Below are 72,089 nucleotides of genomic sequence, written 5' to 3' on the forward strand. Positions count from 1 at the left end.
AACTTTTCTTTACCTCTTTTATAGTATTGTTGAAATAGTTTGATGATTGTATAATAATATATGATTTTGAGATGAAAGTTTCAATCATGTAGACATCCTATGAAATCATGGTCTTTAGTATTTTAGTGATTAAAATTTCGAATTAAATTAGTTGCAAGAGTAATTTGTGAAGTTTTGAGTAAATGATTTTGAAAATGGAAATGATGAGTGATGACTCACTTACTCCAAGAGTAAGTTCTTTAAACTTACTCCACATCCTATTCATCAATTCTTGGGATATCTAATGGTTTAGATCTACTCACTAACTCAAACCATTAAATTTTCCTAAAATTGATGGCTAAGATGTGAAGTAAGTTTACAAAACTTATTCTTAGAGTGAGTAAATCCTTTCTAGGAAATGATAATAACAAAAATGTTTTAAAGAAATGAAAACATGAAATGAAATTTGTTTTTTTATAAATAAAAATAGGAAATAGAAATAGAAAACATGTCTTGATACCAAAGATACCCGTTTTTTTTCTTTCCTTATTCTAATACCAAAAAGTATCTATTTTTAGTGTTATAGAGTACGTACAACATTATTGAGAAAATTATGGTTAATCAAGTGCAAATGCATGTAGTTAATCTCAAATTTACATAATATATCGATCAAGCATATAAATAAAAAATAGGATATAAAGTAGTGTAAGAATGCAAGTAGGAAAAAAATAACAACTCATCTTTAAATTGAGATCATTTTTCCACTCAAGTATTTTGTGAGCAATTTTTTAAATATAAAATAATATAAATTACGAGACATTTAATTTCGGCATGTTTACATCCAAACTAATCCAAAAAGAAACTGAAAATTAGTCAAAAAACTGAAACCATAAAAAATTGAAATTATTTAGATTCTGTTGTGCTCATTTTTAGAAAACTGATTCATCTCGATCAGTTTTTGGTCCAATTTCATAAGTCAAACTGAATCAATACTAATTACACATATTCATAAATGAAAATTATTTCATTGTTGAATCTAATTGACCTTGCAATTGGTAATCTAAAATGTAAAAAAGTCATATTTTCTAATTGTTAAAAGTATCATAAATTATTAGTTAACACTTTCTTATTGTTAAAATTGTGCTCATATGTTACTAATGTTACTTTCTTGGTGTTTTATTTTTCATTTTGTTTTTATTTTTATTGTCGTTTTTATTTTGAAATAGATATATTTTTTCACGTGAACTTGAAATTTTGAAAGTGTTACACTTGTTATTTTTTATTAAAATCCGAATCAAACCAGACCAAACCACATGCAAATTTAGGATTAGATTGAATCAAATTTCTTAATATGAATCAACCAAACTGAAACATACTGAATGTTATTTATTTTTCGGACCGTATAATTTTTTGCCTAAAAAGTAATCCAAAATGACCACGAACACTCCTAATCCTACCATATTAAATATCTATCTTTAAGGAGTTTACTAATCCACATTTTAATTACTATTTGCATCCATTTGAGTGCCTTGCTTATTAAGTTCATATCGAACATGTATATTGTCTCATATCTTATCCTAAACGTTATCCTCTGATAATGAGAATATGTCATATCAATTAAAAAAATTAAATTTTCAACATTATTATTGTTTTTGTTTTATTATTATTGGTTTTGGATAATGTATGATACATAATCTCGGATAACATACCTCTTTTCTTTCCAAGAAAAATTTAAAAAAATAAATGATCTTAATATTTGGCTCTTATATAATAGTACCTATAGTGAGCTTAGTTGTAAGTAAACCACTCTCAATTCTCTTGAACAATCTTTATAACCATCTTGATATACTAACATCATTTCCATGGAGAATACAATAGTTCGAGTTTCAAAAGTTGGCTTAATAATCACCTTGATGTTTTCCACCTTGTTGAGCCAGGTGACAAAACTGCATTGTTAGGATCAAACCCTTGTCATATTTCTGCCCTACCTATTACATGTGACATCACAACACCTACAGGACCAAATCCTAAGCATAATGATGCCCCACCTATTGCTCGTGACAGAACTGCACCATCAGGATCAAATCTCAAGTATAATGTTGCTCTACCTATTAGAGGTGATAAAACTACACCTACAGGACCAAATCCTAGGCATAATGCTGCCCCACCTATTGCTCGTGACAGAACTGCACCATCAGGATCAAATCTTAAGCATAATGCTGCTCTACCTATTACAGGTGATATAACTACACCTATAGGACCAAATCCTAAGCATAATGTTGCCCCACCTATTGCTCGTGACAGAACTGCACCATCAGGATCAAATCCCAAGCATAATGTTGCTCTAACTATTACAGGTGATATAACTACACCTACAGGACCAAATCCTAAGCATAATACTTCCCCACCTATTCCAGGTGTCCCACATATTCCAGTTGATAGTAGAACTACATCATTAGGACCAAATCCTAAGCATAATGTTGCCCTACCTATTATAGTTGACAGAAGTGCACCTACAGGACCAAATCCTAAGCATAATGATGCCCCACCTATTCTAGGTGACAGAACTGCACCACTAGGATCAAATCCCAAGTATAATGCTGCTCTACCTATTACAGGTGACATAACTACACCTACTGGACCAAATCCTAAGCATAATACTTCCCCACCTATTCCAGGTGTCCCACCCATTCCAGGTGACAAAACTGCATTGTTAGGATCAAACCCTTGTCATATTTCTGCCCTACCTATTACATGTGACATCACAACACCTACAGGACCAAATCCTAAGCATAATGATACCCCACCTATTCCAGGTGTCCCGCTTATTCCAGGTGACAAAACTACACCATCCGGACCAAATCCTAAGCATAATGATACCCTACCTATTACACGTGACATAACAACGCCTACATGACCAAATCCTAAGCATAATGCTGCCCCACCACCATAGTTGTTTTATAAAGCAACCTCATCAATTTTATATTTTTTGTACGAATAATAATGATATTCTCACGTGAGTTTTTACCACCTTTCTTTTTACATATTTTTATAATTATTGAATATCAAGAAAGGTTTTTTTTATCAATAATTACAAAGTAGTTGTAAAAGATATATGTGAGTGAGAAGTTGTGTGAGGAAATCATTTTCCTTTCTAATAAAACCATGCCTACTCTTCTCAAGTCTCAACCCCGTGTTATTGAGAATATGTAGCTTTTGCCTGGAGCATTATCATTATTTTGTTGTATGCTGACTATTTGTGAAATGATAATAAATTTGAAGAATGATCGAGTTTTACTTTTTTTATATGTATTTTGTTTGAGTTTTACTTTTTTATATGTATTTTGTTTGAGTTTTACTTTTTTTTATACTTATTTTGTTTCAGTTGTACTTAATATGGGTCTGATTTTTTCGAATGAATTAGGAGAAAAAACAAAGATAAAAACAATGTGGCTTTGCAACTGAGAAATTGCGAAATTGGGGTAACGAGAATTAGAAGTTGGTTCATTAACCTTTTGGAAGAATCCTTATTTATATCTGTTTTGATTTGTAATATATACTGCATAGATAATTAATCTAATAGAAGGAGCAAAATGTAATAGCTAGGTTAGTAGCATGATCAAAGCATGAAGGAGATGGGACCTGATACTAAATATTATTTATTCTTGGAATCAATGGTTTGAACCAGATCTAAACCATTGATTTTAAATAAAATCATACAATATTAATGCGGATTTGGCTAACATTATTGGTATAGAGCATACAAATTCATACAATAATTTCTTTAGGTGGTTTCTCCGACTATATTTTTTCCTGCAAATAAGATTATCCAACAAATTCATAATTTACTTTTCTTATATAAAAAAAACCCTTTTTCAAAGGTATGTATGCGAGTTTGTAGTGCAAAATGTTGTTGTAAGGTATGGATAAGGTGTTGCATGACACATGTTAAAACTGGTGTTATAATAAGAAATTTAAATTTTCTAATGTAATATTTCTCTGTTTTTAATCTTTAACCAATACTTTGACAACATTCAATCAGTACATGACCGGTAGACAAATAACATTTTTGTAAGAGCCACCAAAAATAAGTAAGTATCACTTTCATTTATAGATAGATAAATATTAAAAAAAGTAAAAGAAAAAATAACATGATAAAATATTTTTATCATTGTTCAAGTGTGGATCCTTGTTCCAAAAATACCACGGCTATGGCTTGTAGTCGGGGGCAGAACTCATGGAGACAGGTGGAGGCAACTGCTAGATTATTTTTATTTCAAAATATTTTAATTTTTTATACCTTTTGCAAATTTTGTAGTCCTTCTAAAAAAAATATAAAGTTTTTTTATATATATAAATGTTAATATTGCTTATAAGGCCAAAAATACCTAGAATAGCAATTTGAAACCCAAACTACTATAACCCACTCCTATATTATAAGTAAAGCAGCATGGGGACATGAAGACTCTCTTCTTTGAGTTTTAAAACCTTTGGGAACAGTGGCGGATAACATAATAATTATCAATAACATTAATTAACAACTAATAATGTTAAAGAAAAATGTACATTAATTTAAAGTGCCGCTCTTCGTTCTTTTAAAGACTTAAACTCATCAATGATTGAATCAGAGGTAAATGTTTCAGCTATTTCCTTTTCAATGTAAATCACCATGTTGTCTGCAAGAAATTCATCTTCCATCTTACTACGTAATCTTGTTTTGATTATCTTCATTGCTGAAAATGATCTTTCTGTAGTAGCTGTAGAAACCGGAAGAGTTAAGATAAGACGGATAACTCGATCAAGTAAGTAATATGCATTCACCTTCCCTGTTTTTGTCAAAGCTGCACTTAATTCAGAGATGGTTGAGATGTTCTTCAAATCTGAATGACTAACAGCATCAAGAATAAAATGTTGAAGTTGATATCTCAAGTTAATCTTTTCCTGTTCATTGAAATCCATAAGATAAATTTTTTTGCACAAAAACACATATATTATCAATATTAAATATTTTATAAACATCCTTAAAATCCAAACTAGTGCTCAGAGTTAAAAGCTCAATTGTTTGCTCACTTAACCTGCAATTCAACTCTTGTAATTGTTTGTCAATTGTAGTTAGAAATATGTTCACCCTATAATGATGCTCAAATGTGATGTGATCCTTTTGATGACGAGCACGCCCTTCACGTGCTATATAAGCGTTATTAAAATCATGAATATAAATGTCATGTTGCTCACAAAATAATGTAATAGTTTTCAATAAACTTTGCCAACCACCATCTGTCAACTTTTGAATAAGTTCTTTTGTAGTACGAACTAGTTGCATGGCATTAACTATATCTTGGGACTTTAGCTGCAAAGCTTGACAAAGGCAATCTGTGATCCCCATAATCTCTTTCATCATGTGTAAAATCAATATGAACTCAAATGATGTCATAGTATTATAAGCAACATCTGCATCTACACGTTTAAGAGAACTTGATCCATTATCTATAATTTTGAGAAGGACCACACAAGTTGCATTATACATATTTATCAAGCTACAAATTGAAGAAAAATGTGAGCTCCAACGAGTATCTCCAACCCGTTTCAAAGTGCCAATCTGATTTTCTCCTTTACCAGTTATAAGTTCGTCAATCTCTAGCAAATGTTCTAACTCAGCTGATTTGACAGCTTGTAACTCATCATGACGCTTACTAGAGGAACACATAATATTGACAATAAAAGTCAATTTTGAGAAAAACTCATGGACAACTATAACTTCTCTTGATGCAGCAACCAAAGCAAGTTGTAATCTATGTGCAAAGCAATGCACATAATAAGCATGAGAACAATCTTTGAGAAACAACGCTTGTAATCCATTCCATTCCCCTCTCATATTACTTGCACCATCATACCCTTGGCCACGAATGTTTGAAACATCAAGATTATGTTGAGAAAGAACACCACATATTGCTTTTTTAAGAATGATAGATGTAGTGTCCTTGACATGCACAATATCAAAAAATCGTTCTTGTATGTAACCATTTTTATCTACAAACCTCAAAACAATAGCCATTTGCTCCCTTTGTGATTCATCACATGATTCATCTATAACTATGCAAAATTTAGAATCCCCAATCTCGTCTCTGATATATCTTCTCACCTTACTAGACATGATATGCATGATTTCCTTCTGAATTATATGAGAGGTATACTTTGAATTATATGGAGCATTCTCCAACACTACTTTTGCAAGTTCATCATTATATGATGCTAGGAGTTTGATGAGTTCAAGAAAATTACCTCTATTTTTTGATTGTGGCGTTTCATCGTGACCTCTAAAAGCACAAGCTTGAAAAGTGAGCTAGCGGATTGAATCGATAGAGCTCCTAAGACGTAGCCGATTTTGTTTGATTTGATCAGAACTTTGCACATTGAAGATATTGCGAATATGCACAGATTGGTTCAACAAATCAAAACAAGCTTTTATTGCATTATTGTGAGGCGAGCCACCAAGGTGAATAAGAAATGCACAATTCTTCCCAGCATTGACTTTTTTCCATGCTCTAAATCCTTTTCTAGTAAAGACATCAGATCCAGCCTGTGCGCTTGGTTTATTACTGAATAAATAGCAAGGTAAACAATAAGCAGCATCATTCACTATAGAGTACTCTAACCATGAAGGAAACATTTTGAGCCATGTGGATTGAAATCGTCTTGGATTTTTATCTTTATTTAATGGATAATCTTCAACATCACATTGATATGGTCCCCAATTTAGATAAGCTCTCCGAATTTCATCTCTTTGATTTACTGGATATTCCCAAATTTGAGGTCGTTTTCTAGGATCACGTTCTAAAGAATTAATATCATGTTCACCTATTGATACCTTTTGAACCTTTGAAGGTTGCTGATCTGGTTGAACTACTTGACCAAATGAAGAATTTTGTTGGGGTAAAGATATCGAAGCTATATCATCTTCATTATCTTTATCAGAAGGTTTCCTTTTAAAATAGGAATCAATTTTTTTATGCTTAGACATTGTACGTTTTTAGGTAATTTCATTAACCTGAAATTAATCATATAATTAATCATTAGAAAATCAAATTATTAGAGAATCTGAGTGTGGCTATAAAAAACATTGTGTTTGTCATAACAAAAATGCTAAATGTATCAACAATGTCAATAATTATGCCCCAATATGGAGTAATGAGATTGCAATATTAATCATCAATTGAGGAAATATGAATATAACATAAAGAAAATATTGGTGAAAAAACGCACCTGCAAATTATTGTTGTTATGGACTGTTTCTGTACAGCTTTTGCTATAGCATGAATAGTGATGAATATTAAGTAGGATAGTGAGATGTTGGTTCTATATTGTGTTGTTGTGTGAATACTGAATAGAATAATGATAAAAGTGATAATGTGTGGCTTTTGTGTGCCTCTTGTGTGCCGTCCAAAATAAGAAATTAGGATTTAATTTAAACACCCAAGTTTAGGTCAAACATATTTTAATAATATTACTTATTTTCTAATTTTTTTAAAAATTTCAGGGGGGGCAGTTGCCCCCACCTGTCCCTAGGAACCTCCGCCTCTGTTTGGGAATGATTTTGGATACCTTTGATACAAGCCAAAAGGGCAAATGGGTAAGGTCAAAAAAGCAGTATCAATGTAAGGTATATCTCGATGGTTGAACCACATGATGTACCTAAAAATGTAAAGTGGAGGTTAAGAATGGGCAGAGGATGGTTTGGCACTAAGCCTTCCTTTGGTTGGGGTAATTTTGAGTGGAAAGAAGATGAGAGGAGAGAATAAGAAGAGAGTTTTCATTTCTCTCTAGTTTGGTTGAAGAGAAGAAGAGGGAAGAAATTATGGTGGGTCCCACCATAATTTTCTTCTCCTCACATTAGAAGAGAGAGTGAGAAAGGAGAGTTTGAATTTAGTAAATGACAATTTTGTCCTCATTTTCAAAAAATTATAATAACACATAAAATTGAAAAAACACTTCAATATGTATATGTTTCTAAAAAATAGTATTTAATGTGTGGATATTGTTTTAATTAAATTTCAAAATAATTTTAAAAATGTGTATTTATTAATTTTAGTAATAAATTTATTTTTAAATTATAATTTAGTGTTGAAGTTAATATGGCAAGAGTATTATAGTCTATACAACAAATATTACTTTTCTTTCTCTTTTCTTTCTCTTATACCAAACAACTATCAAAATCTACTCTCTTTCTCATCACTTTATCTCTTCTCTTCCTCTTTCATTTTATCTTCTCTCCTTCTATTTTCTTTCCTCAACCAAATAGAGCATAAATCTCTATAAAGAATGTGAAACTACTTTATATAAGACATTGCACAAAAAGTTTGAGGCTACAGTTGCTCAATAGTATCTCTAATACTTCATTTCATTTAGACATCAAATTATTTCCCAGCTATGCTGCATGCATGTGGCTTCATTAGATGCAACATTAGCCTCCACCAATAGCTATATTTCCTAAGATTTTTAATGTGTCCTAGTTGTTATATATATTAACTTTTGAATATCATATTTTTACCAACCACACATATATATTTTTGTCTCTATCTTTCATTTATAAGCTTCATCTAAAATAAAATTGTTTTCAAAGTAAGCAAATGATGATGAATCTACTATTAGTTTTTTGAGGTAATTAAATCAAGATATACATTTTTATTTTTAATTAATTTAAATTAAAGCTAACTCACTTTATATCACGATAGCATCTTGAAGCTGAAACATAAATTATCTATGTTAAAATAATTTTATTCATTTATTTCCGACCGATCAAATATTGTGCAATAATGTTAATTTAATACATTTTTGTCAAAATTCTATTGGTATTAATGAATTAAACATAAAGAAATGAGATAAAAAAATCTCAATTCATTTCATGATCTCCGCCATTCTTTAAAATAAACACAAAACTATGACACTCTTATACAGTTATAATATATGATTTGTTGAAACAACTTTATTTTAAAGCATTTTCCCTTTAAATTTCATAAAATAATATGATGGTGAACATATAAAGATAAACTTTACTTTTGTTGCATTAATTAAAGTGCAAAAAAGAATTACAGTCAAACAACTATAAATTTTAGTACCCTTCTACTCTGGTTTAATAAATTTATTTGCTCCTTGAAAAAGTCAAACAAACATAGTAATATAATTTCATCAATTCCATATTTTTTTCATATTTTTTAAATATTGTTTTATAATTTCAGTGTGTATTTATACTATATTTTTCAATTATATTATTTATTACTTATCATTTTCATTCATCATCTCCATTTTTATTTAATTTAGTTTTCAATGTGAATTTAAATAGAGTTATATAGTATAGTCAAATTATATTAAATTTTTATATCATTTAATTATTTTTAAAAATACATAACTTCAAGCGTCTAATTAAGAAATATGAAGACAGTAATTAAAATGAGATTAAGAGTAGTCAAAATATGATTAGTTTTTAAAACAAAACTAATCATATGAATATATAATTGTTGAATCCATTTACACTATCATAAATATTGACCAGGTTATTTTTTAAAACAAAAAGTGATTCTTTACTCGAAAATTTACTCGATCTCAAATGTCTATTGAGATATTTTTGAAGATAAACTCAGCTCCGATTCTAAATTTGATTAACTATAACGCATAGCTCATTTGTTAGACAAAGTGTTTTCAATGTTATTTATTCATATGAATGCATAATTTGAAATATAAAATATTTGTATGTGGATATTTATGAATCATTTGAATATATGTGTACATGGTTAAAATATTAGAGAATAAATGAATACGAAATGATATAAGCAATGTAAGAGGGAATCATTTGCGATAAGAGTGTCCTACAACAATTGAAAAAACACGATTAAAAATATGAAATAATATTTGTAGATGGGTTGTGAGTCTTGTGACACTCAAATACACTATTTTCTTTGGTCAAAGAAATTTTATTACTTTATACATATTTGAACAAACACACATAAATATAAGTCAAAGGTAAGCATAAAATTTAGAGGTGAGTATATGTGAGGTTGGGATAGGTTAAAGTTTGTCTCTTACCCAATCCTAAATGTTGGTCGGATCATTTTTTTAAATCTGGACCTAGACCCGAAGTTAACCCGACCCTAAATATTGATTGGATCAGTTTTTAAACTCGACCCGACCCTAGACCCATTAAATATATTTCATACTCATTTTAGATAAAGTTTTTCAATATTACTTATTATTGTGAACATATAATGAACATATAAAACGATATATGTATATATATATTGTTAATCATATATATATATAATGAAAAAAAAAATTAGAAAATCAATAATATTTTTGACCAAAAATATGTTATTACAATATACATAATTGAATAGATATACATACAAATATGTTAAGTGAGTTACCATGGAATCAGTCGGGCCGAGTCATGCTTGGTCTCTACCCAATTCTAAATATTATCTAAGTCTAATTTTTAAACCCAAGTTTAATCATAAACCTGATAAGACCCGACCTTATTAAGATATAATCATGATTGGATTATACCAAGTAAACATGTAAAACCGGGTTCTGCTCACTCCTTATATAAATATTGTTTGAGACTATTTTTTGAATTAGTAAATACATAATCTCAATAAAACCTGACCATAAGCAGCTCTAATTATTTCTGTGAAAACTGAATAAGGAAATAGGATAAATTTTCCATAGCAGGTCCAATTAAATCAACACCGACCAACGGAAGCAGGATACTGCGCCCTGTATATTCTTGATCTCATTTCAGACGATAAAATTATACTATACCTATATCCCAAACTAGAATATACTTCAAATTCTAACTCGTATATATGTCTCATCGGTAAGTGTTTGCTTTAACGTGATGATACTGAAAAAGCTGAGCAAATCAATGAAACAAAAGAAATAAAAAATAAATAAAGATAAAGCAAGGGATGATGGTGCCAAGAGCACAACGCCAACGAGAAGGACAACACCAACAACAATTATTAGTAGAGGACAGGCAGCAACATATGGAGGGAATAATTAAGGTCTTGAATCTCGACACCATTGTTCAGGAAAAAACAGAAAAAAATTCAATACCAACAATATTTTTTTGGTAAAGATTTAAAATTTATGATATTTGTGTTCATTTTTTCTTTTAATTAAATACCTTCTTTTTATTTATTTAAAAGAAAATTGGTTTTTTTATTGATATAATTGTTGTATTGTACTAATATGTGATCAGTTCACGAACCAATTAGTATATTTTGATTTTGGCTCCAACATTCAAATCGTCTCCAGCCAATTTTCACAACAATTTATGTTCACCAAGTCTTGCATCCAGGTTTCTCCACTGTTGGTTTTTTATTTGCTCCAACTCCTGCAACAAGATTTTTCCATTGTTGGTGGAAAAACCGCGTCCATATAGGGAAAATTGATAAAGAACTTGCCACGTTTTATTATTTAATGTGGTTGTGCGTGGAAATAAGAACGATAACTTTTGTTGTATTTTTCTACTACGAGGAAAACGTGACTTTAAAATAATAATGCTTTTTGGTCTCCATGGGTTACTTTACAAACATGTTACTTTCAACTTTAATATCCAATTGTCCTTGCTGTTGTTAGCTTTATCTCTTAAAAAGAATTGGCATATTATTGTACCAACACGAAAAAATTGCTAATACGATAACATTATTATACGAGAGTTAAGCCACTTATCTTGTGTAAATTATAAGCATGATTTTTAAGAGAATTAATATCATAATTTAATAAATGTTTTTTGTTTAATTGAATGTTTTGTTCTACCTGAAATAAGTTTCCTAGTATGCTATTCTTTTAGTGTGAGATTAACTTTATCTTCTGAATAGAATTTGAACTTTTTGACAATTAGACTAGAATTTAAGTTGGCACTTGAGATTGGGGTTAGAAAAAAGGAATTTAAGATATAAAAAATAAGTTTCAAAGCTCTTTTTTGGGATATTCTTAGATATATAAAAAACAAGTTTAAAAAATTAATTTGATTAATATTTAAGATTTAAAAACTCAGTGTTTTAATTGGCACCATTTCTCAACTCATATTCAGCCTACTTGAGATTGCCTCCATATAAATTTGGATAAAAAATTATAATTTATATACATCTTTAAATATGTATATGAATGTGCTATATAATAGATCAAATAATAATACCTTGCTTAATTATTTTTATTATAGATCAAATTAATTTTATCTTTTCATTTTTCATATTTTATTTCTATAATATCTCAAAAAATTATATAAAAACTAAATAACAATTTAAAATTATTATACCTTACTTAATTATCAATAATAAATTAGGATGTATTTTATTTTGGAATATAGTCTAAAAATATGGTGTATATTTTACCAAATAATATAAAATATTTACATTTTAATTTTATTAAATAATATTTTTTAATTAAACTAGACATGAAATAAATCAGAATTAGATATATTGATCTCTCTCCTTATTTTGACCTATAATAATTAACCAACATAAATACCAACACTCCCTTCACTCCCAACTCATTCATTCTTTTCCACTTCACTCTCATCTCTCCGATATGGCACACGACACCGTTTTCCGCTTTCTCTTCCTCATATCTCTCTTTACACTCTCTCTCTCTTCCATTCCCAAAACTCATAACATTTTCCTTCCAATTCAACTCCATAACGATGACTCACTGAGTTCGTCCGCATCGAGTTGTCCAGCACCTAACCCCAACCTTAACTACAGGCCGGTGATCGGAATTCTGACACACCCCGGCGATGGTGCCTCCGGCCGCCTCAGCAACGACACTGATGCGTCTAATATCCCGGCCTCTTATGTCAAATTTGCGGAGTCCGGCGGCGCCAGAGTTATTCCCCTTGTTTATAATGAGCCAACAGAGAAGCTTCTCAAGGTATTTTCAGTCACCACATTTTTTATTAGTAGTTTAAAATTTATACGCCGAAAGAGACACTGTATAACTGTCGGCATTCATTTGTATTATTTGTTTGAGAATAAATAATGATTAATACTTTAATATTGAATAATTTATTGAAATTGTAAAAAACTGTTACAATGTATTTTAAATAATAACTGCTTCTAATTAAAAATGTGTGTATATTATCAAAACTTCAGAGTATATTCCTTTTGATTGAGATCGCAGTTGTTGTTATAATGTGATTACTTCAATTGGAGAAAATTGTGCAAATTGTTATAACTTTTAAATATTAATATTATTATTTATAACTTATAACTCAATTATCAATTATTATAATAGTAAAGTAATTATGTTATAAACAATTACAATTGTGTATTTTTGAAGAAAAAAATAATGCAAAAATCTGTTTTGACCAGATACAATACAATTTGTTGGTTCTGACTAATTTAATTGGACATATTATAAATGTCATACCATATCAATATACAATCCAGTTTACTGGCTTTTGGATTGAAGTATATGAAAATCTAGAACATAACTTATTTTCATCATTTTTCACACACATTTTTTTATTGATTTATTGTTTTGTTATAATCGATAAATGAAACCTATAAGCATTTTCACCAAATAAGTTGTGAAGGAAAGCAAGAAGAGTTAATAATTTTGCAAGTGCAATCACCTACGTGGCCAGCATATTATTTATTTATTATCAAGATAGAAAAAATATATTTAGGGCAAAATAATGTATATGAAAAAAGGTGTTAGGATATGGCAGTCCAATGGGTATGTTTGATTGATATAGCTAAAAAATTATATTATGATTATCTATGCTTTTATAGTCTTAATTATTATTGGTAAAGACTTGTATCTTAATCCGGAAAAAACAATTCACTCTATTTGAATGTGTAAAAATACTTTTTTTTCTATTAATTAAACTAGTTACCCTAAGAAATATAAAATATTTCATAAAAGAAAGATTAATTGATCATAAGTTCCGTTCTTGATTGATTTATCATTACAAAAATAGGATCCTATAAAAAAAATTTACTTGTTTTTTATTGCAGAAGCTGGATTTGGTTAATGGGGTGATCTTCGTGGGTGGATGGGCTAAAGATGGTTTATATCTAGAAACCGTTGCAAGAATTTTGAAGGTATGTGCATACACATATATTGTCTCACAGTTTCTGTCATTTCATGTGTCATGGATTTGTGATTGATCAAAAAAATATATATTTAAATTAAAGTTTAATTATTAAATATTTTTCTCACCAATATAAGATATGTATTTCCCTTCTTACGCTCATTTAATAACTACTAGTTACCAATGAAGCACCATGTATTTTGGGTGTCATCTAAATACATTTTAAGAGAATATGGGAAAGTATATAGAAATATACGGAAAATATGTGATTTATAATTCATTTCTTTCAAAAATAATAATTTCAAACTGTATGGATAAATATTAATGAAATATAGAAAATAAGATATATGAATATGTGAATGATATTGAAGTATATGTGCTTACTACCAATCTGAATTTAAAAGTTGACTTTAATCTGATTTACCTTCAAATTTGAAGTTACTTTTCTATTCAATTTTGTCTACCCAATTTTTGTATCAATATGAAGAGTTTGACTTGAGTGATACTGTAAATGGATCAAAATTATTACTTAATTTAGAAATTTACTTATGAACCCTAATTTAGCTGTGCAGATAGCTTTACAGAGAAACGATGCCGGAGACCATTTCCCAATATATGGTATTTGCCTAGGTTTTGAACTTATAACAATGATCATAAGCGAGGTAAGTTATTTTCTCATGCTTTTATATATCACTTGTGGCTTAGTAAAATAAAATCACTTCCAAAAAGAGAAAATTTTGGATTAGTCACATTATATTCCTACTTAACAGCTAATATTCTATAAGACTATAACTAATCTTTAAAATGAGTTATATAGATATGAGGCGACTCTTAAATGATATGTTGAGAACAGTTTTAAAGTTTGACAAAAAGATTTCAATTATAGTTACAGTTTTTTTTGGCTTTACCTAAATATGTAGTTACTGGTCAGAGAAAGTTAAGCCATATTTAGTTTGGAATATGATATATCATTTTACTAAAATTTTCCTATCCACAAAAAAGTGACATATGTCAAAATGTGATACTTTATTTGTTAATGAGTGATTTACAAGTGACATGTATTATATTTTTGTAGATAAGAAGATTAGTATAAGAATTTAGTAGGAGATTATATGACATTACTCATTTAGATTTAGATTTAATTCCTATAATTGTTTTCTTTTGTTTTGGTCTTATATATTCCAATAATTTTGGTTTTAGTTTTGCACGTGACATGTGTCACATGTGAATACTAATCACTTTATCTCTAGGGAATAAAAACCAAAGTTTTGGAACATTTAACTACTAAAATCAAAGAAGAAAAATATGAATTAAAAGAAATTTTGGATAAAGTTTCGATACCTGCTAAACTTGGAGTTAATTATTAAACTAAGTTGAGTTAACTTGCATGTAACTCTCTTTTTTATGATAAACTAGTACAATTTAAGCCAAAATCTAAAAAAACTTTACGAGGCTACGTATACATTAATTTTGTTCCAAAAATGAATCATTTTATTTTGGATATTTAGGTTGAATTACTTATGCATTGCAATATATGTTGGATTTGTAAAGCTACTTCTACATCTATAGCATAAATTTTATATTATTTTCCAAACTACAAAGTAGAGTAAGCGGTCGACTAATAATCATAAAACATACGGTTGAAATATTGTGTTATACTTCTACTTTATTATTTTTATTTATCTTTTGTGTGGAGTTATAATGTGGAATAATAACTTGAATATGACCTTAAACTATATTTTAGTATTAAAATATGTTTTTAAGTAAATATTTGGAGACATATAAACTCTTCCGAGTTTACAATTCAAGTTTAGCATAACTACACGAGTTTTCTTAAACTCCCAAGTTTGTCAACCTCTCTTACAATTCCAACACGTTTTTTCTTGGTGATAGGACAATGATATTCTTGATAAATATAATGCACGCAATCAGGCGAGTACACTTCAATTTGTGGAGAATGCAAATACTGAAGGAAGCATATTCCAAAGGTACACAATATACACATTAGTATTAGAGATTCATTTAACTGAATACAAGTTTACCATGATTTTCAATCATTATCCTTGGGTTTATATTTTTTTGGGTACTTCTAAAATTTTGTCACAGAATGAGATATGGTTGTTAATACTCCCTTCTCTGTTTCCTGCAGTTTCCCTCCAGATTTGATAAAGAAGTTGAGTACAGAATGTATTGTCATGCAAAATCATCGTGTGAGTTTTATATTCAGTATTTTATTCCCCTGCATTTACTGAGTTTCACAGTTTCAGGGGATTGAATGTCATCCCTTTAAAATACATATATGTTTCTTATAAAGCAAATATGATGTAATGTGCAATGTCGTGTCTCTATCTAAAAGGAAAAAGGCATGTGTGCCTTCGTAATGGACAGAGATCACCTGTCCATTCCTGTCCCAATTTCCTGTCCCGGTCCAATGAAATTGGGACACAAATGGGAACAAATGATCTCTGTCCTCTCAATGGTGCCTGCCCCAAATTGCCTGCCTACTATTTTCGAAGCGGGGTGGAAAGTTATAACTTACAAGCAGCATTTAAAGTTTACATGGATATATTAGATTGAGGCTTGAATATATTAAACTGGATGTTGTTTATGTTCTGATAATTTACTTTAGTTGGGAAAAGAAAAAATATACAGTTTAAAGAAGTTCATCATGTATGCATTTTTTGAATTCAGGCTTCAGCAATATCATTTTATCCTGATTCTGTGTGTGGCAGTTTGGAATATCCCCAGAAAAGCTCCAGGGTAATGAGAAGTTGTCTAGCTTTTGGGAGATTTTGACAATATCTACAGATGAAAACAATCAGGTATTAAATGATGTAACACAAAAGTTTAATACTCATTTGTTAATGCTCTAGTTAGTTTTTAGCATATTCATAAATCATAAATTGTCATCGTGCTTTCCTTAATATATAATCAATAATTGTTTTAGGTGTATGTTTCCACTGTGCGTTCTAGAAAATATCCTGTGACTGGCTTCCAATGGCATCCAGAGGTGATCTCTAAAATCTCTATGTATTATCTCTTTTTGTCTTGTGGGACTTTTTGCCCTTTTGATGGATCTTTCCTTCGTGGAAATTTGTATCCATTTACTTTGAAAATGATGACTTTGACAAATTCAAGCTATTCGATGAAAATCGGACGACTTAGATTCCGAGACATGTTTTAACTCTGATTTGTTGATATTGAAATCTATATTGTCCGCTCTCCATCCAATAGGAGTCGCTTCCCAGGGATTTTGAATTACTTTGAAAAGGATGACTTTGACAAATCTAAATTATTGGATGAAAATCAAATGACTTAAATTTCGATAGTGTTTTAGCTCTGTTTTGCTAAGATTGAAATCTAAACCATTCAATCTCCATCCAATAGCTTAGCCAGTGTCATCATTTTTCAAAATCACTAAATCCAAATCCCTTCCTGGAGTGTAGTTCATGCATCACTTTATACTCATATGCTCATTTTCATGGCTACTATATAACATAAGATCCTTTACAAATGATGTACCAGAAAAATGCCTTTGAATGGGGTTCAGCAAATATCCCACACACTGAGAATGCCATTCGGGTAACTCAATCTGCTGCAGGCTTTTTGGTCAGGTTAGAACTTTGAATTTGACAATGACTTTATCCACTACATTCTTCTCATGAAGTTTCATTCATTAAGTGATCCTTTATACGGATATAAAATGTTATTAGGCTATATAAGTAGTACAGATATACAGAGTATGATAATCAGTGCAATCAAAATAGGTTTATACAACTTTTCTGGCGACCCTTAAATTTTTTAACATGTTTTCTCTTTGGTGGATATGAATCCAGTGAAGCTAGGAAATCCACAAACAGGCCTAATGATCAAGAAGTGCGAGACAATCTCATTTACAATTACACACCTACTTATGGTGGCAAGGCTGGGTAAGTCAATGATGTATTTAGAACAAAGATATTTGATGTTTGTTGCTCATTCAATTATTATTGATGTTGTTTCATGATGCTTGCAGGAAAGGATATGATGAAGTTTATATCTTCAAATGAGATTGTTGGGACATTACTAATGATCTCAATCAAATCTTTGTCAGTAGTTATCAATGTTTTGGAACATCTTGAATCATGTTATAATTTATCAATTGTTGGAGCTGTCATCAAGTATTAAAAGAGCCTAAGATTGTATGTTGTTAATGTTGAGGGAAATAATGTTGTGATAAAAGATGATAACTGTACTAATATTGGGGACATATATGTTTGTTCATTAATGTTGTACATATGTTTGTACTAATGTGTTATGCATATCTATGTGCTAATGTGTTATATTATACAAACAAGTAGATTCATCTAGAGCATGTAGCTTGCAACTAGTATTTACAATTTATCTTTGCTTCTTGTTCGATACCAAATATGTTTCATTATTTTTCACATGGTGAAACTAGGACTGAATCTTCAATCTCTGTGCTTTTTGTGGATTTTCTTCAGTTCTTGTATTGTTTTTGGGTTCTTAAATTTGTGTTGCTTAATAAGCCTTAGCGAAATAATCAACTATTTGCTAATTCATTCGCTCAACCAAATCCCTTGGAAGTTGGAACACATACACTAGTTAGTCACTCTTCACTACTTGTTCAACCCATGCAGTTGAGACTGGCAAATGAAAATTTTCCACTATAAACACAAAATTCTAAGCTTTGGTTCAGCATGCAACAAGCCTGTTTTACAAGTGTCCCCAATGTTGTGTAACACTGTATTTTTTTTTGTTACTACTAAAGGTATCACCATCCTTTTTGTGTAAGAAACTCATCCCTTTTGGGGTGTGTGACAACCCTTCTCAATAAGTGCCACTCCAAGTCCCTTTGATCTTTTAATCATCCTGGGATCTAGTGGGGTCTTATACCATTTATTGGTGTCTAACACTTGTTTATCAAATCCTAGAAGACACATTTTTGCATATGCTTCTATCCTTATTTGGTATACCAAGAGTATCCCCTACTTTATAGTTTGTTAAGGAACTAATCCTTTCGGGTGCATGATTGCCCATCCAACAATTATTGCTCACAAGAATTAAGCTTTTACTCTTTTGATCTATCTAGAGATCCAGTAAAACCTTATACTACTAGACATCAACACTTTTTACTCTTCGCATCATGAAAACACAAACTAGAAGCCTTCACATCAATGAAAATAATAATCAGCTGTCAAAGTTAGAATTAAATTAGATATATAAAATAAAAGGTAAAAGTGGAAATTAGTATTTTGAAAAACTAAAATTACAAAATAACCAATATAAATCACTCATATCCTTGATTTATTCACAATTTCACATACAGTAGAGACTGAGTGATAAAATAAATAAATATTGGCGGGAAAACTATGCTGTCATAACACACACCAAAACCGCGAAACGTTTCTTCTGTCGCCATTCTCTTCCTTCTCCATGGCGCAAACCGAAACCCTAACCTTGATTCACGAAATCGAATCTCTCATCTCCGATAAACTTCAAGTGGTAACACACACGCACACTTTCTCCCTCTTCGTTCCTTTCGTTTTCCCCTTTTACTCACTTTTTTCCTCTTGCTTCTGCCACTCTACACTTCCGATACGTTTCACTCTGAATTTTTTGTTCCTATCTTTGCATTTCTAAGTTTTTTTTAAATTTCCCTTTTTATGCCAAATCATTTTCACTTCGTTGCAAATATTTTACTTCATGGTGCATCCTATTTCAGGTTTCCTATAAGTGGCTCAGTCGCAATTATATGATCTCATCCGATGAAGCAAAGAGGTAATTGCATAATTGCTGTTTATTTTATCTCTACTTATATCAATTTATCAAATAATACTTACATTTTTTTGGGAAATGAAATTGAACTTTGGGAGCTTAATGCAATTTCCCCTATATCCTTTTTATGTTAAGATATGGTTCCAGTGAATTTGTAAAATGGTAATTTTGTTAAAATTCAGCTGTGGGATTAAGATAATATGATTTATATTTCAATCTTTGCAAATCAGAGTTAAAATGCATTTCAGAATCTAAGTGGTTTGGATTTACCAAAGTCACTATTTTGAAAGTCACTGAATCCAAATCCAATTTATAGTAGAATTAAAAGTTGTTGTATGTAGGTTGCTTCAAGAGTTTGTTGAAAAACATGATGGTGGATTGGAGGTGGTGTATGCTTTGTCTGGCTGGTTAAAGAACAGCCACCCAAGTTACCATGTAAAGCTTGCGACTGCCCCTGAGCTCGAAGGTACTTACTACCATCTTTTTCTTTAAAATTAAAAAAATAAAATAAAAAAGAGGGGGTGTACTGTATTCTAGTGGATTTTACTTACTATGATTCTTATCGATTTGCGAGAATATTTGAAGATGAAAAATCAAAGTAACTTTACCATGTGTAAATGTTTTTACTGCTGAGCATTTGTCACGAGATATTTTCATTTGATAGAATAATTTTCCGTTGTGCTATATTTTAAACTAATTATATGAACCTAGTACATTCTGTGGTCTTGTTACTGTTTAATTTATGATTGTTCGTTTAATTTTGTTGTATCAAAATTTATCAAATGTGAATTAGGCTTTTGGCTTTCCTAATGCTTGACATAGCTGATGTTATTCTTATTCCTAATGTTTACTAAAGTTTAATTAACATGGTATGTGTATTGCTGTTCGTAACTCATGGTTTTCATTTTGTAGTATCTTATTTTACTAAACTTGAATCAGTTTGTGTTTTTGTAATTCTCCTGTTGGAACTGGTGGTTGTCATTTAGTATCTTGTTAGACTGGACATGGATCAATTTGGTGTTTCCATGACTTACCAGTCTTGTATGATCTGGTCAGTCTATATCGAAAGAAATGCTCATCAAGAATTCTCACTGGTTGTATGTTGTGTGCAAGTCAATTGAACTGTTCACTTTATATTTTGAGAAGCATTGTTATTGAATGGGTTGAGTAAATTTTTGCTTGTCATTGATATGAAATGGCTTATGAAGGCATTGGGAAGTAAGGAGTTGCTTGAAACCGTTCCCTCCTTTTTATGCAGAAGCACGGCAAGAATTTGATGGGTATTGCTCAGTCCATGTATATAGTGTGCAATCTAGCTTGCCAAAGGATCCAACTATGCTTTGGAATGCAGAATTTATTCAAGCAGAGGAGCTCTCCCAGCAACCCTTCTCAGTTGACAATTGTTTGAGAGATAATAGGTATGTTCCATGCCTGAAGATTATCTATATAGTATATATGTGTTTTGCTTGGTCTCAATAATTGCAGTTTGGCAGTGTGAAAGTTATGAATTATTTGGAGTTTATTATTGATTTCAGTCCATTTGCTATTTTGCATTTATTGTTTACATATGTAGGAAGGAACGCTCATACAAGAAAAGATATGATTAGGAACAAATTCTTTAGAGATAAACTTAGAGTGGCATTTATTGAGAATAAATGGTAGAATCATGCCTAACATGATTTGGGCATGTGATGAGATGATCAATAGAGACCCTAGTTTAAAGACATGCATACAAATATCGAGACATTTTTATTTTATTTCTAGATCAAATTAAGGAACTGTGCATACTGTACACTAATAGATATAGAACTCCATAGATCTGTTTACTGAATCCAATAATCATGTTCTAGTTTAAATATATGTTGCCTGGCCACTGTCTTTGAAATTTGCGAATATGTAGGGGGCATATGTTCTGTTGATGATTAAGATGCTAGATTATTAAAATAAAACTATAAGGACGTAATTTCAGTTTGCAAATCAAGGGCCATTTATTGCTATAGCAAGTCACATCAATTCCTTTTCTTTAGCAAGTCACATCAATTCTCCTCATAAAAAATGGTTAGCTTGTAAGCTCCAATTTTACATGGAATGTTTCAGTTATTTGAATTCTGCTGAAATTATGCTAAGAGACTTAGTGCCAATCATATTACACTGATGACTATTTCTTTTCTTTTTTGATGTATTTGCTACATAAGTATCCTCTTTTTGTGCAATTTTCCACATCTCTCCTAATATATATGTTTTTATTTTATTAAATGAGAAAAAACGTATGCACTACCAGTGTAAGAGTTTTATACACTATCAGTCCGTTATCCGCCATTCATTTTTAATCATTATTGACTCTCCAAAAAAAGAGTAATACAAATGAATGATGGATGATGTATTGGCACTACGTATAAACTTTCACACTGACAGTGCATAGATATTACACTCTTATTAACTATCCAAGAGAAGAGTTTTCAATGGGGAAAAGTTCACCAAGTTCCTTCTGTGTCCTGCTCTTGGGATCTGCTTTTCACAATGTGAATGATGGACATCCAAATTAAGTCTTTCCCTTGTTTTATTTGTATGTATACTTGAAGGTAGTGGGCAGACCTCTTTTCCCTCCATTTTTGTGTTTTTTCCTTCTCTTAAAAAAATAGAATGTACGTGCTGATTTTTGTATCTGTTTTGCTTGGACAGGGTATAGAATATATAACACAATGATAATGTGTCTGTCCACAACAACTAATAGCATGAAACATTCAAAAGAGATAACAAGCTGATTTGAGAATTAGGGCTTATGGTTTTGGTTGTTTTTATTCGTTAGATCAACTAGGAGTGGTTTATATGATACTTTGAAATTGGAGAATCTTTGAAATAAGTGTGGTGCTTTTTGTACCTAAAAATGTGGTGGTTTTATTTTGATGTACCAAGTCCATTGTTTCTGAGTAATAAATTGTCTCATGCTATGATCTCAATCTGCTGGCAGGTTCTGTTTATTGGTGCAGCATATTTTTTATGCTTAATGAGGGAGATTTAATTTTCAGAATCCCTTCATTTTAGTGAAGAATCTGGTCAATGTAAATGCTTATATCCGTTTTCTCTCACTGCTAGGTGTGCTTAGTTTTCTTTCAAGTAGGCGTGCTTGCATGACAGTCAGATACAAGTCCTGAAATGAGATGTGATGTTTGTTCAGTACTATGTAGATATTGGTTAGAGGTTTTCATGACTCACTGGCATACTTTTCAGGTTTTGTGGGATCTCTAGTTCCTTTGTTTGTCGTCGTGTAGATGGCACAACAGTAGTTTCAGAAGTTCCACAGACAAAATCTGAAGTAAGCATGGGACCAACAAAGAAAAACACAGTTCAAGTGCCTCCAAAAGTCATAGCACATGATTCTATTCCCAAAGTTCTCAAACAGGATGTGATGAAAGATGTCAAGAGTGAAAGCAATGGTGCTGGGAGTGCAGGAGTTCATAATCATATCAATAAACCTACTGAAGACAAAGAAAAGGTCCTTCCCTTACCCACAGGCAAAAGGAAAGCTCAAGCTGATAAAAGTGGTTCTGTTACTAGGGGCTCATTGGCAAGCCTTTGGGGTCGTGCATCTGCAAAACCCAAGCCTTGCACTCTGCCGGCAGAAAAAAATAACACAGTTTCAGATCCTACTGGTTTGTTCCCATTATACTTTTAGATTTTCAGAATTTTCTTTGTGAAAATAAAATGATGCATCATCACTGTGTTTATTGACATTTAAGTTAATATTTTGGTAGCTACACAAAGCACCCAAACTCGTGCTTGTGAAGCAGGAGAAGGTGATAGCGGTGATGATGATAATCATATACATGTTGCTGTAAGAAGATCAACCAATAGAAGGAGGGTTGTCTTTGATTTCTCAGATGAAGATGAAGATGCTGTTAATTTAGCATCACCCGAGCCAATAATACAATCATCTCAAGATTCCAGACAAAATGATAAAAAATCATCAGAGAAAGCAACCTTGAATTTTGACAAGCGGGTAGAAAGTAAATCAAAGGTTAAGGAAGAGAAAGAGAGTGACCAAAAAGCTAACCAACCATGGAGAGAAGATTTATCAGTTATTAACAAGTGCACAAGAACTGGGAAATCTTCCACTGTGAAGTTGCAGAGTCACGCTCCTGAAATTTCTGTAGATAAAGATTGTCAAAACAATGCTGCTTCATGTTCACCTAAAAGGAGAAGAGTGATGAAGACCAAGATTGATGAACGAGGGAGAGAAGGTACTTATGTTCTAAATGCATTATTTTCACTCAGCAGCTTCTTTTTCCCTTATAGAATACAAACTAATATGTATATAAAGATTTTTGCATGATTTTGGGGTGATATATATCAAGATGTTTAGTGAATCTCATTAACCACGAGTGATTCTATATTTATGTATTTGTATTTTGGTTTTGTTTATGCTTTATTTTCTCTCCAGTAACGGAAGTAGTCTGGGAGGGGGAGGAGACAGAAGCAAGGAAAGCTGATAAGGTTACAACAAAGAAATCTGACAATATTGTGGTCAACAGGTTAGTATTATTCTTGCTTACCCTTAATGATTTGAACTGAATGCAGAAACATATTTTTACCCTGATGTGAGCAATTAGAGGATATTGTCGGTTTATTCCTTATTCTTACTACTTGGTGTCTACCCTAGCCAGCATATAACATTTTAGAGCTGTAAAGCTGATAGGCCTCCAATTAAGAGGGTGTTTCAGAGAAAGAAATGGAAGGGATTGGGCAGTTAGGAATAGAAAGGGATTCAGGTAGTTTGGGAAAAGAAGGAAGTGGGCAGTTAAGGGGAGTTAATGGGTGGGCAGTTACGGTTTTGAGGGGAATAAGTAGGGAGAAGGGGACTAGTTTTCGGCAGGCATTCAGATTGGGAACTAAGGGGGTGACTATTGTCACAGGGTAGAGGAATCTTGTTGTTATGTTTTATTTCTTACTACACTGCACTAGTTTTCTATTATTCCTTGTAATCTTGCATTTCATCAATATAATTCTGCTACAGTATTTTCTCTACTGTTCTTCTGCTGTCAAATTCTTTAGATATACTAATTGGTTTCTATAAAGTTGGTATCAGAGCTCTCGATCTTGGGAGCATCTCGATGGTTTTAACAAGAATGGAAAATAGATTGGAAAATATGAAGAAGAGATTGGAAGGGATGCAAACATTAAGACAACAAATGGAAGTCTTGATGAGAACGGTTACCAACCGTTTGGAGGAGACAATGGGGGAAATTAAGGGATTGGGTAGAGAAGAAGTGGTGGAGAATAGTAATCGTGAAGAAGATTACCGAAGGGAAGAGTTACGCAGTGGTGCAGCGAACTGGAGGGAGGAATGTGTGAAGAAAGTGGAGGTTCCATACTTTACTGGAGAGGATCCTCACGGCTGGGTGTACCGAGTGGAGTGATATTTTCAAATCAATCGCATTCTAGATGAGGAGAAAGTGGGTATTGTGGTGGTTTGTCTTGAAGGCAATGTATTAAATTGGTACCAATGGTGGGAATCACGCGTGGTGGCGGCGGTGCGATGGCTGTTATTCCGTCAATCGTTGATGAGCAGATTTCAAGTGGCTTCAACAGAAAACCCTTATGAAGCGTTAATGGGGTTGAGGCAAAGGGGAATGGTCATGGAATACAAGAGCAATTTGATCTCCGTTTTGCCCCTCTCCGTTTTGCGGATGAAGAGTTTGAATGCAAACCCCTTAATTAGGCCCAATAGACAGAACTATAGTGAAAGACTCAGGTTCACTAGAGTTTATGAAAGGAGGGGCAGAGTGAGGAATAGCATAACTTCCCACTATGGAAATAACTAACTAAGCAGTTATGAAGGGGATTATATCCTGAGAATGGAGACAGGGTAGAGGGGGGAATTAGTGGGACTAGAAGTTAGGAGGATTTGGCAACCTCACTGTTTGCCATTAGTCTATATATATTATCTCTGTAATTTTCTTTCTTTCAAGCTGATTCTGAGTTATAGAATTTCAGCATATAAACCTATCTACTTCTGTTTTTCTTGTTCTATTAATATTATGTTTCTGGTACCCATCATCTTTGGTATCAGAGCTCCCGATCTTGGGAGCTTATGGTAATTACTCGTGCACAAATTGATTAACATGTGGATAACTTGGAACGTTATGTACAAGAATTGTGCACTGAAAACCAACTTCAGTTCGGTGAACTTCGTCAACTATTGGAAACCCAGAACCGAAGGAGGACTAGAGGACGAACACCAAGGAGGGATGAATATAAGGATTCGATATCACGGTCTACTCATTCACACAACTCTTCCAAATCTGCTCATAAAGCCATGTATTATAGGAGAATCCTCATTGGACGCAAGGTGGAGATGCCTATCTTCAATAGGAACGATGCTTATGGTTGGATTGTGAGGGTGGAGCGATACTTCTCACTGAATCACGTTGATGAGGAAGAGAAAATGGAGATCATTGTTGTAGATATGGAGGATAGAGCCTTAAACTGGTTTCAACGGTGGGATGAACAAACAGTGGAAAAAACTTGGATCAGTTTCAAGGAGGTAGTGATCAGGAGATTCCAACCGGGTTTATTTCAAAATCCTTTTGGCCCTTTGCTAAGTATTCGACAAACCAGCAGTGTTATGGAGTATCAGGTGGCTACCCCATTAAGGGGTACAGATAGAGCAATGTTAAAGGGGGTGTTCCTAAATGGGTTCAAGGAAGAGGTAAGAAGTGAACTGAAGTTGTTTCCCACTGAATCCTTGACAGAATTGATGAACAAGGCACTATGGTTGGAGGAGAAAATTTTTGTTGCTCGAAGGGGAAGGGCTGGACCGAAGAGAAGAGGGGGTACATAGATAAGGGTAATTCTTGTGGAAAATTTGTGACTGTTACAGACCTTAGTAAAGGAAAGTTTTGGAAATATCAATGCAGATGCAAACACAAAAGCATTGACCACCGGGAAGGAAGGTGACGATATAAAGGGAAGTTGGGGAAGGAGACTTTCCCAGGCTGAATTACAGGACAGAAGTAGGAAGGGATTGTGCTTCAAATGCGGAGAGAAATGGGGGCGTGAACATTGTCATGGAGGGAAAAAACTCTGCAACTATCCCTCCAAAGCAGAGAATGATTGACTTCCAATCAATCCTTAAAGGTATGGGGAAACTTGATGGGGAGAAATGTATTAGTTTTGGTTTATTGTGGTACAACCAGTAACTTCATCTCAAGAAGTTTAGTGGAGGAATTACAACTTGAAATGGAAGACACTCCAACATATTCAGTGGAGGTGGGAAATAGGAGTATTGAAAGGAATAAGGGAGTTTGCAAAAATGTGAAGTTACAAATTCATAGAATTGAGGTGGAACAACACTTTTTCATTTTGGGGCTGGGTGAAACCGAGGTGGTGCTTGGCATGGACTGGATTGCAAGCCTATGTGACATAGAAGCCAATTTCAGAAATCTGGCCATCAAATGGGAGAAAGATGGACAAACCTTCACGTTGAGAGGAGATCCTTCCTTATGCAAAAATCAAGCCTCTTGGAAGGCCATGAGAAAAGCTTTACAAAATGAAGAAAAAAGGTATTTCTTAGCTTATGAGAATGGGGGAGGGGAATCAGAACGGGACGAAGGAAGTAATTTCCAAATGGAGGATGTTATAGCTGAATTTCCTATTGTTTTTCAGGAACCTCAAGGGTTGCCCCAAAAGAGACCTGAAGACCATGCTATAATCCTTAGAGAAGGAGCAGTAATTCCAAATATTAGGCCCTATAGGTGTCCTTATTATCAGAAAAATGAAATTGAGAAATTGATAAAGGAGATGCTTCAAGCAGGGATCATCAAGCCTAGCACTAGTCCCTATAGCAGCTCGGTTATTCTTGTGAAGAAGAAGGATGGGGGATGTAGATTTTGTGTGGATTATTGGGCACTGAACAAGTTCACGGTACTAGATAAATTTCACATACCTGTAATAGAAGAGCTTTTGGACGAATTAGGCATAACAAAAGTTTTTTCCAATCTTAATCTCAAGTCCGGGTACAACCAAATCAGAATGAGAGAGGAAGACACACCTAAAACTGCTTTTAGAACCCATGAGGGTCACTATGAATATTTAGTGATGCATTTTGGTTAAATCAATGCACCATCCACCTTCCAAGCACTTATGAATCAGGTGCTAAGACCTTATCTCAGAAAATTTCTTCTTGTATTCATTGATGATATCCTTTTTTATAATGAGAATGAAGAGTTGCACATGTTTCATTTGAGGGAGGTGCTGAAATTACTCAAAGAAAACAAACTTTATGCCAATAGGAAGAATTGTGCTTTTGGTCAAACTAGCATTGGCCTCCTCCAAAGGAGATAAAAGGGCTTAGAGGTTTCCTTGGCCTTACAAGATATTACAGAAAGTTTGTTAAAAATTATGGGAAGATTGTTGGACCCCTCACTCAACTTTTAAAGAAAGATGCTTTTCTTTGGAGTGAGGAAGCTCAACATGCTTTTGACAATTTGAAGGAAGCCATGACTCATATTTCTATTTTGGTTGTTCCAGATTTTGAAAAGGAGTTTGTGATTGAAACGGACGTATCGAGAAGTGGCATAAGGGTTGTTCTCATGCAAGATGGAAAGCCCCTAGCATACATGAGCCAAACACTATTAGAAACTGCACAGCAGAAATCCATATACGAGAAGGAATTAATGGCCATTCTCTTTGCAGTAAAAAAATGGCGCCACTACCTTATAGGTAGGCATTTTAAGGTACATTCTGATCAAAAAGCCTTAGATATCTGACAGAACAGAATATAATCAATCAAGGTCAACAAAAATGGATGGCAAAGTTACTTGGATATGATTTTGAGATCAAATACAAACTAGGAATTGAGAATAAAGTTGTTGATGCTCTCTCTAGGAAGATGCAGTTTGCTGCCATTTCTTCAATCTAGTGCATTATGTGGGAGGATATAGAAGAAGATTTGCAGGATCCTAAATTAAAGAAAATCACGCAAGACTTGATGCAGGACCCAAACACACATGTTGGATTTCATCTCATCAAGGGCAGACTATACTACAAAAATAGAATGGTAATTCACAACTACTTCTCTAAGATTCCCTTAATTTTGCATGAGTTTCATGATTCAACCGTAGGAGGTCATTCATGGTATTTCAGAACTTGGAAACGGATTTTGGCAACACTTTATTAGGAGGGAATGAAATCCTCCATAAAACATTATGTCCAACAATGTGAAGTATGCCAGAGGAATAAGTACCAGGCTCTAAGCCCTGGTGGGTTGCTACAATCGCTGCCTATACCAACCCAGGTCTGGTCCGATATCTCCATGGATGTTGTGGGAGGGCTTCCAAAGGCAATGGAGAAAGGCACCATCCTGGTTGTAGTTGATAGGATGACCAAGTACGCACACTTTATTCCTTTAGCACATCCCTATACAACCAAGGATGTGGCTGGAATCTTTTTCCAAGAGGTGGTCAAGCTCCATGGATTTCCCTCCACTATAGTGTCCGACCGAGACAAAATTTTCTTGAGCACTTTTTGGTCTGAATTGTTCAAGTTGGTAGGTACAAAGCTGAAGTTTAGTTCAGCTTACCATACCCAAATGGATGGTCAAAATGAAGTTGTTAATAGGTGCCTTGAGACCTACCTCAGATGCATTATAGGTCAAAAACCAAAAAATGGCCCAATTGGATTGCATGAGCTGAATTTTGGTACAATACTAATTATCACTCTTCCATAAAATCTTCCCCTTTCGAAGCCTTGTATGGGAGGAAACCCCCCATCATAATAAGGGGAGATGTGGGAATGATTGCACTTGATGAGGTGGCTCGCCTCACAACTTATAGAAATGTATGGCTAGAAGAACTCAAGGCTCAACTGGTTAAGGCTCATAATTTGATGAGACAACAAACAAATAAGAAAAGAAGGGACATTGAATTTGAAGTGGGAGACATGGTCTATCTGAAGATCCAACCATACAAGCTCAGAAACTTGGCCAAGATAATGAATCAGAAACTCAGTCCTAAGTGTTATAGTCCTTATGAGGTGATTGCAAAAATCAACCCAGTGGCATACAAACTACAGCTTCCAGAATCCAGCAAAGTTCATCCAGTATTCCACATTTCCTTACTTAAAAAGTCAGTGAAGCCTACCATCCAGAGCCAACCACTACCACCTTGTTTGAATGAAGAATGGGAGCTGAGGCCAAAACCCGAACAGGTGCAAGGTTACAGGCAATGTCAACATGGTGAGCGTGAAGTCTTAATCAAATGGAAGGACTTGCCTGAGTTCGAAAATTCTTGGGAACAAGTGGATATGTTGAAAACACAATTTCCAGCTTTTATCCTTGAGGACAATGATGTTGTTGAGGGGAGAGTGATGATGCAGACCCTTAATTAAGCCTAATAGACAAAATTATAGTGAAAGACCTAAGTTCGCTAGAGTTTATGAAAGTAGGGTCAAAGTGGGGAATAGCATAACTTCCCACTATGGAAATAACTAAGCAGTTATGAAGGGGATTATATCCTGAGAATGGAAACATGGTAGAGGGGGAATTAGTGGGACTGGGAATTAAGAGGATATGACAACCTCACTGTTTGCCATTAGTCTATATATATTATCTCTGTAATTTTCTTTCCTTCAAGCTGATTCTGAGTTACAAAATTTTAGTATATAAACCTATCTACTTTTGCTTTTCTTGTTCTATTAGTATTCTGTTTCTGGTACCCATTAGAGTTCATGAAAGAAATCGAGACTGAAGTGAGGTGGATGACTTCGGGTGACCTCCACGAATTGATGGAGACAACACAGAAGGTGGAAGAGAGAAATAGGATGTTGGGTCGGTATTCTGGGTCTTCAACCCGAGGAGGTGGAGTCGGTTTCATCCGCACCGCATTAACTGGACGCGGGACCGGGACCCAGGAATACCCACAATCAGGTCTGGACAGTGGTACCAATGGGGCCAAGGGAGCACATCCAAGCACACACAGACAAGTATGAAAACGTGATGCCAAAGAGGGGAATAGGGGTCCACGAGGGAGAAAATTCCTATGGGAGTAGACGACATAGTTGACAAGATCGAGATCCTATGTAAGATCGGAAGGGGTAGATGAAAATGTAAAACGTGTGATCGTAACACAGATCGTAAGATCCTACCAAATATTGAATTTTTTATATATACATATACACAATATAATAAAAACTTCAACTTCCTCTATTGTTATAAATAACAAAATTAACAAGTAGCACTTGATAAAACTTAAAGTTCAACATCAAAATATATTCATATTAAAATATTAGGTCTCACATAATTGCAAAACTAACATGTTAACACAATCAACTAAAGTGCATGCAGCAAAAAAACTCCAAGTATTAGAACCTAATATCTAAATCAATAAATCAAATCACGCAAGGGTATATCAAGATAATCATCTTCATTGGCTTCTTCATCTTCATTAATTTCATTAAGTGGCTCCTCGACATGTACTTCATCTCCATCAACTTCATCATCAGAATCAAATTGTGGAATCTCCAACTCTTGACAGACACAAGTTGTAGCACTATCTCCCCCTTCAAGCAAGACTTCTTCTAATGGAGTATCTAAATCGTCAGCGTCTCTTTCTACATTCTCATCATCTTCATTATTGTTCATAATCCACTCATCATCATCAGAAATATCATCAAGCTTAAATTGAATGTTAGATTTCCTTGTTTGCTTCTTGTTTCCAATTTTGAATTAACCATCACAAAGACAACATCATTCATTGTCTTTTGTTTCAGACGATTCCTTTTTTTTGTGTGGACCTAAAAAAACAAAGTAACATTTAGCAAACCAATCAATAACTTATTTTACAAAGGACAAGATAAATAATTTTAAATTTTTACCATCTCAAAAGCACTCCAGTTGCGTTCACATCCAGATGAACTGCATGTCAAGCTTAGTACACGAATTGCAAAGTTTTGTAGCTCTGGATGTTCATCGCCATATGACTCCCACCATTGTGCTGGAGTTTTGGTTTCAAGTCCAGCTGTGGTTACTATACTACCAAAAAACTTCTTTCGACCCTTAAAGTCTTCTAGCTGAGTATCAACCTTCTTAATTATCTCAATATCACCTCCTACCATCCTTCTCAAACAATCATACATTCCTTGCTTAACTTCATAATCGGCCTTAAATCCAGGAGCATAGTGCAACATGGGATTAAGATAATAACCCGTAGCATGCAAAGGCTGATGAAGTTGATGTCTCACCTTTCATCAATTATCTCCCAAAGAGGTGTATAACTAAAAAAAAATAGGAAAAATGAATTATTTATAGATGTGAACATTCTTCTCAATGCTCCCTTGTTGTCCAATAAGCAACCTAATGTTAGGTAAGATGTTGCAAAACGAGTCATCGCGGGTCTCACCAAATCTTTCCCCTTGGTGAATTTTTGCAATAAGGAAATCAAAAAAGTTCTTCCATATATATATATATATATGTTGTAATCTTCTTTCCACTCGGTATTGTCTCTTTGTGAACATGTATTTTCTCAAGGTCCTCTAACATTAAGTCAATGCAATGGGCAACACAAGGTGTCCAATACAATCTTGTCATTTTCTCCATCAACATTTGTCCAGCGGCTTTATAATTTGCAGCATTATCTGTCACAATTTGGACCACATTTGCCTCACCAACCTCCTCCACAATATCATCCATCATCTTAAAAATCTTTTCGGCTGTTTTTTTAATGTGAGAAGCATTTATGGACTTCAAAAAAACAGTCCCTCTAGGGCCATTCACTAAGAAGTTCAATATGGTTCGCCTCCTCTTGTCAGTCCATCCATCGGACATTATGGTGCATCCCATGTCCTTCCAATAAGCTCTATGTTTCTCAATAATAGCCTTGGTTGATTCCACCTTTTTCTTCAGGTACTTAACTCTAAGCTCATGGTAGGATGGCGGCTTAAATCCTAAACCATGTCTTGCAACCTTCTCAAACATACTACCAAATTTTTCTGACCTTGATGCATTGAATGGTATGGCATTTTCATAGAAAAATGCCGCAATTTCTTCACAAGCCTCCTCTCGTAGCTCCTTCTTGTAAATACCATTGATGGTAACTTGAGTGCTAATTCCCCTTTTTTTGAAAACACCCAAAGTTAGCTCATTGGCTTTTCTTTTCTCACCAACGTCTTCTCCATCATCTCCATTTTTTGATTTCTTATTTTGTTTATCTTGCAAAGAGGCTACAATATTCCACATTTCCTTCTTGACTGCATCAGGTACAACAATACAAGCTCCAACATCTTTTTGAGTACCCGCCAAATGATGTTTTAGCCTATAAACTCCCCCAATTATTATTTTTTGACAATATATGCATTTGATATTCCTCGTATTACCATCGATTGAGATGTCATGCTTCCAACCGATATCACTTCTATTTCTTGGAGCATTTTTGGGAACCTTAGAACGACTTGAACCTTCATTCGAATGAACTGAAACACCATTAGCATCACCAAAACCAGTTGAAGCCATTATCGAATTAAAATCTAAAACATATTAATATAATTATAAGACTAAATTAAAAATAATAAATAACATATCACACAAAAATATAGTATGTAACACTGTATACATATAATATAAAATGTGTCTACTACATTGTGTGACCTAAGTAATATAATATAGTATGTAACACTACAATTATTAAAATGTGCCTACTGCCATTGTGCTTAAGCTTATGCACAACGTGTGGCAGATAAAATAAAATAAGGACACTGCTTGTCCTTTATGTATTATTATATAAAATATAAAGACCATGGCCACTGTGTGATATGCATATAATATGATATTATATATAAAAGGAGAGAGAAGTGGCAATGCAAAGAGAGCAAATAAATATAAAATATTATTTCACTTATGAAAGAGTTGCAGACCATGTTCAAAGAAGAGAGAGAAAGGGTAATTGTCATTTAGTTCAACAAAGGGAGAAAAAACCGTAATGGTTTTTGTTTAAAGAAGATGAAGAATGAAAACTTGATGAAGATGAGAGAAACTTCTGGACTTCTTCCACATGGAAATTAATTTCTGGTATGGTATATTTTTTATGTTTTTATTTAGGTTTTAAAATAATTTTGGGTGGGTCAAATGATTTTGGGCCATGGGTATCCCTTCTATTTGGGTTTAGAAGATTAGGATTTTACAATTTGGGGCTTTTGCAAAAAAATAATGAACTCGTAAGATCTTTCCAATTTCACGATCCTACGGTCTTCCCCGACGATCTCACCAGCAGTGGTGAAATCGCATTCAAAGTGGACACGTGACTCGCTAACTCTTGAAAACTCGTAAGATCTATCGATCCTACGAGTTAACTCGCGAGTTTAACTACTATGGTAGACGGAGTAGGTTTCAAAAAATTAACAAAAGAAGAAGAGAATGAGAAAAGGAGACGAAATCTTTGTTGTTGTTGTGATGAAATGTATTTTCCGGACATGTTTGTCGTAACAACAACTCCATGTTATTCTATTAGGCCACAAAGAAGAGGAAGAAGAAATTAAAGAGGAGTTGAAGGAACCAATACAAGAGGAACTCAATTTGCAACTGAATGTGAGTAGTATTGCAGGAATGACATCGAAGGACTCCCTCAAACTATAGGGTATTGTGAATGGAAGGAAAGTCATAGTCATGATGGATTATGGGGCTTTCCACAATTTCTTAGCTCCAGGAATAGTGGAGGAATTGAAGATTCCCACCGAAAATACACAAAGGTACTTTGTAGAAGTGGGAAATTGACAACATCTTGGTAGTCAAGGAGTTTGGAGGGGTGTGGAATTACAACTCCCTACTCTGAAGGTTGTCCAATATTTTTACCTATTCGAGTTGGTTGAAGTGGATGACATTCTGGGATTCAAATGGTTGAAGAGTTTGGATAAATTCAGTGCGGATTTTGGGCGGTACTTGTTGGAAATTCAGGAGAATGAGAATGTGATCGAAGTAAGAGGAGACCTCGCCTTATCCAGAACCGTGGCATCAATGAAGGCAATCATAAAGAAGATGTGCAATGAAGCGGAAGCTTATTATGTTGTGTTTGGTATGATGAGTGTGTTGTGTTCTCCTGCAGTGAACACTCCCACTAGCATCCAACCGATTATTGAAGAATTTGAGGATACTTTTCAGGAGCAGAAAGGGTTGCCTCCTACCTGAACGTGTGATCATGCCATTGTAATGAAGGAGGGTTCCGAAATTCCACACATTCAGCCATACAAACACCCACATAGCTACAAGGAAGAGATTGAGAAGTTTGTGAATGAAATGTTGGCTCCAGGAATGATTAGACCAAGTGTAAGTCCATTTTCGAGTCTGCTGATTTTAGTGAGGAAAAAAGATGGAGGTTGGAGGTTCTGTTTTGATTATAGAGCTCTCAACAAGATTATTGTGCCCAACAAATTTCTAATTCCTATAATTGAAGAATTGTTGGATGAGTTGAGTGGTGCCACACTATTCTCTAAGTTGGACTTGAAAGCTTGATACTACCAGATTCGTATGAAGGAAGAGGACATTCCAAAAATCGCTTTCCGCACTCATGAAGGACATTATGAGTATGTGGTAATGCTGTTTGGACTTACTAATGCTCCATCTACCTTTCAAGCACTGGTAAATGATGTATTTAAGCTATACATGCAGAAGTTTGCGTTAGTGTTCTTTGACAATATTCTCGTCTATAGCTGTGACATGTCATTTGCGGATGGTTTTCCAGATTCTCTGAGATCATGTGTTGTGGGTTAATTACAAGAAGTGTTGTTTTGGGTAGAATAGTTGGAGTATTTGGGGCATCTCATCTCTGGGAATGGGATCCAAGTGAACCTGAACAAAATTTCAGCAATGACTCAATGATCGGCCTCTAAGGACATTCATGGGTTGCGTGAATTTCTGGGTCTTACTGAGTATTATTGATGTTTTGTGCGGAACTATGGCATCATTGCTTGTCCATTGACATAGTTGCCCAAGAAGAAGAAGTTTCAGTTGTCTATGAAAGCACAATCGACTTTAGAGGAGTTAAAGAAGGCAAAGTCAAACCTACCTACTCTAGTTCTGCCCGATTTCAATGTTCATTTCGAAATCGAGACAAATGCTTCCGGGTTTGGCATCGGGGCAGTTCTGATGCAGCAAGGTCGACCTCTAGCCTTTATTAGTTAGGCATTATCGGAGAGGGCTAGACTTAAATCAATTTATGAAAGAGAATTAATGGCGATTATGTTTGCAGTCTAGAAGTGACGCCAATATTTGTTGGGACATCACTTTGTCATTTGTACGGATCAAAAAAGTTTGAAGTTCTTGTTGGATCAATGGGTGTTAGAAGGTGACCAACTAAAACGGGTAACCTAATTGTTGGGTTTTGATTTTGAAATTCATTACAATTCGGGTTCTGAAAATAGGGTGGCTGATGCCCTATCACGAATGATGGAATGCAAGGCCATATCCATGATTACCATTGTGGATTTGATGGAGTTGGCTGAGGAAGTCATGACAGATGTGCAGTTAACAAAATTAATGCAAGAGGTGGTTCAAGATCCTAAGTCACATCCTTTATACTCTATGGCTAAGGGATGCTTATGGTATAAGGGGCACTTAGTGCTGCCCAAGAATTCAGGCCGCATTCCTCTACTACCTACTGAATTTCACGCTTCTCCTTGGGGAGGCCATTCGGGTGTGTCCAGGACATATAAGATGATGACGATGGTGTTCCATTGGGCAGGGATGAGGCGAGACATAGAGAAATTTGTTGCGGAGTATACAGTTTGTCAGCGTAACAAGTATCAAGCACTCCGACCAGCAGGATTACTTCAACCCCTACCTATTCCGAACCATGTGTGGGAGGATGTTTCAATGGATTTCATTGGTGGGTTACCAAAGGCAAATGGAGCAGATACAGTTATGGTAGTCGTTGACCGTCTCAATAAGTTTGCATATTTCATTCCTTTACAACATCCTTATACTTCCAAAGATTTAGCTCAAGTTTTTATTAAATAGGTGATTCGGTTACATGGTTTTTCATCATCCATTATGTAGGATCGTGATTGGGTTTTCATTAGTAGGTTTTGGAAAGAATTGTTTCGGTTATCTGGTACAAAATTGAGATTCAGTTCTGCCTATCATCCACAAACTGATGGTCAAACGAAAGTGATTAATCGGACCTTGGAGACATATTTACGTTGTTTTGTAAATGAACATCCTAAACAGTGGGTTAAGTGGTTAGCATGAGCTGAATTGTGGTCCAATTGCTCTCATATTGCTTCCATTCAGATGAGTCCTTTCAAGGCTTTGTATGGGCGAGACCCACCTTCGATAATCCCTTTTGATAGTGGCAGTATACTTGTGACAGTTGTGGATGTGTTGTTACGAGACAAAGATACCATTTTGGATGCACTCAAAGCTAACTTGGCAAGGGCTCAACAACATATGCGAGATCAAACAGATAAGAAAAGACAAGAAGTGGAGTTTCAAGTGGGTGATATGGTGTATTTGAAGGCTTAGCCTTACAAGCTTCGTTCTCTGACTCACAAGGTGAATGAGAAATTGAGTCCTCGTTTCTATGGACCTTTTGCCATTTTGGAGCGTGTCGGCACAGTTGCTTATAAACTGCAGCTACCAGACTACTCGATGGTACATCCTGTTTTTCATGTGTCACAACTCCAATCTACCCCTCCATCTAGTGCTTTGAGCCAACAGTTACCAGTGGGCTTGACGAAAGAATGGGAGTTATTGGTTGTGTCGGAAAAAAGTCTTGGGTTCTCGCAAACTATTGAATGGACACACTGAAGTTTTAATCCAGTGGGCTGCCCTTCCGACCTACAAAAATACTTGGGAGAATTTTGAATTGATTTGGACTACCTTCCCTAATTTCCACCTTGAGGACAAAGTATTGCTCGTTGGGGAGGGTATTGATAGTCCTCCAATTATGAGTGTGTTTCAGAGAAAGAAATGGAAGGGGTTGGGCAGTTAGGAATAGAAAGGGATTCAAGCAGTTTGGGAAAAGAAGGAAGAGGGGAGTTAATGGGTGGACATTTACTGTTTTGAGGGGAATAAGTAGGGAGAAGGGGGGCTAGTTTTCGGCAGGCATTCAGATTGGGAACTAAGGGAGTGACTATTGTCACAGGGTAGAGGAATCTTGCTGTTCTGTTTTCTTTCTTACTGTATTGCACTAGTTTTCTATTATTCCTTGTAATCTTGCATTTCATCAATATAAATTTGGTAGAGTATTTGCTCTACTGTTCTTCTGCTGTCAAATTCTTAAGATATTCTAACTGGTTTCTATCAAAAGCTTAATGCCCTAACTCTTAATATGTTATTGTGGTTTTAAGTTGTAATTCAGCTCCAAAATTTAAGCTTCTTGTTCATGACTAACTTTATTCATTGGGTAAGTACTTCCAGTGCTCCGGCAACAAAGAAGTCAGCGAATACCATTTCCAATCATACTGGTAAAGGGGGAACCAAAACAGCTGGAAACTCGAAGGGTTCCAAACAGGGCAATATTCTTTCATTTTTCAAGAAAGTTTGAGATATTTAGAAAGAATTGTGATTGAAGAACCAATGCTTTCAGCAGGATCATTCATCATTGCTAGTCCCTTCATGATTTTGCATTATGTAGATTGGTTCTCTTTGTGGTTTCACTGAAATCTGAATGGAGGATTGTTGAAATACCTTAATGTGTATGATTTCTCTATGAATACTGTTGCTTTAAGAGCTCCAAGCCTTTTTCACCTGTACAAATCTGTCTATATTAATCTCCTGGCCCTCCCCATGATGTTTTTTGTCATACATAATTTCAGTATCATGGAGTTATAAGGTGGTCTGATGGTTAGAGTAAAGGGTTTAAGGAATGAAGTGAAAGAAGTTGAGAATTCGAGTTTTACCCATAATAATTTAAAAAAGAGTTATAAGGTGTTTTGATCGTTAGGGTGAAGGGATTAAGGAATGATGTAAAGACATAGTAACATCCTAAAATTTGCATATAAAAAGCACAATTTCATTATCAAATTCAAATATGTGCTTGAGAGAGGTCTGAGTTCACTTGTATTTTAACTTAGACTTGTATGTAAATTTGGACAAACAATGGAGAGCACACTCTTCCTAATATAAGCAAAGTTGATTACTACTCAATGCACTGTAAATCATGGTATATGATGGAGTGACTCTAAATTCATGTTGCTTGAGGTGGTGCAGAAACATAATCTGGCAGAAAGTTTAGCTACAGTCATTAAAAAAAACTTGTCAATCAGGACTCCTGATAGATCATACCAAGCTTGTGATCTCTTTAGAATGTCTTAGAACCCCACCAAAACTTGGGGATGGCATCTCAATTCTTGAATTTCAGGTCAAGGTAATTGATTTACCAAATAATTGGCACAAGCCATTTACTACAAAGAACAATTGTAGAGACTGGAATAAAGCTTATTCGGGCGAGGTTAAGTTCATTGCCGGGTTATTGGTTTACTAATTTTGTACTTAAATTACTAATTTAATTTCTAATCACGACCAAATTCAGCTTATCCCACCAAAATAATGAGGTGGGGTGGTAAAAAATCATCTCATATTAGTGAGGTATGTATCGTGACTTAAGCTTTACAAAGTCCTTATTTATATTACAGCTTTCAATAACCTTATATCTTATTCAGCTTTAAGGTAGGGGCATATTTCATTTTACACCAATTAACTATTTTATTGGTTAATTTATTGGCTCTTAACTTTCAACTACTAGCTTATGAACTTCTAGCTAGTTGTGCGAATTAGAATCTAAGTTATACATCAGAAATAAGTGAAAATTATAATTAGGAATCAAGAAACCACCTAAGTGTGGCAACCTGGAGCTAGTGGACCTTGTCCATCAGATAAGTGAAGAAAGATATCTAATCAATGGTCCTGATTGACTTGATTCATTCATCAATCCCTTAGTTAAATTAATTAACTTCCAATTTTGAAACAAAAAGAAATAATAAAAATATCCAAATTTGTACATATGATTATATGTATATCTAAGTATGGTTTCTTTCAATTTCATCATTTTGAATTTTCATTGACCCAATCATAAAAAATGTCATTATGTTAGGAAAAATAATAATTTCTTTTAAAAAAATATCATCAACCTTCAACTTTCTATCAAATTATAAAGTTATATATACACATCTCTTATATTCATACTTAATCTAAATATTTAAGCATTGAATGGAAAATTAAGATTAAATCCCATAAAAGTAAATAAACTAATTAGGGGGAAAAATGGTCAACAAAGTCCACTTCTCTTAGTTCTCTCCACGTCACCACTAACATAAACGTGTCACTTCCTAATTGGTTTTACCCACGTATTTTACTCTCTATCTTCCTACGGAAAATAGCGACGCCAAAATAAATCGTCGCAATTAAGACCGTGTTTGGCTTCTATAATAATCGAATCTCATGTCCTTTATATGAATACGCATTTCTTCTGAAACTTTAATTTTCTTCTTCCACCAAATCATAGATCTACAATAGCACCCTTTAAGCTACGGTAATTTTTTCTTCCGTGCATGTCTTTTGATTCCTCTTTTCTTGAATTCGTATATTCCAGATTCTATGTTTTTGCCTTTGTTGACTCGTTTATTGCATTTCTCAGTGCGGGTTAGGTTTGATTCTGTGATTTTTTTTTTATTGCATGAGAGAGATCTATCAATAATCCATGCATTGGTATTGCATAGTACGATTTGAAATTGATTTCCAGATTTCGATTTAAATAAAAAGGTTAAAAAAAATTGTGTGGGCACTTTCATTGTTTCATTTATAGGTTGTATTCTTAAAGTTCAAAATGAAAATAAATAATCTCAAAAGCCTATCACTTTGCAACCATGATGGGAATTATCTCAAGCATTATTGGTTTTGATGATTATATTTCCTTAAGGGGTCAAAAGATTGAAACTTTTTATTGAAAAATTCAATTTTTTAATTTCCAATGTATTGAATACCACTGTCCAATTCAAACTTTCCATCATCAATTCCTTAATCAATGTCCTTAGGCCACTAGTTACCATTTGCCTATATTCTTTTTTTAGGTTAAGGAGGTTATTTCAATGCTGAACCCTTGTTGATTTTGTATGCCACAAACCCTTTACAATGAAAAGGAAGCAGAAAATGTTCAATTGTTGATCTTGGTTTCATTTATTTGAAGAATTACCACTGGGATGCTGAATTGTGCATAAATGTATTAGTTCTTGTTTTTTTTGTCATTTTTGTGGTGTGTCTCTTATGTATGCTTGTTAAATATCTGGTGCAGGTTAAGTTAGTGTATTTGGCAAGATGGGAGGTGGGTTTAGAGTGCTTCACTTAGTTAGGCCGTTTCTTTCATTTCTTCCTGAAGTTCAAACTGCTGATAGGAAAGTGCCATTCAGAGAGAAGGTCATATATACTGTGATCTCTCTTTTCATTTTCCTTGTTTGTAGTCAGCTCCCTCTGTATGGAATACACTCAACAACAGGTGCTGATCCATTCTACTGGATGCGTGTTATTCTTGCTTCAAACCGTGGTACCGTCATGGAGCTTGGAATTACTCCTATTGTTACTTCTGGGCTGGTAATGCAACTTCTGGCTGGGTCAAAGATCATTGAAGTGGACAACAATGTCCGAGAGGACCGGGCCCTCTTGTAAGTGTCTTTCTTTGTATATATTTTGTCATTGAATAATATCAGAGATTTTAATCTCTTTGAATTTTCCACATGTCAGTAATTTCAGCCGGTTGCATTTGTTGTTGTCAATTTGGCATGCACCTAATTATGTATAAAAATTATTTAGTATGTGAATATGTGCTGTGTTACGTCTTATGGTTGTGACTTGTGAGTATTTCGTAGTGAGATATGCATGGCTCTACTGTGGCATGTTTGTTATATGAGATGAATTCCTTTTATTTCCCAGAAATGGAGCACAGAAGCTACTCGGCATCTTGATAGCTGTTGGAGAGGCAGTTGCATATGTTCTTTCTGGGATGTATGGTAGCGTGGGCCAACTTGGAGTAGGAAATGCCATCCTCATCATCATCCAGCTCTGTTTTGCGGGTATAATTGTCATATGTTTAGACGAGCTTCTTCAAAAGGGATATGGTCTGGGGTCTGGAATTTCCCTATTTATAGCGACTAATATCTGGTTAGTTTCTATGTTCTGCAATATTCTCAGCATTGATTGATGTAGTTTTTCCTTTCTCATAGCAACTACAAATCCTAGGTATCTGACCTTGACTGGTTATGATGCAGTGAAACCATCATATGGAAGGCATTTAGCCCCACTACCATTAATAGTGGACGTGGAGCTGAATTTGAGGGTGCTGTTATTGCTCTGTTCCATTTGTTGATAACAAGAACAGACAAGGTCCGAGCTCTTCGTGAGGCATTTTACCGGCAGAATCTTCCTAATGTGACAAATCTTCTGGCTACTGTCTTGATCTTCCTTATTGTGATATACTTCCAAGGTTTCCGTGTTGTCTTGCCTGTAAGGTCAAAGAATGCCCGTGGACAGCAGGGTTCATATCCAATCAAGCTGTTTTATACTTCCAACATGCCTATTATTCTTCAGTCTGCCCTTGTTTCCAATCTATACTTCATCTCCCAGGTAATAATACTTCATGATGGAAACTTGCTACTTGACTTGATATATTTGGTTGTACTTTTTTAACAATCTAATTTTACTGGAATTGTTTAGCTGCTCCACCGAAAGTACAGTGGAAACTTCCTAGTAAACCTGTTGGGAAAATGGAAGGATTCTGAATATGGGGGTGGTCATTCTATTCCTGTTGGTGGTATTGCTTACTACATCACTGCACCATCGAGGTAAGAGAAATGTTTCCCATCATAGGGCTGATAATCATATTTCCATGCCTTGTATGTTATATACATACTGTATTACTGTCCTTGATAATTTGATAACTCTAATTCATGTTCTTGCTCTATATGTTTTGCAGCTTAGCTGATATGGCAGCCAATCCTTTCCATGCTTTGTTCTATCTTGTGTTTATGCTGTCAGCTTGTGCCTTGTTCTCTAAAACTTGGATCGAAGTTTCTGGTTCATCTGCTAGAGATGTTGCCAAGCAGCTGAAGGTATCCAATAATATTCATTTTTTAGATTCGTTTATATGTTTTTCCCACCTCTAACTTTCTTCACAATATAACAAACCTGTTTCATGAGAAAAGTTTGCTTGCTTGATAACCAGTGTGATTTCTAATGCTTAGGCATTGAAATCTGTTGTCCCGGTATAACTCTTGCATGAAGCCAAATATTTGGAAGGGTTGGGGTTAAGCTATCCTTAGAAAGTAGCAATACTGTATCTACATAATCATTATTTTTAGCTTCATCTGAACTATTCTTGTTGCTTTCTGTAACTTTAGAACCAGTTTATTTCCTATTAAACTTAACATAAATGCTTGTGAGAATAATGACTGGTGGTGCATGACTTGTTACACTTGGTCATTCTTGCTGTTGTTTGTAATTGTATTTTCTTCTAAATTAGCATTGAACTTTTAGTAGTTCTGTAAATCTTGGGATAAATTGGTACAGTTGTTATGATTGTAATATGCTTTTGGTCAGGACCGCTGCCAAATAGGGACACATGAATGATTTGATTAGAAGTTCGAAGTAGGCTCACTATTTATTTACTACTTGATGGTTTTTTACTGACTAGAGTTATAAACCAGGTTTTACTTGCTGTTCTCTTTCTTCTCCCATAGTTTACAATATGGGTTCATGGTTAGGGTCAATGGTTTATGCAACTCTGTTTTATTTGCAAACCAAAGTCTACCCCTATAAAACTTCGTTCTTAAACTCATTTTTTCCCATGAACCGTGTTAATTCTATGTAAATTTGTAATCATTCAGTCGTAACACATTTTTGAATCTACGAATTTACAGGAACAACAAATGGTAATGCCTGGACACCGTGAGTCAAACTTGCAGAAAGAGCTGAATCGATACATTCCCACGGCTGCGGCTTTTGGAGGCATTTGTATTGGTGCACTGACAGTGTTGGCAGATTTTATGGGGGCAATTGGTTCAGGGACAGGAATTCTGCTTGCAGTAACAATCATCTATCAGTACTTTGAGACATTTGAGAAGGAGAGAGCCAGTGAGCTTGGCTTCTTTGGTTTCTAAGTTCCCCTTAGCAATTACTGTTGGTAGCACAAATGAGCTCTTCAACAACCTGCAGTTTTGTTTCATGAAGGGATCATTGTACTTTTAAGTTGTTTTTAACACTAGACTAGTTTGTTATAAGTTTTTATCAGCTGAGGAAGTATGAAGTAGTATATCACTGTAATCATGTTTAGATTTTCTCAAAATGTACTTGTGTTTATTGTCAGATTTATGCAAGTCTGACATCAAGGTCCATGGGTTAAAAAATTTGAACTGGAGCCTAATAGACAATTTGTTTGCATCCTCGTAGAGAGTTGTAGCTTTAGCATCTTAATGTGGGATCATGGTTCCCGTTTTTTTCTAAATCGAGGGTATTCTATTACTTTGAGTAATGAACTAATCTTTTTTAGGTGTATAATAGTCGCTTATAATAAATATCGTTCATACTAATCAAACCGAAGAATGTTGATTACTATTGAGTTATATGGTATAATGCCAGCTTGATGTGTTGGTGATATCCCTTGGTAAAAACTACATCTTGTCCTTATAGATGACTTTGATGGTAATGGATCATATAATTTTAAATAGTTCAAAAAAAAAATGAAATATTTAATTCAACACTCGTGGGATGTAAGGGTGAATTTGTATTTTGAACATTTTTTTATCTGAAGAAATAATTCCTCCCCAGTCTCACATTACAAATTTCTATATCAATTATAATGTCACTAAATATAAAAATAGCCAAAAACATGATTCTACTATTTCATATTCGGGGGCCTACATTCGAATATGCCATGAAATGGTCAACTTCTTCGTAAAATTTTCATGTGTTCCTCTGTCTTTATTTATATATATTTATACTGTACTATTTAAAGGTAAAACTTGAAATAACTTCTTTCATGGTGTAATTTTTATTTCCTATATTGCCCTTAACATTATTCAATTTTTACAAAAAAAAACTATATAATCCTAAGCAACTACTACCAATACATTAATTAACCACATATCTCACCTTAAATTAAACATTATCATAATCACACAAAAAATATAATATAAAGTACACCGAACACAACAAATACATTTTAATTCAAAAAATGAAATATATAAAAATTGAATATGTAGTATCACACGATATTCGTCGGCAGACACGAAGTGCATGTACGTACTAGTATATATAAAGTCAAAACATATTATAACTACTTACATGGCATAATTTTCACTTATCTATTTTGCCCTTATAATTAATAATTATTATAATATTTTTCCATATAATAAAAAATATAAATGAAGGTTAGAGGAAGTTACATCCATTAAATATATTAAACTACTGATGCATTTTTTAATAATATCACAATTCATTTTTATATCTTCTATACTATATATAAAGCCAAAACATATTACAACTACTTACATAGCATAATTTTCACTTACCTATTTTGTCATTATAATTAACTAGTGTGTACAGGCACTTCGTGCCTGCCAGCGAATATTGTATGATACTACATATTCAATTTTTATATATTTCATTTTTTGAATTAGAATGTATTTGTTGTGTTCTGTATACTTTATATTATATTTTTTGGTGTTTATGATAATGTTTATTTTAAGGTGAGATATGTGATTAATTAATGTATTGGTGGTGGTTGTTTAGGATTATATAGTTTTTTTTGTAAAAATTAAATAATGTGAATGGCAAAATAGGAAATGGAAATTACACCATGAAGGAAGTTATTTCAAGTTTTGGCTTTATATATAGTATAGAAGTATAGATAATTATTATAATATTTTTCCATGTAATAAAAAATATAAATGAAAGTTAGAGGAAGTTACCTCCATTAAATATATCAAATTACCATGCATTTTTTAATAATATCACAATTCATTTTTATATCTTCTATACTATATATAAAGCTAAAACATATTATAACTACCTACATGACATAATTTTCACTTACCTATTTTGCCCTTATAATTAATAATTATTATAATATTTTTTCATACAATAAAAAATATAAATGAAGGTTAGAGGAAGTTACATCCATTAAATATATCAAACTACCAATGCATTTTTTAATAATATCATAATTCATTTTTATATTTTTATCAAAAAATTATAATATCATGTATGAAAAAGTAATATATTTCTGAAATATACAAAAATTAAATATTCAATACTAAAAAATAAAAATGTGGGTCGGCAGACACATAGTGACTCTCGACACGCTAGTTTCAATAATTTAAAATCTATGCATTGATATTGTAAAGATGACTAACAAATAAATGGTAAAAAAAACACTTACACTTTCATAGTATAATATTAAATCATTGTTTCAATTCGGCAACCCTCGGATTAATTTTTCTTCATTTATATATACATCTGTTTGTTGCTTTTGTAACAACATCGAACAGGACATGCAATTTAAGAATGCAAATCTAGTAGTTTTTCACTTTTTCATACCAAACATGAATTATACAAATGGCATCGTTTTCTGTTAATTTCTGCGGTCTATTCTTTATTCATATTTTCAAAGTTGCTACCCAAATTCTATACAAGTTGGCATGAATAATTGGCTTCGTTAAATATTTAGGTTGTTGTATATTTATTTATACTTACAAAGATAACGCCAAAAAAAAGGTTGTACACAAAGTTGGAATAATGAAAAATATACATTTTTAGTGTATTCCATTAGATAAATTAATACTCAGTTATAACGTATGCGTTATTTTGCTCCGACCATTCAAATCTACAAAAGAGGACATTACTACATTATTCTCCATGATTAAGAGTTGCCAACTAAAGCCAAATCATGCACAATTAAATAATTAAGACTAAGTAAACTAATCTTCTAAAAAAACAAATTAAAGAAAAAAATAAAATTTGTTCCCAACTTTGAAAATAACATTTTTATAGTTAAATATATTTGAAGGGGCCACAGTTTCGAGTGGCCAAGTAAACCCCTCACGTTTTGTCAACTTGCCTCTAGTTGTTATAGAAAAGCTAGTTAAGGTCATATTTACAACAAATGAATTTAAAATGTAAGCACCCTCAATGTAAAGTTTTTAACGTATATTATCCACCATTAATTTTTATTACTTTTATTTGATAGTCAATAATAATTAACATATAAATGGTGGATAATTTGCTTACAGAGTAAAAAATACTTACATTATTAGTATATACCTATTAAATCCTCAACAAATTAATATGCTATGCCGTTCTATATGGCACAATTATGGTAATTGGTTGAATGTATACCATAATTTTTCGATTTGAAATTTGTAGCCTTACATGTGTCATTTGTACTTGGTAAACAAATATTAAAAGGAAAAGGAAAAGAAAAAAAAAACGCAAGTTATAACTACATGCTCTAAATTTATTAAATATAGCTCACCTTTTAAGAAAAGGGGAAATAAAAAAGATACTTGAGTTGTTTTATCCAATGATACTATCGTCTATCATCAATTGAATACATATTAGTATGAATTGGGTGCTAATCAATTTTGTTTTTATTTGGTTTGTACTAGTATTTGAACCTGGTCCCTTTGAGGTAATTTCAAAAAATCACTTTTATTTGAACGTGGGAAAGCAAGAAAAACAAGAAAAGATAAAACTAAAAATCAAACATATTATGTATATGTTTATATATTTATATATCATTTTAATAAAAAGTATTTTGTTAGAATTTTAAACCAATTCCCCAAATTTTGTCTTAATCTTATCTACACTTTTAAACCCAAATACAAGTTAGGAACATAAGTTAGAACTTGAGGGAGTAGTAGCCTAAGTCATCTTCAAACTTCATCACGTTATGCTTCTTCTCCATCTCATAGGCTTCTTCACGTTGTGAACACAATTCCCAATCTTCTGATTTCTAAAGTCTCAAGGCAACCAAAACGAGTTTGCTAATATGATCGTTGGACTCAAACTATTGATTTTTTTCATAGTCTAACATTAATTTTTAAAGCTCAATTTATGGTTAGATTGGTTGGACCGTCCGATCGGATCAGATATTAATCTCAAATCATTGATAAATTAAAATTGGAGAGAAAAAGACACTAAAATATGATGACCAAATGTAGCAAGAGAGTAAATAATTTCAAAAGTATGAATGAAATTGATGCATATATTAGGCATGTACGATTCCCTCACCAATAGAAACAACAAATTTCACGTGGAAGAAATTATAATCACTAGTACACATTTTTATTTCTCATCGTGCAAAGCAAAAATGCTTTTCCTCTTACTTAATCTTAAACGTCCATTTTCTAAGTCCAGCTTCAATCTAGAAGATCTGATGATTTAAAACCCATCTAATATATTAAAAATGAATTTGTATTATGTAATCATGATAGTGATGATTGCGATATAAGATCAAAATTTGTCTCCATGCTAAATATAGCACACATACATGTTGGGTTTTGTGGAGAAATATTCAGTTGGGCAAAACCTACTTGTCCCACTTAATCTACTAAATAAGGGTCAGATGTGACAAGAGTGTAAGCAATTTATGCAAAAAGAGGCAATTGAAAAGTGTGAGAGAAGATAAGAAAACTCAACCTACAGGAACTCCGCATAACCGTGGAAAATTCGCGACTGTGTCTTCGTTCACCTTTGGATCGGCTGAAATTTGGACAGCAAGTTCACAACTTATAGTAATTCATTCTGAACGGTTGGATCGGTGAGACAACGTCCGAGTGGTAGAAATCGAACTGTTACAGAAGCTATGTTACTGGTTTTTCTGATTTTTCTTGTTCTCATTTTCAAGCTTGTTGCTCTGTTGTATGGCGTATTGTTAAACACGTTTTGTGCTGTATTTTGAACACACTCTTGTATTCCTATTTTGATTATAGTGGAGCTTGATTGACTGACTTGTGCACGTGGTTTTTACTTATCACTTTGGGAAGATTTTCCACGTTAAAATTTTGGTGTCCCTTGTGTGTTACTGCATTATTTGATATTGTTCCTCATAGACTCTAGCAAGTTGAGGAAATAATTATCCGCTGCATATACTCTGTTAGAGTTTACATTGTTATTGTGTTGAATTTCCCATCAGAGTGGTATCAGAGCCAGGTTTGGGGTTTGAGGTTATTTGACTTGCTTGAATGATGGAGGCAAATACACATAGAATGATATGTTTGAATGACACTAACTATCACTTGTGGAAAGGAAAAATGAAAGATTTATTATTTGTGAAGAATTTGCATATTCATATGTTTGCTATTGAGAAGCCAGAGTCCAAGTCTCATGAAGATTGAAGTTTTCAACATAAAAAATGAAAGACAATGTCTACAATCACATTGCTAATGAGGAAAATGCAAAATCTTTATGCAAGAAAATTGAATCATTGTATGCTTCTAAATCAGGGAATAATAAATTATACTTGTTGAATTCCTTGATGAATTTGAGGTACAAGGAGGGAGCTTCTATTTTAGATCACTTAAATGATTTTCAAGGGGTCCTTGATCAATTATCAGGAATGGGTATCAAGTTTGATGATGAAGTGTTGGGACTATGGCTAGTGAATACTCTACCAGATTCTTGAGAAACATTTCGAGTTTCAATTACAAATTCAGCTCCGATGGTATTGTCTCTTTGGAGAGTATAAAAGGAAGTATTCTTAATGAGGAGATGAGAAGGAAGGCACATGGTACTTTACCTTATTCTGAGGTGTTTGTCACTAAAAACAAGGGGAGGAGTCATAGAAAGGAACCGAAATGTGATAGAGAAAAGGGCAGAAGTAAGTCCAAGTCCATATACAAGAATGTGGAATGTCACTATTGTCACAAAGCAGGTCACATACAGAAGAATTTTTTTCAATGGAAAATGGAGAACAAAGACAAGAATGGAAAACAGGACGAGAAGAATCATGGCAATGATCATGTTACTACTGCTACTTGTGATGATCTTATTATTCTTCGTGACTTTGATTTGGTTAATCTTGTATTAGATGAGAGTATGTGGATAATTGATAGTGGTGCTACACTACATGTTACACTAAGGAAGGAGTTCTTCACATCTTACACTTCTGGTGATTTTGGAGTGTTGAAGATGAGTAATGATGGTGTGTCAAAGGTAGTTGGAAACCATCTATCAGGTACCCTTCTGATTACTATGTTGTTGTGACAGACGAGGAGAACCTGAGTATTATCATGAGGCCATGGAGAATAAAGAAAAGAAAAATGGTTGGATGCAATGCAAGAGGAAATGAAGTCCTTGCATGATAATCACACTATTGATTTGGTCAAATTGTCAAAAGGGAATTAGGTTTTGGAAAACAGGTGGATTTATAGGGTGAAGCAAGAAAGTAATTCTACACCTCCAAGGTATAAAGCTAGATTGGTGGTTAAAGGTTTCAGATAGAGAAATGGTGTTGATTTTAGTGAGACTTTTTCTCATGTGGTGAAGATGTCATCCATTAGAATTGTATTGAGTTTGGCTGCTACTCTTGATTTGGAGGTAGAGAAAATGGATGTACAAACTGATTTCCTTCATGGGGATTTGAAGGAAGATATTTATATGAAACAACCTGATGATTTTCTTGTAGAAGGGAAAGAAGACTATATGTGTAGGCTGAGAAAAAGTCTATATGGTTTGAAGCAGACTCCACGACAATGGTACAAGAAGTTTGAGTCTGTTATGTGTGAGCAAGGCTACAAGAAGACTACTTCTGATCATTGTGTCTTCATCAGAAAATTTGTTGATGGTGATTTTATCATCCTGTTATTGTATGTTGGTGATATGCTTATTGTTGAGAAAAATATTTCCATGATTGACAGGTTAAAGAAGCAACTAGGCAAGTCATTTTCGGTGAAAGACATGGGAGATGCTAAGCAAATTCCTGGTATAAGAATCATGCGAGATAGGCAAGAAAAGAAACTTTGGTTGTCACAAGAACACTATATTAAGAGAGTGTTATAGAAGTTTCAGATGGAAAATGCTAAGGCGGTAAGCACTCCTCTTGCTACTCATTTTAATTTGAGTGCTAAATAGTATCCTTCAAATGAAGTTGAAAAATCAGATATGCAACGAGTTCCTTATGCATCTGCTGTGGGAAGTTTGATGTATGCAATGGTATGTACAGGACCAGATATTGCACATGTTGTTGGTACAGTTAGTAGATTTCTGTCAAATCCAGGTAGAAAGCATTGGAATACTGTGAAATGAATTTTGAGGTATCTTTATGGTATTGCTAGTCTAAGGCTTTGTTTTGGAGGTGATAAGCCTACTCTTGTGGGCTATACTGATTCTGATATGGCTGGAGACATTGATTCTAGAAAGTCTACTTCAGGTTGCTTGATTAAGTTTGTAGGGGGAGCTGTAGCATGGCAATCCAGGTTGCAAAAGTGTGTTGCATTGTCCACTACCGAGGCAGAGTTCATTGCCATTACATAAGCATGCAAAGAGTTGTTTTGGGTGAAGAAATTCTTACAGAAGCTTGGTTTTGTCCAAGACAAATACTTGTTATTTTGTGATAGCCAAAGTGCCATTCATCTTGGGAAGAATTCAACTTTTCATTCTAGGTCCAAACACATTGATGTGGGGTATCATTGGATACGTGATGTTTTGGATGCTAGGTTGTTGGAATTGGCTAAGGTTCATAGAGATGATAATGGTGCTGATATGATGACTAAGGCCTTAGTAAGGTGGAAGTTTGAAACTTGTTGTGAGATTGCCAGTTTGGCGATTCTCTCTACATAGTTGTGAGGGGGAGATATGTTGGGTTTGGGCTCCCTTCCTACGTGGAGAAAGACCCAGTTAGGCAAAGCCCACTTGTCCCACTTAATCTAATATATAGGATTCAGATGTGGCAAGGGTGTACGCAATTTATGCAAAAAGAGGCAATTGAAAAGTGTGAGAGAAGATAAGAAAACTCAACCCGTAGGAACTCCAAGCAGTCGTTGGAAATTCGCGACTGCGTCTTCGGTCACCGTTGGATCAGGCTGAAATTTGGGCAGCAGGTTCACAATTTATAGTACTTCATTATGAAGTGTTAGATCAGTGAGACGACGTCTGAGGTGGTAGAAATCGATCTGTTACAGCAACTGTGTTACTGGTTTTTTCTGGTTTTTCTTGTTCTCATTTTCAAGCTTGTTGCTCTGTTATATGCCGTATTGTTGAGCACATTTTGTGCTGTATAATGGAAACACTTTTGTATTCCTATTTTGATTATAGTGAACCTTAATTGACTAACTTGTGCTCGTGATTTTTACTTCTCACTTTGGGAAGGTTTTCCACGTTAAATTCTGGTGTCCCTTGTGTGTTACTCTATTATTGATATTGCTCCTCATAGATTCTAGAGGAAATAATTATCCGTTGCATATATTATGTTAGAGTTTACATTGTTATTATGTTGAATTTCCCATTAATACATAACTCACGGTGAGCATAGACCGGTTTGGGTCGAATAAGGTTTATCCGTTATCCGACCCTAAATTTTGGTATGGTCATTTTTTTGAACCCCAACTCGACCTCAACTATTGACTGGGTAATCTTTGATCATAAACCCGACCCTAAACCCGATTAAATATAATGCAAATATTTTTAGATAAAATCTTGTGAATATTTTACTATTTAGTATAAATATATAATTTAATATATGTATAAATATTGTTAATCATGTATATATGATGAAAAATTAGGTAATAAACTTTAGATCAAAGACATGTCATTACTCTATACACAATTGAATAGAGATACATAAAAATATGATAAGTGAGTGATTACGGGACGGGTCTGGGTCGGGCCATGCTTGACCTCTACTCGACCCTAAATATTATTTAGGTCTAATTTTTTAACCTGAACTCGATCCTAGATCCGATGGGATCTGACCTTATTTGGGTTTAATCATGATCGCCCCAAACTGGGTGACTTAGAATGGTCAGGTTCTGCTCACCCCTATACATAACATCATTTATTTTTAAATACTATTACTTTTAAAATAGTGTTGTGAGAACTGAATAGTAACTGGGCGGTTCTACCAATCTGATTAGACTTGAAAATGACTCTAGTTTACAATGTTAACCAAATGAGGTTGGACCGTTTGAACCAGAGAAATTCTTGTCCAATCATGTTAAACTCGGGAACTAAACTGGACGTTCACTTAAAAATTAAAAAATTGTAACATTACTCTAATCTTTTGTTTAATTATATATTTATATATAAAAATTATTAATTATGTATGAAGTTAGTTAGTTAGGCTTAATGATTTAGTCGTTTAAACCAGTTAAACCTAGTACATGAGGTCTCATGTTTAACGTTATGTTCGGGTTTCATAACATTGCTTATATATAAACTTACTCTAAGAGATTTTAAAAAATTTACTCCACATCTTGGCCATCAATTCCATGGAAAATACATTGGTTTGAATGAATTAGTGACTAAATTTAAATTATTAGATTTCTCTAAAAATATTAACTAAAATGTGAAATAAAATTTTTAAACTTACTATTGGAGTAAGTAAGTACTCATCTATATACAATACAAATGAATGATTGATTATATATAGATGATGCATAAATCTGAGAATACACACGTAAATTTTTTGTGTTCAAGTTTTTTAGGACAAATAAATTTAAAATCCCAAATATGAATCAAGGAGAGAATAAAAGATCAACTATTGTCTTTACCTCCATAACGGCAATAGAATTTAAAATGGCGTAGATCCTTTTCTAAAAAAAGTGTTTTATGTAAATTTTGAAATGCAATTTTATAAAAAAATAGCGTTATCATTTTATTTATAATTTGTGAAATTTTAACATTTTATTACTGAAAAACTGTTACTTGAAATTATCACTAATGACTACAATACAAATCTCCTTACCTAAAAGAATGTTAAATATGTCCCAAGACTAGTCTTTGTTCATTTAATGATTGATATATTAGTTACATGTGTTTAAGGATAAAACATGTCTAGTAGTATAAGGTCTAACTAAATATCAGAATGAGTTAAATGTTCGATTCCTAAAAATAATATTTATAAAAGAGATGATTCAATGCAAAAAGAAAAAAATATAATAATCTAATATTGTGAAAGGACAAGGGCAGAAAAGAAATATGAAATCAATGAAAAGTGATTCGAGCTCTTCTTTGGCGTTTTAAATTCCCAATGCTGAGTCTGGTTCTGAGTGTTTTCAATTCAGTGTCCTTTTTTTCTTCATTTCAATTTCTCTCTCTTCCTCTGTTTTCTTCTTCTCTGTTTTGCTTCTCTCATCCTCTGATTCCTTCACCCTCTCTCTTCCTATTTCCATGAAAATTTTGGTCTAACACTAGCTGTGGTAAATACCCACTGTTCTCTTCTGCACAGAGCAAAGTTTTTTCAACCACAGAGAAATCATAGAAGCTGAGAAACAAGCATAAAAAAGAACATTTTTTGTGGCATTGAAGAGCTTAGAAACATACCCAGTTGGTTTATACAAAGGTTAACCCTTCAAACTTCACTACCCAATTTTTATTTTCCCTTTCTTATTTGTTGGTGTCAATCATTTTTCTTCTTCACCAGGCTAAATAGTGTCATGTTCAAGTTTTGTGCTTGAAATAAGTAAACACCTTTACCTTAAAAAAGTGATTTCTGGATGAAGTTATCACACCAAAAAACATTATTCTTCTTTCATCATTTTCTAACAATTACAGTTCATTTTAAACTGAATCAGTAGTTTTTGTTTTGAAGGTGGAAAGTAAGCGTTTTTGTTATCTTCTGTGGAAAAAGTTTTCATTTTTAAACTCACTTTCAACTCTATTGCTTGTTGAAGAATAGACACATTTTAACGATCCTTCTTTTGTTGTTTTTTACATGTTGGTTTCTATGGGGTATGGTGTTATTTTTTGAGTTTGGAGAAGAAAAAATCATTTATTTTCTTCATATTCATTTTATTTAATTTTCTATTTGGTGTATTTTCTGATGATGTTTCTTCCTTCCTTCTTTGCTTTGGTGTTTGAAGGTCACACTTGAGAATAGCTTCAACAACATATAATGTAACATTTAATCTCTTTCACTGTTTTCTTCAGATATACGTTTCAGAATGAGAAGTTAACAACTTCCTTCACCATAAATTCTTTGTCATATTTCTTAAGGTGAGTTAAATTAATTCCATTTTTATTTATTTTGTGTGTGTGCATGTGGTGTGGCTTTCTGATTTTGTAAACAATTTAGTTCATATATTTTTTGTTTTTAAAATGTTAAATTTCAATTTTAAATGCTTTTAATGGCGTAATAATTTCATATCCTCATGGGGGTGTTTTTTTGTTAACAATCTTTAGTCATTATTATTATATTATTATTTTAGTCGTTACATGCTTAACATTTTTTTATCATAAATGAGACATGTTATTTGTTTATTTATTATACAAGACAATGTGCGATGCGGTCCAATAAGATAGGGTTCAGATGTATAAAAAGGGTGTTTTATTAATATTAGTATCAAATTAAATATAAATATTATTAACTATTAATGTTAATATTTTTAACAAGAAGAAAATATACTTCTAACATAAAATCAAATAGGTTTTTTTTATTACACACATGTAACTTATAGTCTAATTCTCTAACTTATGTGAAGAAATGTGACTCACCTTACCCAAATAATTCCCATAATGCAATGCACAAGGAAGCTTCATTCATGCATTTGTTTCATTATTTATTTATTTTTCTCATGTTAAGATTTTTATACAACAATTTTAGTATTTTCAAAATTGCAATTTCTGTTTTGGGGTGAATTGTTTGAGCTTGTCTTGACCTTTTTTAAGGTAACATGTTCCTTTTGAAAGCACTATATAGCAAGAATCTAATCTTGTGTGTTTTGACCTTTTGATAATGGCCATGTGAATATTTGTCATAATGGATGTTGAAATGACATTAGCCTTAGAATGGTGTTAGCCCATATTAGAATTACTTTATGTTAATTTGGGGGTAAAACAGTCAATGAGGTGAAAAGTTGATGTTGTTTTTTTACCATTCTGATGCAGCATAAGTACTCACTCAGGCCATTATTTATGGTCACGTGAAACATATATCACACTAAAGTTTTGAAGGATAATTTGTCCCTATTAAGTACAATAATAACAATGTCTCTTTGCCTAAACTATTATCTTTATTTGGAAGACAAACATATAAAAAAAAAGATGTATGCATTGACAGTGTATGAATTTGATATACTGTCGGTTGATCATTCATTTTCAATTATTATTGACTAATTGAAAAAATAATACAAATAAATAAATGGTGAATAGTGTATTAATTGTATATAAATTTTTACAGTAATAATTCGTAATATACTCTAACACTTTTTTATGAGCCACATAATCAAATCTAGGCATAATTTCCAAATGTCATAATAGTAAAGTGAGAATATCAATGTCAGATATCCCACTTTGCTTTTTATGGGGTCCTATTTCAAACACTATTGGCTAAATACTATCTTACTGTAAGGCCAAATCTTGTAGATATCCAATGTGTAATACTCAGGGAATCCTAAGGTTATGAATCAGAACAATATAAATTTTTTAATTAGAAAAAAATATTGTCAGTTTCTTTAAAGAAATAATGTCAGATATCCACTAAAAGCAATTTTGATTTCAAAAGAGGACATAGGTTCATATTATAAGAAAACAAATTGTGTGATAAAGTGGGAACTAATTTTATAGGTGGTAATCTTACAACTGGTTCAAATGGACTTAACTTGTATCAATACTCCATGCCAAAACTAAATGATTCCAGTATAAATGATTTTCGGTTAGAAGACCAGCAAATAGATTTTAATCATTATTACTTACCTAATAATAATTAAGGCAAAAAAAAAATGATTAATTGACTGATGGGCCTATTAATCCTACGCTCCTAAAGTAAACTAACAAGTTCTGTTAATTGTCAAATCATATAATAAAGCATGTAGAAATGATGACCTTGATTTTTTGCTAGGATGGTGGTGCTAAATCAAGGCATAGGTATATGTGTTAAAGCATGCTGCTTTTATTTCTTTAATAGTTTTTTTACTTGTACATGTTCATCATGATCACCATGATCTTTATAACATTATTGTCCTTGTGCATTCTTTTAAATATTACCACTTGAATACATTTAACAATTCTCATCTTACATTTGCTAGTATTGATAGATGGAATCAGTGAAGCTATCAGCAGTGACTCCCGGGAAGAAGCTTGCTCGCGGTTTCGTGAAGGTTCTTCGTCTTAGAGCATTGATTGGAACTACACAAGTTGATGGTTTGAAGAATGCTAAAGAAAATCTCAAGGATGAAGGAAACATGGACAAGGGTCCTATAAATTGGACTCTCAACACAAAAGATGAAGAGGTTAAGGAAAAAATAGACAATGAAGCTTTTCTTGCAAAGCTGTTTGCAAGTACTTCAACTGTGAAAGCTTCATATGCTCAGCTACAGTTTGCTCAGTCTCCTTATGACCCTGATGAAGTACAAGCTGCTGATCATGTCGTGGTTTCCGAGTTGAAGCACTTGTCTGAGCTAAAGCAATGTTACTTGAAGAAACAGTTTGATCCTTCACCCGAGACAGCGATTCTTGCAGCCGAATCAAAGGAGCTGCAAAGTGTTATGAAGACCTATGAGATCACGGGGAAGAAGCTTGAGTCGCAGGTGCGGCTCAAGGAATCGGAAGTTCTGTTTCTTAGAGAGAAGTTAGAGGAAGCTATTAGGCAGAACAAGTCAATTGAGAAGAAATTGAATCAAAGTGGGCAATTATCGGTGCTTGATAATCTTCATATATCGGGGTTAAGTCATAGCCATTTCAGTATCGCTCTTCGCCATGCGGTTAGGTCGATCCGAAGCTTTGTAAGGTTGATTGTGGATGAAATGAGGTCTTCTAGTTGGGATGTTGATGCTGCAATCAATGCTATTGAACACGGTGTGGTTTACTGGATAGAAGATCACAAGTGTTATGCAATTGAGTCCTTTGTTTGCAAGGAAATGTTTGATTCTTTCCATTTCCCGAATTTCTCTCTTCCGAATGAGTCTCTTCCAGAGAGAAACAAGCAACAGCAATGGTTCTTTGGGAGGTTCAATGAGCTGAAATCCATGAAAGCCAAGCAGTTTCTCACCGAGAACCCGAGGTCATCATTTGCAAAATTCTGCAGGGTTAAGTATTTGAAACTTGTTCATCCCAAGATGGAGTCATCATTCTTCGGTAACCTGAGCCAAAGGAGCCTTCTGAATGCTGGAGGGTTTCCGGACACCGCTTTCTTCACATCATTTACCGAGATGGCCAAGAGGGTATGGCTCCTACATTGCTTAGCCTTCTCTTTTGAGCCCCAAGCTTCAATCTTTCAAGTTGAGAAGGGGTGTAGATTCTCTGATGTGTACCTTGAAAGTGTGAATGATGAAATATTCCTCCAAACAGTAGAATCAGAACCACATGTTGCTTTCACAGTGGTTCCGGGGTTTAGGATTGGTAAAACTGTTATACAGTGCCAAGTTTACCTCTCAGCACCAAACCAAGGTAAAAAAAAGTCCACTTCCTCAAAGCTAAGGTAGTACCGGAGCCAGATCAAATGACTTTTAAAAAAATGACAACTTTAGCGACTTCAGTAAACCCGAACCCGAGTCATTAGATTGAGATCCGCCGATTGATCTTTATCCAATGCCTGCGATTGCTGAAGTCACTAAAGTCACCATTTTCAAAGTCACTCGATCCGAATCCAGTAGTAGCAGCTGTAGCTGATTAGGCACTGACCCCACAACAGAAAGGCTTGAACTAGAAGCCATACTTTCATTCATTTTTTCTTCTTTGTTCAATTTTTGAATGGAGGGAAAGGACATAACCGTTGGCATGCATGGCTTAGTGTATTATGGTGGGGACTAATCTATATCTTGGCTCAGTGGGGCACTTTTGTCCCTTTATAATTTGGCCATTTTGAAATGAAAAGAGCATGGACCGTTGCATTGGGAACAACCCCTTTTCTTCAGAATCTTTTTTTATTCTCAAGTTATTTATGCAGATTTATCTAAGCCATGCCTTCAAAATTTGTTGATATTAGGCCAGTGACAGAAATTGTCTACCTGTTATGCATCTTTAGCAGACATTGCATTATATAATATGTACATAATGATATATAGGTGGGAATTTTATAATCCATGGTCCTTATCCTATTTTATAATCTTTGTTCTGCCCCCTATTACTCTCTTTTTGACCACCTACATCAATTTTATTTTAATGTTATTTGTATGTCTCTAAATCTTACTGTATATGTTATTGTCAGATTATTCTTCATTCCTCATGTGGAATGCTAACGAATTCAAACATTGCCAAATTTCAACTTTGCCCTTATAGATATGAAGATATATTTAATGGACTTAGCTAATTTATTGTACTATTCTTGTATTGAATAAGGTCGGTGATGTAGGGGCATGTGTTGATGTACATATTTTCATATATGCTTCCTAACAGTAACAATTATATATAGTGATGAAAGTGATAATGAATCAAAATGGGTTGTGACTCATAAGGTTGAAGTGGAAAATGGAAAGGACGTGATGGGGGGCTAGTCATGTCTTTAAAATCTTAGAAAGATGCCACCTTTTTAGGAAAATAATTGTGGGTCAATTCTTTCATAACGTTCAGGCCATGTGAGAATAATAAAGTTTAGGTGTAGGTTGTTTTCTCAAAATAACTAAAGGGCAAAGAATGATCCTAGTACCAAAGAGAGAATAATAAAGTTTTGTTTTTGCTTAGGGTAAAAGTTCTTATTATAAATAAAAGATTAAGTGTCTTTTGCAGCATCTTATTACAAAAATGACTTGATTCTTACTTGGAAGATAATACTAGGATTTGAACCTCAAACTTACTAATGGATAATGAATAGACTAAAGATGATAATGAAAACTGATCTATGGGTACTCGTCTGAATTCAACTCGAATTTAATAGGAAAAACTTGATGTGACTGAGTTCGTTCGGGTTTTACCCAAGCTCAATTTTTATGTTCAAGTTTGGTATAGTTGATATCATATTTCATATGTAAAATTATAAAATTAGAGATAAATGCATATATAAAACTTATATACATAAAAATAGATGTTTTGTGTGGGTTCTCGTTGGGTTCGGGTTATTCGAAACCCGACAGGTACGGGATGGTAATATTTTTTTCAACCCCGCTTGATTCATGTTTGGGTTTGAGTTTTGGAGTTCGGATTCAGGGTTGGGTAAGTACAAACCCGACCCAAATCTGCCCAGTTGCCTGGTACTTGTTTTTTATGCAACCAATTATTTTCTGATGCATGATTGTGATAAAAGGGGTCAATGGACATTGAATAAAGGCCTCAATCTGGTATGACATGGTAAGATGGTAGACTCCTATCTTTGTCATAAGACAACTGAGAAAATAAAAACTTGGAAGATATATAAAGACGGTAGAATAATATGACATGATTTTTCATTTTTGAGTGGTGCACATCCATTTTCAACAAGTGGTTAGGTATAATCTTAAGTCTAGGAGTTTATATTTGAGTTTACGGATGATAAAAAAAACACAAGCTAGGATCCATTCCACAAGCCTTTTTGAATAAATACGAGTTATATAGGCCCTATTCGATTGAGCCCGAATCTGATGGGACAAATAGCCAGTTTTATAAGCCACACAAAAAGTATGTTTGATCAAGTTAAAAAACTTATCTAAATATGTCTCCTAATCAGGCTCAAACCCAACCATGTAGCTGAAATTGTAACATCTATGTAATTGGCTCAACTTGTTGTCTCTTTGTTGTGTTGTTGGCGTAACAATTGTATTTATAACCTATAGTTGATGATAATAGTTAGTAGTTAATAATGTAGAGGAGAAGATGAGTAGAACAATCTAGCCTTATGAAAAAAGAGTTTTACACTCAATTTAGTTGGAGATATGCAAATGAGAAAAGAGAAAACAAGTTAGGGAGAAGGGTAGCTTTTGATATTGTTTTGGTATAGGATCAATGAAAAACAAAAAAGAATTAAACTTAATGGTGTAGATGTTAATGTTGATAGTGAATGATGAGTGTGATATTTATGTATTGTTGGTATAAATATTTATACACATTCAATACTTCATCTACCATTTATTTGTATTACTTTTTTTTGAAGAGATGATAATAATTAAATATAAATAACGATGATACAATAATAGTATTAAAAAACTCTTACCACACTGTCATTAAATACATCATTTTTCTTTGAATGATTTATATTAATTATATTGTTGCACATTAAACAACTGGTGTAGATGATAATGTGTCATTAAACTACTAACTTGTATTATGAACTTAAGGCAACATAACAAAGCCATAGATTTTGCCTTCCAATCCACACAGATTTTTATTTCTTTATCAATACACCGGTAAAGAAAAGCATACCTTGATAGAGTTACAGAGAATAATGACACTTCACTCATTTCATGTAAACTTGTACTAAGTAAACAATATCACTAATACCACTTATACAGTAGTGCAAATATTACTCAATATTAAATGGGAAACTCCAATCAGAACAAGCTTAATTTCACAATTTTATGGTTACGACCAAAAACCAATTTGTCGCCATTTATTATTAGACACACCTTATCAAATAAAAGTAGCCACCCTTTTATATTATTCGACACACACGTGTAGAGTCACATATTATAAAGTTGTTACCATAAGATATATCACTAGTGATGGCCTGCACCAGGGCTTGGAGTAGAATTTTGAAGAATTCTTTCATTATTGGTAAAACGAGCAAAGAACATTCCAGTGCTACTCATGGGATAACTAGTAGTAGTCTCAAGTGAAGGTAGGGTACCCTTCAAAGAGGGTACCATTTGTGGCTCCATTTTGAGAATATTTCGGGCATCTAAGAATGAGAAATAGCATGCCAAAATAAGAACAGTGATGAACAAAGCAGAGTTTAAGTGAGCCATGTGGAGCACTAGACAAGAATGTTATGTATTAATAATGTGTCTGTTTGTGTTTTTGTTATGTTGTGAAGAGAGAATGAATGGCATTAGTGTGGTATTTATACACTCAGGACTCAGAAGATTCAGGATCATGCTATTTGGCCAAATGAGTGTACATGGTTGACATTTGCCAAATTAATCATTGGGTTTTTTTATGGTGCTGTTAATGATAGTACAATATATTTGGAAAATGCACGTTAACTTTTTTTCTTCTAATAAATGTTATGGAAAATATAGTAAGGGTTTTATATACTCACTAATTTATACTACTATAGTTTTTAGGTTGAGAAAGAATTACATCCTTAGAAAATCTAATAATTTATTTTTAATGAAAGTTAATTTACATTTTTAACAATATGATTGTTTCTCATTAGTTGTAAAGAGAATAGTACATATCAATGAATATACAAAATTTATGTTTTTCGTTGTATAAAGTTCAACCTTGTGAGGTGCGGAAGGATTAACATGTTGGAATTTACTTTTATAAATATTATATATTATATAAATTGATTATGAAAAATAATGAAATGGCACGCAGTATCATTTTCATAAGTGATAAAAGAAAGAACACACCTTTTTTATTTTTATTGATGCAGTGGAAGCGATCGTTGCACAGCGTTGACCACAAGCAATCAAATAAAGTACATTGGATAAATAAAAGGGAAGAAACAAGAGAATTTGTTAACAGGATTCGGCCAATTGTGCCAACGTCCCCGGGAGCGCTGAGCAGCTACCAAAATATTATTAGAGAATGAGGATTACAAACCCTAGTACACTCATGGGCCTACATGCCCATGACGTGTTCCTATTTGGTGCTTATATCTGGTACACATTACATTATAACAAGGGACATGAGTCCAATATATAACATTGGTTACTATATTCTTTCCAACTATATTCTTTCCAATAATACTAAACAATGTGAGACTAATACAATAACATATTTGAAGCATTCCCAACATTTTTTAAAAGTGAATACCCACTTTGGTCATTCAAAAATCCTTGTTTACCAATTTGGTTCCAGACCAAATAAAATTTTAAACCAACACTCAAAGATTGGGGTGTGAGTCAAAATAGTCTCATCATTTTGACCTATAATTGATATTTTTAAGATCATATGAGTTTTTGAATTTTTCAGGGATCAAATTGCTACCTATAAAATTTTGAAAAATTAAAGTGAGGATTTACTCTCTTTTTTAATCACCTTCTTCGTGCTTGAATGCATAAGTTTGAGAGCAAATTGTGGTAATTTTAGGAGCGACTAGATAACCATATTGCACCAGATGTCTACCAAACATAGCTTTTAAGATATTGCCTCATATTATGATACAACTAATCATTGATCAACACTCTTAACTTACAATATTATGTATGCAATCTTATCTTTTGATAAGAGTCAATTTTCACCATACTATTATTGCTAAATATGAAAATACACTTTTGTATCAAGTGTCATTTTTGTTTGGACAATATTTCACATAATAATTTTTATATATATCATTACTCCTCAAAATATTGGTTAGCTTTATATTCATCCAAATTCACATAAGGTAGTTCCAATGTTGTGCAAACAAGTGATGGCCTAAGAATTTTAGTTAGTGAAGATGAAACGTACCTATAGTATAAATTTTTTAACCTATTTTATTTTGATAAACATATCAATGACTTGTATGAGTCAATGATTAAATGATCCTTACATAATGTAAAGCAGAACAATTTATTTTAATATGATTATAAAACAATAAACAAATTTCTAAATGACTAAGATTTAGGGAACCAAAATATATATTTAAGCAGAAAATTGAGACTTTGTGAGTCACATGCCCTCACTATAGAACTCCTCAGTGGTCACTGTTCCAAACATATTATAAAAAAATACATTTCTGGTAAAAGAATGATACTATGATAGTGACTTAGACTTCCTCTATAGATGTTGGGTTAGGCATATATGAAATTAGACATTGGCCTTAGTTTCTACTGTGATATCAAGATAAATTTGGACATTCTCTAGAAATATGGTGAAACAAGTTCATGTTTTTATATTTGTAATAAAGGATAAAAATATCATAAATTATATTTAAAAGATAAAAATGTGATATGTTTATGTTTTTTCATGTTATTTATGATATATTTGTCTTTCCTTTAATAGAAAGGATAATAACTCTACATTTTCTTACTGGTTTGCTCCAAACTCGTTGGAGTTTCATAAGTATAATTTTCTTCATCACAAAACACGTACGTTTAATTTGGCCCCATCATAAATATGCACTCTTTCTAAGTTTATTGGTTCACAACTTCATATTATGACCTTCACTTTTTGATGACACTAACTTGGGTTGGTTCCGTGCATGAATGTGTTAACTTCCTTTGACTTGAAACAATGAATGGCTAAATTAATAGAACCACATCCTGAAAACTGGTACATAAATTATTGTGAGCACTTTAACTAACTCTTCTGTTCTCATACCCTTTTTTGGCAACCATTTATACATATCTAGAGAAGAATATGTACATAAATAGCAAGTAACATTTATTATGTAGTGACCTAAAATTACTAATATTAACAGTCATAAAAATGTTTATTTTACTCCCGACAAGATGTAAGTAAGAAGGAAATGATGAGAATTCTTTATAATTGGTGAAATATCAATCCTAGAATTTTGAATCTCATGATTCTTACACATATATGAAAACAAAGGGTGCAATGTCATACCTGAATCAATGTTCCTAGATATGCTCCTTTGATCTACGTTCCTTTGATGTACCTAGAGAAATTGTCTATGAACGTAATAAAATAATATTGTCCATTCCAGGAAGCCATAGGGAAAGGACCACATATATTCGTATGTATTAGTTCTAAGATATTTTTAGCTCTTTCGGCACCTAACTTCCTTTTGTTTGTCTATTTTCCCTTTATGCACTCAACACAGACCTCAAAGTCTGATAAATCTAAAGGGTCAAGAATTTCATCCGACACAAGTCTTTGAATTCTTTGTTTAGATATATGATCTAAACGCTTGTGTCATAAGGTGGTTGAATTCTCTTTTAATTTTCGTTTTGTACCACGTGAATTTGTTTGCAGTATTTCATTAGTGGAAATGGAAACATCAAGCATATACAGATTATCTATTAAAGAACCAGAACCAACAACATTTGAATTTTGATAGAGACTAACTTTATTATTTCCAAAAGAATAAGACAAACCAAATTTGTCGAAGCTGAAAACACTAATTAAATTCCGCCTAAAGGACGGTACAACAAATGTCTCAAATAAATCCAAATGAAAACCAGTTCTTAAACATAATCTAAATGTTCCAATAGCCTCAACTGCAACCTTTTTGTCATCACCCAGAAAGATTAATCTTTCATCATCACTTGGCTATCGGCTCCACATGCAACCCTGCATAGTGATAGTAATATGAGTAGTAGCACAAAAATCTACCCACCAAGTATCATTGGATACAAAGCCAAATTAATTTCATTCAGAACAAACAAGAGTTAGAAATTTACCCTTCTTTACACGCCATGAGGCATATTTAGGACACTCTTTCTTCATGTGTCTTTGCTTCTTACAGAAGTAACAGGTAAATTCCTCATTACTCTTTATTTTCTTTTGCTGAGAAGGCCCTTTCGCAACATCCTTATTGCTCTTTCTTTTCTTATTTTGAGGGGTCATAGCCAAGTGAGCACTTTTAGCCTCTCTTCCTCTTGCACACAGTTAGATATAAGCTCATTAAGGGACTATTTGTCCTTTTGAGTGTTATAACCCTCAAAACCAAGTGCACGAGCAAGTCATAACCAAGCTCTAACTTAAGTGACTTGAGTTTTGATGCGAGATTAGACATCTCCATAATGTACTCTCTTATGTTCTCTTTGCCTTTATACTTCATGGAGATGAGTTTAGCCAAAAGGCTACTCGTCTTTGCCTTTTCATTATTGGCAAAGAATTATTTTATTTCTTTAAGGAACTTCCTTGCACTTTCACCCTCATATATAGAGCCTCGAAACACATCTGGAATAGAGTGTTTCATGATTATCAGGCACATTCGGTTAGAGCGTTCCCATTTCTCAATTTTAGCCTCATCAAGGTTTTCCGCATTGGAAATGGATTTCTCCACATGAAGTGCCAGATCCAAATTCATACAACCGAGTGCAGCCGAGAATAATTTATACGGCTTCCTTCCAGACCTTAAAGTTTATCTCATTCAGTAATGGGATGTTACTGATTTGAGCAGAAAAATTTGCAGCATTGGTAAAAGACACTGAATCCATATAACAAAGAATTAATAACATGTTCAAATCTAAACAAACAAGACATGTAATATATATAAAAAACAAGACATGTTCATATAATAGACCTATCATAAGATACCTAGCACAACATCAATTTCTAGTATTTGGACAGAGAAATTAATTTGTAAGTGATACTCTCAATGTAATGATCAAATATCAACAATTAGTTCTATCAAACAACAGCCTTTCTTTGGAGCGACTATTTTTCACATAAAAAAAACTTTATAATTGTTACATATTTATCGTTACATGTATATTATTATTTGGCCAAATTGTGTATTCCTTTGGGTCGAACACAATTCGCATAAATAATCTCATACTTCATATGTGTAATTCAATTAATTTCCACAATAGAGGTTACTTTGGCAACATATTGCATCAATTAATTCAAAATAATTATCAGACAAAAGGAAAAAAAACAATATGAATCCATTATAAAAAAACATATTTAATCCAAATGTTCACAAGAACAAAACTTATATTAGTGCAAAATCAATTAAAGAACAAAAATTGTGCCTAATGCACATATCTCAATTGCATTCACGTTAGTGCAGAAATTATGCACATCAGTAAAGTGCAGAACATATAATTCATGTATATCAAGAAAGTTCTACAACAATCAAGATTGGAGAAACATAAAAGAAAGTATTATCCCATTGGAAAACATAGTGAAACAAGAAAAATCTAAAATTACAACTCTTGACATAAAAGTCAGTTAGACAAACTTCAAGACTTGTATCTAAATGATTTAGTCCATCGTAGTTTAGATTATTTAGAATGGAAATGACTTATACATATTAGTGATGAGATGAAATGCAATTACAAAAATATTTAAAAGCATGAAACAAGAATGCTAATTGTTTATATATATATATATATATATATATAAAAGCTGAAACGTTATGCTATATACATACATTATAAGTCTGAATCTTGTTAAAACGTAAAGCTAAACGTAACATGTATATATTGCAATAAATATATATATATATATAAGACAACAACAACAAAAATGGTATAAGCAAACCTCATATGCATAAATATACACTATGCGGTGGTTGCAGCGGAAACATTGCATTCACTATTCCCAATATTTAGAACATAATAGTGGAAGCATAATTCAATAATCCCTAAATTAAAATTAGGGTTCATATAAGATTTGAGAAAACAACCTTAATGGAGAATCATAAAAATTCAGAACCTATGCTCTGATACCACTTGATGAGAATTCCTTATGATTGGTGAAATACCAATCCTAGGATCTTGAATCTCATGATTCTCACACACATATATGAAACAAAGGGTGCAATGTCATACCTGAATCCATGTTCCTAGATGTACTCTTTTGATCTACGTTTGTGAAAGAGGTTTTGTGGTATGATAACCTTCCTCAACCAAATCTCTTATTCCTCTTGGGACTTGCTTTTTCACTCTGATGGGGAGAGGAGAAAACTGAATTTGATTTGGTATGTTGGAGACCATAACCTTCCTTATGCGTTAACTTATAGGATTCCCATTATCCCCTATGAGTTAACCTGATGGGTATCCACCCATTAATCTAATATTTGTTATCAGCTTTTAGAAATCTAAGAGGAGTCAATAATTACATCACTTATAATGTAACCCGGAAATAAATAGTTGATATCATTGTATCAAATATATGATACTCACGTTAATTAGAAATTATAAATTTCTAACAGGAAATAGAGAAAGAAGATAAAGAAAATAATATTTGCGGTTGATAATTTATAGTAAAAGAAAAAGATAGATGGAATGAGATAAAACCTTAAGGTAATAAAAATTAATGTTATTAATATCATGTTGGTCATCAAATTGATCAGGATAATGTTATTGTTGTTACCGTTGCTCGTAACAATTCTAAATGACACGGAATAATACTTATTGGTTGAGTCACGATTAGATCACTCTCTTTAAGACGTTTCGTGACATTGCCCAAAATATGCAAGCAGATTATCAACCACGTTGTCCCCAAGAGAAGGGTTGAACCACTTTGAATCGTGGAAATACCGGTCTGATCGTGTTAAATCTGGTTCAACCACATTAATCCGATAAGTAAACCAGGCGGTTCAATTAAAAAAATTAAAAAAACTGAACATCATTCAGATATTTTGTTTTACTATGGTCCAAAAAATATGAAGATATGTTACTTCAATATAATTATATGAAAATTTAGATTTACATATAAATATATATTTATAGTTACAAATTATTAATTATGTATAAAATCACTGAGTTAGACTGGACAGTTTAACTATTTAAACCAGTTAAACCTAATATAAATTAAAAAAATAATTTTAATTAAACCTACCAATAGATGCTTGACAAGAAATTAAAAAAATAATTTTAATTAAATTTAGTCATAAATGATAGTGCAAATAAAACATAAATACAATTGTTTCCATATATAATATGTTTTTTTTTTGTTTTTTTTTTTTGTTTTTTTTTGCATCTATCTAAGATCATCCACTATATCATCTCTTCTTCCACACTTCTAAACAAAATAAAGAAAAAAAGAAATCAAAATATAAAGAAATAAAAAATAATTAAATCCATAAAATCAACAAATCCAAAATTCAAGGAACTAAGCATTCAAAAAATCCATAAAATCAATAAATAAATCAAGAAACCAAGAAGTAAAGAAATCTAGAAATGTATGTTTATTTGACAAATATAATATGTGTAAATTGCATAATTGTCCACTCTTTAGCCAATGTATCACATTTAGGAAAACAAATAGTTTTCATATTAGTAAGAAGAGTTTTTTGGAAGATGATTAATTGACCGATGTTGTAATTATAAATGTATAGCACACAAAATTTAGTTATTGTTTATTTTCATTGTTAATTGACCAAATATTTTCTTACATCGAAATTCTTATCATTTAGTGTCGTTTATTAATTAGTCATCCGACATATATTATACGATTTATAAAATATTTTGTTTATTAATTTAACTTTACTTTTGGAGAATTTTTTTTATGTTCTTTCACCATTTATAAGAAAATGAAGTATAATATTTAAATTATATATGACTTATTAAATAATTATTACAAAAATCATTTTAATAGTATAATTATTTGATTTTGAGTTTTAAATATTTAATAGTATTGTATTATCCTATAATACAATCTTGAAATATAGAATTTTATATTTGAGTGCACATTTTTTACAAGTGATAAATAAAGTTATTTAGGTTGAGTATATTCAACTACTAATTATTATATTTGATTTTATATCATGTAAAAAATTTACACTAATCTCAAATGATAAGAATATAGGTTTAGAGAGAAATTAGTACATATCAACAAACTAGAATCTACATCTATACTATTAATACATATATATATATATATATATAATATTTATATTTTTATATATCCATACTATTATATAAAGTTAAAACTCTTTTTAACTACCATGCCATGGTATAATTTTTTAATTCCAATTTAGTCATCACTTTATCATAACCTCCTTTATCCAAATCTTTTAAAATATTTCTCTCATTATCTAAAACTGTTAAACTGCCTCTCATTATCGAAAACTTTTCTCTCACGTTCTCTCATTCCCATCCCTTCTCTCATTCTTCACCCACAATCATCTCATTCTCTCAATTTGTGTGTGAATTGTGATAAAAGAATGAAACTTTATAGAAAAAGAAAAAGACCCAATAACCTAATAATGCAAATGGGTTCTCTCTTGGAGGACTTTGAATTCATGAGGATGGAAAAGAGGGATCTTTCGCTAGAAGTGTTCCACTGTCTCTAAGACTGCGATGGGGATCAGCATAGAGGACAGTGAGTTGGGGAATAGTTTTCTATCGGAGTCGGTTTGGATTATCAAGTTATCTGAGGTTGTTGTGCCTCATTCTACAATTGCAAACTCATCCAACATATCATCTATTCTCATTCTCCAATTAGAAATTATGTAATCATTCAGTGTTAACAACAATTTTTTATGGTAATAAATCAAACCTCTTAATGTTATTTATTCTACAATTAGAGCATATAAAAATTGATTTTAATGGGTGATCTGTTGGTACATAGAATGTTTTTATGATATTTGGTGAGAAAGGAACTCTGTAATTTTTACCGCTTTGTAGAAAAAGTTTTGTTACGATTTACTTTTATTGTGAGGATATAAGTTGGTGTTGATGCTTTGTGCTTTATGATGTAATAAATCAATTTTAACCAATGTGTATCAAATATTTTGATATGAAATTTCATATTCCTTGAGTTGTATTTGGGGTTAACAGCTAATGCAAATTGGCATCAAGTTGAGGGGGTTCGTGAGCCTATGAATGAAGCAAAAGACAATGCTGTATCAGTGGATGCTCAACCAATTAAGAAAAAAATGTAATGAAAAAAATGTTATTACATAATATTATAGATATGAGTAGTTTTTTTAAGATGCATAGGAATGTATGGTTTGGATCATTTGACAAAATGCTAAGGTTTTTGTGAATTTTGATGCAGGGTTTGGAGAGATAGAAAATGAAATACTAAGGAAGACACAAAAGATTGTGTTAAGTGGAGAGATTAGTAGTAAATGTAATTATGTTATATAGTTATTGGTATTTATCGTATTCATATTATGGTCATTTATCTCTTCTTCTAAGAAATGAATGTTATTGTTCAGTATTGAATAGAAATTATTTTACTGTAACAACAAATATTGCTTTAGTATCCATAACATGAACATCTAAGTCATGAACATTGTAATTGGTAGATTGCTTATTAACTGATACATAAGACATAAAATATGGTCAACAAAATGGATGGCTCATTTTCATTATTTGGACTTATGTTGCATGTTTTCTTTGCATTTATCTTATATTTTAGTTGTCATGTTTGATTTATTGTCAATATTGTTTACTATCATCTGCATCATTGTTGTCAACTACACAAGAGATATTAGAGTTTGTGAGATTGAAATCACAATTCAAGGAGAAATATGTAGAAATACAAGGCAAATATAATCTAATTAGTGTTATAATTATTGTTCATTTTGTTCTATCATATTGAGATTATATTTATCCTAAAATGTCATTGTTGTTTTCATGTTTAGACTATGTTTGTCCTAAAATTTAGAGTTATGACATCTATACTTTTATAGTATTTTCACTTGCTTATTTTACTCTTATAATTAACTATTATTTACCACGTTTTCATACACCAAATGAAAAAATAAGAGGATTATTTTGTATTTTTGACAGTTTCCAACGGTGCAGTTTTTAAAGTTATTCTCAACTGGCCTAATGTCTCTTTAGGAAGTTGGAATTGTTGGCTATGAAACAAAAGAGGGAAGTCCCAATGTTGCTTGAGTTTTCATTAGCAATGGCAACAATTGTTAGTGAAAAGTCAACTCACATTGTCTCCAATTGTACAATTACAATACAAGAGGTTTTGTGCTTTAATTTGAATAAATCTTCTATACATGCTACATTACATTGCTATGATATTGTGTTGTCTATAAAATAATTATGTTTAACTTTAACTTTGTTTCAAAGTTTTAATCCAATGACTGTTTTTAATGAGTTATATTTAAACCTGCAACTTTTATGGAGTTAAAATGAGTCAACTTTTGTGCTTTAATGACTGTTTCATAATGTTTAGATTTATATATGTATAACATCAATTATCAATAAGTATATTCAATTAGGCCTCATAATAAGAATTGAGAATGAAATATAATGAATTAGAAGCTTTCATCATTGTTAGTATAACACATTTTTTCATCATCTAAATATTTGCTTGAAAAGTGATTTTTTGATGAAATGAGTGTTGTTACATAAACATGTTCTTTAAACATTTGCTCAATATTTTTCAAGAAATGAATGATGTTACATAAATAGATCAATGATTTAACGAAAGTTTTTTCATTTGTTGAGTTTGCCTTTTGTT

The 72,089-nt window shown here is 32.9% G+C and overlaps 6 protein-coding genes across 13 annotated transcripts in view; 5 read left to right on the top strand and 1 right to left on the bottom strand.

Moving 5' to 3' along the window:
• The window catches only part of LOC109347070 (cell wall adhesin EAP1-like), a 9,097-nt gene extending 6,201 nt beyond the window's left edge, over window positions 1-2,896 (top strand). The window contains exon 2 of the mRNA XM_019586803.1: window positions 1,917-2,896. Within this exon, the coding sequence (XP_019442348.1) occupies window positions 1,917-2,896 (980 nt within the window). The remainder of the gene's footprint in view (window positions 1-1,916) is intronic.
• On the bottom strand, window positions 4,552-6,133 carry LOC109347071 (zinc finger MYM-type protein 1-like). Its single transcript, XM_019586804.1, has 2 exons — window positions 5,108-6,133; window positions 4,552-4,920 (listed from the first exon to the last, which is right to left on the bottom strand). The coding sequence occupies exons 1-2, from the start codon at window positions 6,131-6,133 to the stop codon at window positions 4,552-4,554; spliced, it is 1,395 nt and encodes a 464-aa protein (XP_019442349.1).
• On the top strand, window positions 12,499-18,297 carry LOC109348097 (gamma-glutamyl hydrolase 2-like). 3 transcript variants are annotated; one of them, XM_019588320.1, is made up of 11 exons: window positions 12,503-12,903; window positions 13,992-14,078; window positions 14,641-14,730; window positions 15,962-16,056; window positions 16,218-16,278; window positions 16,801-16,890; window positions 17,016-17,078; window positions 17,594-17,682; window positions 17,905-17,997; window positions 18,084-18,141; window positions 18,174-18,297. In XM_019588320.1, the coding sequence occupies exons 1-10, from the start codon at window positions 12,565-12,567 to the stop codon at window positions 18,115-18,117; spliced, it is 1,041 nt and encodes a 346-aa protein (XP_019443865.1). In that variant the 5' UTR covers window positions 12,503-12,564; the 3' UTR covers window positions 18,118-18,141; window positions 18,174-18,297. The 3 variants fall into 3 exon arrangements, 2 of the variants coding, with proteins under 2 accessions (XP_019443867.1, XP_019443865.1); XM_019588322.1 differs by having other exon boundaries at window positions 12,502-12,903; window positions 16,218-16,275; window positions 16,798-16,890; window positions 18,084-18,297; XR_002107700.1 differs by lacking the exons at window positions 18,084-18,141; window positions 18,174-18,297 and having other exon boundaries at window positions 12,499-12,903; window positions 17,587-17,682; window positions 17,905-17,941.
• On the top strand, window positions 19,435-38,558 carry LOC109348095. 4 transcript variants are annotated; one of them, XM_019588315.1, is made up of 8 exons: window positions 19,435-19,573; window positions 19,794-19,849; window positions 20,188-20,312; window positions 21,105-21,264; window positions 23,078-23,499; window positions 23,587-24,087; window positions 24,288-24,378; window positions 38,247-38,558. In XM_019588315.1, the coding sequence occupies exons 1-8, from the start codon at window positions 19,505-19,507 to the stop codon at window positions 38,371-38,373; spliced, it is 1,551 nt and encodes a 516-aa protein (XP_019443860.1). In that variant the 5' UTR covers window positions 19,435-19,504; the 3' UTR covers window positions 38,374-38,558. The 4 variants fall into 4 exon arrangements, with proteins under 4 accessions (XP_019443860.1, XP_019443861.1, XP_019443862.1 ...); XM_019588316.1 differs by having other exon boundaries at window positions 19,436-19,573; window positions 23,599-24,087; XM_019588317.1 differs by having other exon boundaries at window positions 19,436-19,573; window positions 23,602-24,087.
• Window positions 40,236-44,257, top strand: LOC109348096 (protein transport protein Sec61 subunit alpha-like). The gene is made up of 7 exons (XM_019588319.1): window positions 40,236-40,359; window positions 41,119-41,485; window positions 41,754-41,981; window positions 42,089-42,443; window positions 42,534-42,661; window positions 42,793-42,928; window positions 43,736-44,257. Exons 2-7 carry the CDS (start codon window positions 41,142-41,144, stop codon window positions 43,973-43,975), a joined length of 1,431 nt encoding a protein of 476 aa, XP_019443864.1. The 5' UTR covers window positions 40,236-40,359; window positions 41,119-41,141; the 3' UTR covers window positions 43,976-44,257.
• On the top strand, window positions 54,157-58,889 carry LOC109348098 (IRK-interacting protein-like). 3 transcript variants are annotated; one of them, XM_019588323.1, is made up of 3 exons: window positions 54,157-54,372; window positions 54,960-55,025; window positions 57,056-58,889. In XM_019588323.1, the coding sequence occupies exon 3, from the start codon at window positions 57,065-57,067 to the stop codon at window positions 58,448-58,450; it is 1,386 nt and encodes a 461-aa protein (XP_019443868.1). In that variant the 5' UTR covers window positions 54,157-54,372; window positions 54,960-55,025; window positions 57,056-57,064; the 3' UTR covers window positions 58,451-58,889. The 3 variants fall into 3 exon arrangements, with proteins under 3 accessions (XP_019443868.1, XP_019443869.1, XP_019443870.1); XM_019588324.1 differs by having other exon boundaries at window positions 57,065-58,889; XM_019588325.1 differs by lacking the exon at window positions 54,157-54,372 and having other exon boundaries at window positions 54,936-55,025; window positions 57,065-58,889.

The sequence above is a fragment of the Lupinus angustifolius genome, chromosome LG05, assembly GCF_001865875.1.
Source record: "Lupinus angustifolius cultivar Tanjil chromosome LG05, LupAngTanjil_v1.0, whole genome shotgun sequence".
NCBI classification, from domain to species: domain Eukaryota; kingdom Viridiplantae; phylum Streptophyta; class Magnoliopsida; order Fabales; family Fabaceae; genus Lupinus; species Lupinus angustifolius.

Coding starts and splice junctions, on each gene's coding strand:
- LOC109347071 (XM_019586804.1), bottom strand. CDS start 6,133: ATGTCTAGTAAGGTGAGAAGATATATCAGAGACGAGATTGGGGATTCT. Junction 4,921..5,107: donor CATTTGAGCATCATTATAGG/GTGAACATATTT, acceptor TTCAATGAACAG/GAAAAGATTAACTTGAGATA.
- LOC109348096 (XM_019588319.1), top strand. CDS start 41,142: ATGGGAGGTGGGTTTAGAGTGCTTCACTTAGTTAGGCCGTTTCTTTCA. Junction 41,982..42,088: donor TTTATAGCGACTAATATCTG/GTTAGTTTCTAT, acceptor GTTATGATGCAG/TGAAACCATCATATGGAAGG. Junction 42,662..42,792: donor TACATCACTGCACCATCGAG/GTAAGAGAAATG, acceptor TATGTTTTGCAG/CTTAGCTGATATGGCAGCCA.
- LOC109348097 (XM_019588322.1), top strand. CDS start 12,565: ATGGCACACGACACCGTTTTCCGCTTTCTCTTCCTCATATCTCTCTTT. Junction 12,904..13,991: donor CAACAGAGAAGCTTCTCAAG/GTATTTTCAGTC, acceptor TTTTTATTGCAG/AAGCTGGATTTGGTTAATGG. Junction 17,998..18,083: donor ACTTATGGTGGCAAGGCTGG/GTAAGTCAATGA, acceptor TGATGCTTGCAG/GAAAGGATATGATGAAGTTT.
- LOC109348098 (XM_019588323.1), top strand. CDS start 57,065: ATGGAATCAGTGAAGCTATCAGCAGTGACTCCCGGGAAGAAGCTTGCT.
- LOC109348095 (XM_019588315.1), top strand. CDS start 19,505: ATGGCGCAAACCGAAACCCTAACCTTGATTCACGAAATCGAATCTCTC. Junction 23,500..23,586: donor CACAGTTTCAGATCCTACTG/GTTTGTTCCCAT, acceptor TTGACATTTAAG/TTAATATTTTGGTAGCTACA. Junction 24,379..38,246: donor GACAATATTGTGGTCAACAG/GTTAGTATTATT, acceptor AAGTACTTCCAG/TGCTCCGGCAACAAAGAAGT.